This window comes from Pongo abelii, chromosome 14 (assembly GCF_028885655.2).
Source record: "Pongo abelii isolate AG06213 chromosome 14, NHGRI_mPonAbe1-v2.0_pri, whole genome shotgun sequence".
Classification (NCBI taxonomy): Eukaryota; Metazoa; Chordata; class Mammalia; order Primates; family Hominidae; genus Pongo; species Pongo abelii.
In genome coordinates this window covers 83,580,419-83,652,507 of record NC_071999.2, presented here as the reverse complement: position 1 = coordinate 83,652,507, position 72,089 = coordinate 83,580,419, and the positions used below count along the sequence as shown (strand labels likewise).

The following is a 72,089-nucleotide window of genomic DNA, read 5'->3' as shown; positions in this document are numbered from 1 at the left end:
TGACTCATCCCAACCCTTTTCGTTACCCACAGCCAAAGTGCAGGGCTGTGCAATCAGAATTCTTACACAAGAACTGGGACCGCGCCCTGTAGCCTTTTTATCCAAACAACTTGACCTTACTGTTTTGCCTAGCCCTCAAGTCTGCATGTGGTGGCTGCCACTGCCCTAATACTTTTAGAGTCCCTAAAATCACAAACTATGCTCAACTCACTCTCTACAGTTCTCATAACTTCCAAAATCTGTTTTCTTCCTCACACCTGACACATATACTTTCTGCTCCCCGGCTCCTTCAGCTGTACTCACTTTTTGTTGAGTCCCACAATTACTATTGTTCCAGGCCCAGACTTCAATCCGGCCTCCCACATTATTCCTGATACCACACCTGACCCCCATGACTGTATCTCTCTGATCCACCTGACATTCACCCCATTTCCCCATATTTCCTTCTTTCCTGTTCCTCACCCTGATCACGCTTGATTTATTGATGGCAGTTCCACCAGGCCTAATCGCCACACATCAGCAAAGGCAGGTTATGCTATAGTACAAGCCACTAGCCCGCCTCTTAGAACCTCTGATTTCCTTTCCATCATGGAAATCTATCCTCAAGGAAATAACTTCTCAGTGTTCCATCTACTATTCTGCTACTCCTCAGGGATTATTTAGGCCCCCTCCCTTTCCTACACATCAAGCTCGGGGATTTGCCCCTGCCCAGGACTGGCAAATTGACTTTACTAACATACCCCAAGTTAGAAAACTAAAATACCTCTTAGTCTGAGTAGACACTTTCACTGGATGGGTAGAGGCCTTTCCCACAGGGTCTGAGAAGTTCACTGTGGTCATTTCTTCCCTTCTGTCAGACATAATTCCTCGGTTTGGCCTTCCCACCTCTATACAGTTCGATAGCAGACCGGCCTTTATTAGTCAAATCAGCCAAGCAGTTTTTCAGGCTCTTAGTATCCAGTGAAATCTTTATATCCCTTAAGGTCCTCAGTCTTCAGGAAAAGTAGAACGGACTAAAGGTCTTTTAAAAACACACCTCACCAGGTTCAGCCGCCAACTTAAAAAGGACTAGACAATACTTTTACCACTTTCCCTTCTCAGAATTCAGGCCTGTCCTCCGAATGCCACAAGGTACAGCCCATTTAAGCTCCCGTACGGACGCTCCTTTTTCTCTCTAGTCATACTCCTATTCACCGTTCTCAACTACGCATACGTGCCCTGCTCTTGATTACACTGACGGTTTACACTGTTTCTCCAAGCCATCACAGCTGATATCTCCTGGTGCTAACCCCCAACCGCCACTCTTAACTCTTGAAGTAAATAAATAATCTTTGCTGGCAAGGCTATGCTGAACCTCCTTAGGCACTCTCTAATCAGATGTCCTGGGTCCTCCCAATTCTTAGACCTTTAATACCTGTTTTTCTCCTTCTCTTATTCTGTTTGGTTTTTCAATTCACACAAAACCGTATTCAGGCCATCACCAATAATTCTAAATGACAAATGTTTCTTCTAACAGTCCCACAATATCACCCCTTACCACAAAATCTTCCTTCAGCTTAATCTGTCCCACTCTAGGTTCCCACGCCACCCCTAATCCCTCTCAAAGCAGCCCTGAGAAACATCGCCCATTATCTCTCCATACCATCCCCCAAAATTTTCGCCGTCCCAACACTTTACCATTATTTCATATTTTTCTTATTAATATAAGAAGACAGGAATGTCAGGCCTCTGAGCCCAAGCTAAGCCATCATATCCCCTGTGACCTGCATGTACACATCCAGATGGCCAGTTCCTGCCTTAACTGATGACATTCCACCACAAAATAAATGAAAATGGCCTGTTCCTGCCTTAACGGATGACATTATCTTGTTAAATTCCTTCTCCTGGCTCATCCTGGCTCAAAAGCTCCCCTACTGAGCACCTTGTGACCCCCACTCCTGCATGCCAGAGAACAACCCCCCTTCGACTGTAATTTCCCTTTACCTGCCCAAATCTTATAAAACAGCCCCACCCCTATCTCCCTTTGCTGACTCTCTTTTCGGACTCAGCCCACCTGCACCCAGGTGATTAAAAGCTTTATTGCTCACACAAAGCCTGTTTGGTGGTCTCTTCACACCACCAAACCAGAGTTTCTGGTGAGCGCATGAAACTGTGCTCACCAGAATAAAAGTTCCGCAAGTTAAATTTTGAAGTGTAACCTATAGGTGATATTCACAGATGTTTTGAAATGGGCATATGAGTTGCTAGTATCTTAGAACTGCTACAGAAACAAATATTTCCTAAAAAGGATATTTGCAGAGATTTCAAAATAGCCCATGTCATCAACATATCTTAAACATATATAACACAGCACGAGGGAAATTTGCATGTTTCAATGCTTGGCAAAATAGCAAAGTTTGCTTTTTTAATGTTATGTGTTCTTTAGTTGGTCATAACAGATTTATTATAAATGGACATTCTACAAAAGTCATTATGCTTCCTGATTTATTCATTTGTTTTAATCTTAGAGGGATTTGAATTGAACTAGAAATGCGTGTAATTAAAACATTAAAGTTGAGCTCTGTTTAAAATGGGATTGAAAGAAAAATGGCTTTGGCAAACACCAACTATTGAACAGATTCACTTAGTATTTTTGTTCTTGACTATTTATAGTCCTTTTCAAAAAGTATGTCAAGGAAAAGCAGGCAAAGAAGCTATGAGTGGACATACACATGCAATTTCAATGTCCAAAATATATGGTTACAAGCATGAGACTGGAGTTAAATGGACTTGGTCTAAGGTCCCAGATCTGTCTGTTTTACTCATGCTGTAGCCATAGGCACAGGCTTCTCTGAGCCTCAGTATTATTACCATGTTTAACACTGTAGAAATAATACCTATTTCACAGGGATTTTGTACAACTTTAATAAAGTAGACATAAATAAATAAAGGGAGTGACACATCATTGAGATCTCAATAGATGGAAGCCATTTCTACCATTATTGTTTTAAATAATAAATTGTGTTAAATAAGCCATAAAGACGGGTATTTCTCATATCTTTTCAACATGTCCCTGCATAGATATGTTCTGATAAATTTGATCCAGGGAGAGACACTGAAAAGATTGAAAAAGACATAAAGCTGTCTTTGATGTCCACTTTACTCCAGAGACTTTCAGCATCTTCGGTCCCCACTCCTGGTTTCACCCCCTCATATGTGTGCCCTCTTTCATCTTCCTCTTCCGAGGCAGCCAGTGTCTAAAAGACAAGACTTCTCTCTTCTCCACTTTTGGGTCTATTCCTAACCTAGTCTCAACTGGCTCTTTCTTCACTTTTTTTCTTTTTTTAATAATTCACCAACATAATTAAGTCTATGTTGTAAAACCAGATTCAAATATTGTTATGTCTTTTCTTTGTATTACACAAAATAGAATTAAATCTTACAGGAAACAGTTGTATAAAAACTCACTTGTGAGCTACTATCTCTTGCTAAAGAAAGCTGTAGCTAATTTGTGCAGTTCTTATTCATGATTTTTGTACAAATCATAACTGTTTTCATTGCTATGCCTATTGAAAAAGGCCCTACTGAAAATAATTTGATAAAAAGAGGAGTTTTTTGTTTGTTTGTTTTTTGTTTTTTGTTTTTTTTTTGCTACTACACTATTTCAATGCTAAGGAAAAATAGGGCTGTAGCTGAGCCTCAAAAAAGCCTGGAAGAAGGAACTCAAAGTCAGCAAGAGTGCTTCTCTCCCTCTGTTGGTTAGTTGATCACATTATTCTGACTGTGCACTGACAAGCCCTGGCATTTGTTAGAGGCCACTGATATCTCCTATAAAAAAATGTTTCTCTGATCTACTTTGAAAACAAACAAACAACAACAAAACCACCTCAGAGAAGGGCCTTGAGAGGAAAGCTTGGATCAGGTAATTCCCCCACCGATCAGCTGCAGCCAGTAAGGCTGGATCATATCATACAAAAATAGTCTTTGGGAGACTATTTCCAAAGTTTTTCCAAGAGTGTCATTTATAAGCAGGTTTATTCAAACTTTTTTAAAAAATACATGACCTCTTATAGAAAACTTGTGAAATTTTTCAACAATGCAAGGAAAGGCAGATTTGGGGATGTGACTTTAAATAAAAACTCTAATAAAACTGAGCCTTTCCATTAATGTCTTTATTTTTATTTTAGTCTCAACTACACATGTAACTATTTCAGATGTATTATTAAAAAATAGAAATCTGGCCTTACACGATGGCTTTAGTAAAACAGGCTGAAATTATCTTAGTAAACAACATGATCATGACATTGGGCAGCAACTATTTAGATGCTACTTTTCAAAAACAGCATCTGGAGACTTAATTCCTGTTTCTCTTTGGCTTGCAAAAATCATTATTTTGCTGTTAAATATAGGCCTATGGATAATACACATTTAGAGTTTGGGTCTTTACCTTATAAGGTAAAAGTAGGTGTGGAAGTGTCATAAAATAGATAGTGCTACAAATTCCACTGGCACCATTAACAAGACCCAACTGTGCGTGTTAAACTCCTCAAAGATCAAACTTCAGGCACTGCATGCATTTAGCCAAAACTCATTATTTCTGAGAACATTTCAGAGTTTTCAGAAGTTCTATTTTGGCATATTGCAGATATATCAATAAATGCTGAGTTTTACAAATAGCTTGTTGTATGTACTTTTCAAAAGTTAATAAGTTACAAACTCAACATTTCTGACATGATTTCAGTTTCAGCTCTGCTCTAATGTTCATGGTTTATGTCTACTGTTGTGGAAGTTCCTACCTGAAACCATCTCTCCATCACAACACTATTGTCTTCTTGAGAACAAACATCCAAAGAATTAAGAAATCAGACATGCTAATTTTTTGGTTCCATATCATAAATGTTTATTAATATTAAATATAAATTAAGAAGAGGTGTTCTGAAGTAATAATTAAAACTGATACCATCACAGACCACTTATCTATATAACCCTCTCTGAAAGTAGCTTATTGGGAACATACTTCATGCATGTAAGTACATTTTAAGAACATGTTGAAATAAACAAGTCTTCTGAATCTATGTAGCTCTGTATGTGATGCAGAATCTGCTGTCTACTAAACTATTTTTTACTGCTTTCAGTTTTCTTGGTTTATTTTCAAGTGCTTATTGTTGAATTGTCATAAAGACCTGAACCATGTTTTTGCAGACCAGTAAATCAACAACTGAGGCAGTCAGTCCTGCCCATTTCCTGGTCCTCATATAGTTGATCATCAAAAAAAGGCAATCCAACATAACCACCAATGCCAATAATTGCATAAACTTAGCTTTCAATCAATCCATAACTACGAGAATTCCATTCGAAGCCTGCACCTTTGCTAAGAAAGTTTATCTTGAGGTCTGATGGTGTTCTCATCTTATTATTTACCTTCCAGAACCAGAACATATATTAATAAAATTGATCTCTGACATTTCCTAGACAGTCACTGTATTACACGCACTATACTGAATGATTCGCAAACATAATAGAATTTAAATCTCACTAGGGAGGCACTATTCTTATCCTTTCTTTTACCCAGAGGATATATTGAGGTAAAATGATTTGCATAAGGCTTCTCAGGTAGGTAAATGGCCAGGAGTCAGCGTTCCTGAAGTCCATGCTCTCCTCTTTCCCAGACTCCTTTCTTTGCAAAAGGGCATGATTCTTTCCTGTTTCTTGGCCGGAGGTTTAAGTGGAAGGCTGTTAGCATGGAAGTGTTGGAATAGTCACCCGCCTTGTACAAATGGGTCTTCAGGGCATGAACCAGCATCTAACCTTCAGAAGAACTAAGAGAGCTGGTATTTCATTGCTCTAACATAGACAGATCTTAGTCCCCAAATCTTAATGGCAACTATTAGTTACAGAAGGGGAAATCTATGATAACGTTCTTTTAGGAAAATAAAGGCCACCTAAAGAGGACATAAGTTACATTATGAGATCAAGCTGATGCCAACATAATATTGGAAATATCAAAGAATGTTCTCACATATGTATAGATGGAAAGGTGCATCTACCACGACTAGACCTTATACATTTATCTTTCCTTCTTCTCCCTATGTCCTATAGGTGACTGTTTGGGAGGATAAGGCCCTGTATATTTTGGTCCTCTTATTTGTATGCTATGATGATTTCTAATAATCAAAACAATTCATGGTTTGGAGCCTAAAATATATTTGCTCATGTCACACAATTGAGACCTTTGCATGATTATTTCTGTTGTCAGTCACTTCCAGAAATGTGTCATAACAAGCAGCAGAGTGACAAGTACAGGAAATGAATCACTAACCTTTTGACCTTCATCAGCGTCTGTACCTAAAGCTTATAGCTGATGCACGTTTAAACAGGACTGAGTTTCTCAACTGAAAATGCCTACTTTGGACACCATTTCTTCTTTTGTTAATGGCCTAGAACTTAAGTAAATTTAATCACTATAAAAAATAATTTAAAAGTGGGAGGTTGGAAGATGTTTTTTGTTATTTTTAAATTAAGCATTAGACATATTTTGGGAAATACTTGGGAAGTTCTTCTTAAATGATTTGGTGAAAACGTCACTAAGACAATAGCATTTTGTCTTTGCTTCTTATCCCTAGAGCAAATTCAGCTTTTCCCTAGAGTAAAGGTAAGAATAGCATTGTTCTCAGACTTGATCTTCTCTTGACTTCAGAGAAGCTGTGTTATGTCTGGAATTCCAAAGGAAAAAGGCCAGTTGTATTTTTCTGGCAAATTCATTGGCATTTATATATTTTAGATTAAATAACTTAAATGTGTTGTTAGGGCTAATTTTAAGCTGAACACATTGTTGATCCCTCCAGTGGTAAACATTTTCAGGAAAGACATTCCTCTTGAAAATGAGGCTCCTTAAAATATCATATTCTTTAGCTAATTTTACACCAAAAAAATAGTATCATGAAAACATATGTACAAAATATTTGGTAACAATACTGAAACCACCCTGTGATAAATCAAGAGAATGAAATATTTCCTAAGTGTACCTCTTAGTGGAAAGTCAAAATCACCAAATATCAGCTTACTTTTTTCTTGATATAAGACAGTGGTTAACAGTACAGCCTTAAAATATGATGATAATATAATAAAATATGAAGTAAGCCCCCCACTCATATATATAATAAAAGTGATGTCTTACTTATCCCTCCAAATTTTTATAAAAGATTAATTCCTTGTCTAATTTGCTTGCATACAAATGATCAAATATACCTGTATTAGTCTGTTCTCACACTGCCAATAAAGACATATGCAAGACTGGGTAATTTATAAAGTAAAGAGGTTTAATTGATTCACAGATCTACATGGCTGGGGAAGCCTCACAATCATGGCAGAAGGCAAAGGAGGAGCAAAGTCACTTCTTACATGGCAGCAGGCAAGAGAGCTTGTGTAGGGGAACTCCCATTTATAAAACCATCAGATCTCATGAGGCTTATTCATTATCATGAGAACAGCATGGGAAAAACTCACCCCCATGATTCAATTACCTCACACCAGGTCCCTCCCATGCACATGGGAATTATTATAATTCATGGTGAGATTTGGTTGGGGACACAGCCAGACCTTATCAATACCTGAGTAATAAGAACACTTTTCTTACAAATATTTGACTCTATCATAAGCTATGGATTATTCCTTGTGAATATCTAGATTAATGAATGGATAAAGATACTGGAAGAACAGAAATTGTGACAGTCTAAATATGTTACAGCTCTTGCTCTGGACAAATTTCATGCAAAGCATCCCAGTAATGATAATCATTCACTCACTTTTCCAACTAATTTGGAATTGGAAAAATATGAATACACCTATATCAGGTTCCTGATTGTCAAATTCACCTAAATATCAGGTCTACTTTCTTGCCAAATTGTCAAAAAGTGGAAATTGATCTTAAATTTATCATGAGTACCCAACTTTTTTCTAGTTCCTAGACACAGACTTCCTCAACCTTATACCTCCAGATGGGTCAACTTGTACTCTTCTTATGTAATTTCAGGCAAGCCCAGTCACTATGTTAGTCTAGAACAAGATAGGATAAAGTTCAATAGTCCAGCCCTCAACCTACCTCAACTTTGGATTCTCTGAACTTACTCAAGCATCCAGATCTAGGACCTGAGGGCTCAATGATCCCATAGTGATGCTTGCATCTCAGGCGTCTACTATGAGAAGCAGATAACTAGGTAATTAACAACAACCTCTCCAGAGAAGATAAATAGATAGAGATATATTTATCTTATATACTGATATGGTTTGCCTCTGTGTCCCCACCCAAATCTCATCTTGAATTGTACTGCCACAATTCTCACATGCTGTTGGAGATACCTGGCAGGAAATAATTTGAATCATGGGGGCAGTTTCCCCCATACTGTTCTCATGGTACTGAGGAAGTCTCACAAGATCTGACGGTTTTATCACAGGTTTCTGCTTTTGCATATTCCTCATTTTCACTTGCTGCCACCATGTAAGAAGTGTCTTTCACCTCCTGCCCTGATTCTGAGGCTTCCCCAGCCATGTAGAACTTTAAGTCCAATTAAACCTCTTTTCCTTCCCAGTCTCAGTATGTCTTTATCAGCAGCATGAAAACGGACTAAAACGGTAAGTTGGTAACAGTAGAGTGGGGCATTGCTGAAAAACATACCCAAAAATGTGAAGTAAATTTGGAACTGGATAACAGGCAGAGGTGGAAGAGTTTAGAGGGCTCAGAAGAAGACAGGAAAATGTGGGAAAGTTTGGAACTTCCTAGCCACTTGTTGAATGGCTTTGACAAAAATGCTGATAGTGATATGAATAATAAGGTCCAGGCTGAGGTGGTCTCAGATGGAGATGATGAACTTGTTGGGAACTGGAGCAAAGGTGACTCTCGTTATATTTTAGCAAAGAGACTGGCAGCATTTTGCCCTGCCCTAGAGATATGTGGAATTTGAACTTGAGAGAGGTGATTTGGGGTATCTGGTGGAAGAAATTTCTAAGCAGCAAAGCATTCAAAAGGTGACTTGGGTGCTGTTAAAAGCATTCCATTTTAAAAGTGAAACAGAGCATAAAAAGTTTAGAAAATTTGCAGCCTGACGATGCAGTAGAAAAGAAAAACCCGTTTTCTTTCTCCTCCATTTTTTGAGGATACATTCAAGCCGGCTACAGAAATTGACATGAGTAGCAAGATCCTAATGTTAATCCCGAAGACCATGGGGAAAATGTCCCAGGGTCCCCATGCTGTGTGCAGCAAGCTAGTTATTTCCCAGATACAATGTGGGTAAAGCATTGGGTAAATACAGCCATTCCAAATGGGAGAAATTGACCAAAACAAAGGGGCTTCTGGCCCCATGCAAGTCTGAAATCCAAAAGGGCAGTCAAATCTTAAAGCTCCAAAATGATCTCTTTTGATGCCATATCTCGCCTCTGGGTTATGCTGAGGCAAGAGGTAGGTTCCCATGGTTGTAGGCAGCTCTGCCGCTGTGGCTTTGCAGGGTACAGCCTCCCCTCTTGCTGCTTTCATGGGCCGGCATTGAGTGTCTGCATCTTTTCCAAGCGCATGGTGCAAGATGTCAGTAGATCTACCACTCTGGGGTCTGGAAGACGGTGGCCCTCTTCTGACAGCTCCACTAGGCGGTGCCCCAGTAGGGACTCTGTATGGGGGCTCCAACCCTACATTTCCCTTCTACACTGCCCTAGCCAAGATTCTGCATGAGGGCCTTTCCCCTGCAGCAAACTTTTGCCTGGGCATCCAGGCGTTTCCACACATCTTCTGAAATCTAGGCAGAGATTCCCAAGCCTCAATTCTTGACTTCTGTGCACCTGCAGGCTCAATACCACGTGGAAGGTGCCAAGGCTTAGGGCTTCCACCCTCTGAAGCCACAGCCTGAGCTGCATGTTGGCCCCTTTCAGCCATTTATTTGTGCATTCGTCCATGCATAAAGTTTGGGCTGTTTCCACCTATTGGTTGTTGTGAATGGTGCTGCCATGATCATGAGTCTGCAAATAGCTCTATTAAAAAATAGAACTGCCATATGATTCAGCAATCCCACTTCTGGATCTATAGAGAAAAAGAATTAAAAGAGGTATTTGCAGACTCATGATAAATGTGGCATATACAAACAGTGGGATATTATTTAGCCTTAAAAGTAATATAATTTAGCCTGTCATATGCTACACCATTGATGAACCTTGAGGACATTAAGCTTAATAAAATAAGCCAGTCCCAAAAAGTCAAGTACAGTATGACTTCATTTGTATAAGATTTCTAAAGTAGTCAAATTCATAGAAACAAATTAAAATGGTGGTTGCTAGGGATTGGGTGGAGGAAGAAATGGGGAGTTGTTCTTTGTATTAGTCTGCTTTCAGGCTGCTGATAAACATATATCTGAGATAGGGTAATTTACAAAAGAAAGAAGTTTATTGGACTTACGCTCCACATAGCTGGGGAGACCTCACAATCATGGTGGAAGGCAAGAAGGAGCAAGTCACATCTTAGGTGGGTGGCAGCAGGCGAAAGGAAGCTTGTGCAGGACAACTCCCGTTTTTAAAACCATCAGATCTCGTGAGACCCATTCACTATCACGAGAACAGCACATGAAAGACCTGCCCCCACAATTCAATCATCTCTCACTGGGTCCCTCCCACAATACATGGGAATTATGAGAGATGAGATTTGAGTGGGGACACAGAACCAAACCATATCATTCTTTAATAGAAAATTTCAAATTTGCAAGATGAAAAAGTTACAGAGATCTGTTACACAACAATATAGATGTATTTAACACTATTGAACTGTACACTTAAAAAATGGTTAATATGTTACATTTTATATTATATGTTTTTTACCACATTAAAAGATACTCAAGGAACTAACCACTTCTTGGATTTCCCATTTCTATATTCTGCCTACCTCTCTGCAGGGTACTTGGCACCTGTTACCTTGGCCATGTCCCCCTCAAATGCCAGCTTTGCATTATCTGCTGCCCTCATAAGAAGTAAGTCTCCTGTGCATTTCCCTTGAGATTCTGTGAGTAATTTTATTTGGATAATTCACAGCTGGTAAAGCCATTTCAGAATCACTTTCTCCATGGATAGCAATAATTGTTCTCTCTAGCAGGGCCCAAAAGAGAAGAAGCAATTTCCTATACATGCATCACTAGGAGAGATAAGCAAAAATCGCCTTATGAAATTGGCATGGCTTTGCAAACCCCAGGTGATCCCTCACTTTGACAAAAGTATGCCATGACTCTTGGCCTGAAAGTTAAATTGTTCATCTAATGTATAGTAAAGAAACACTCAGTAAAATCAGTTTCCCTTTAAATTTTCATACAAATAGTTCTATTCCCCTACAATTAAATCTCAAAGCATAATTGGAAACTTTTTACAGATTTTGGCAGATTTTGATTAAAAGGTATTTCCATTACCAGAGCTTAATAATTAGCAGAAATGAAATTTAAAATATCTCATTGATTAAGTACAGTTGTTAAAAGCAAAAGAAGAAAAAAAAAAAAAAGCCTGCTGTGGGAATTCTCCTTTTTGGCCTCTCCTAGGACATTCTATTCTGTACTACAAATAACTTTTTCTTTCTTTAAAAAAAAAAAAAGTACCTCTCTTTTATTTACCAGTAAATAGGTAAAGATCCAAGTTTCTCTTTCTTTTTGCTTTCTAACCTATTTTGACTATTTCACATCTCTTTGGACACTTCATTCAGTTATCAAAAGAATGGAAACAAGCAAAGGCAAAAATTAAAGAAAACAATTAGAGTCACAGAAAATACATAAACTCATTATAAATCATATTCCATATGAAATAACAACTCCCCAAAGAGTGCATTACACATGATAAGACTGTGCTGACATACAGTAATGATAGTGTTTTCTCCATTACTGAGTGGCCTAAGAATAATTTAATAAATACAGTGTGCATTGACAAACCAAGACGGCACAGGTCAGACTGCCTTCTTAGACTGGAATTTCTAATATCTTTTCAAAGTTGTTACAAAAGTTCTGTGAACAGTTTTAAGAAGCTTGCAGACCAGGTTACACTCATTTTTTGTTTTACTGAGATTGGTGGAAAAAAATGTGTCAAAGAAAGGAATATAAAAATTACTTAATTTATAAGCAGGAGAGCAAATTATTGTCTAATTTTAATTAAAGTAGACCATAGCCTAAAATAGCTGAACTATGTTGTTTTTCTCAGAAAAAAAGAGTGTATCCTGTCTGTTTCTCATATTTTCTATACACAGAAAAGAATTAATGAAGTCTCATTTCTAGTTACATTAAACCTATCAAATTTTAATTACATCAGGGAATGAAGTGTAATTTGGCACCATCAAGCAATCATTGATAACGTTTCAAATTTCAGATTCTCTCATTTAATCACACCTCTAATTTATGAGTGACATTTTAGTTATAGAAGCTGATATAAGATGTATCAGATAAGTTGATAAAGCAGAAACAGTGTCTTAATGAGAGTTTTAACAGGAATAGTGTCCAGATCTAAAATATTCAAATTTTACCACTTTTAAAGAATAAATGAATTTTCAAAGAGCCCCTTAGGTATGGGTCACAGGATTGCAAACATTTGGCAAAACTCTTCAAGCTGCAGTTAAGCCCTGTCCATTTAACTGTACATACATTATGCTTAATTAAAAAAAAAATTCTTTATCATGGATTCAGATAGCTACAGTCACTTAATAGAAAAGCAAATTCAAGAAATAGAAATTCTCATGCTGTTTGCTATTGATTTTTGCAGTCACGTTAAAACTGTTTTATTTTCTTACTTCAACCACTATTTGATCATTGAATCTGGTCCCAGAGGAATATGTGGAGAACCAATTGAACCAACTCTTTCTGTGTTTTTCACACATCTTGTCTCTCAGCATTCATGATTTAGAGAGTTCAAGGTAGGTTTTGAGGGCACATTCATATCAAGAGGATTACATGAAAGTACTAACTTTTTTGTGTGGCTAAAAGGGCTTTTCTTTGTTCTATCACCAGGGGAAAAGGTTTATTTTGGGAATGCTCCCCATGGCAAACCTCTTTGAGAAATGAATTCCGAATTGCATTAAACCCTGTCTTCAGGAACTTCTAGATAAAGCATTTAAAGGAGATACTGGGACATTGCCTATCATCAACTTTCTAACTTTGAGAAGTGATCTTAGCCAGTCTGGAATTTTGATAGATTTCCTAGATACTTCATAAATGTTTAAAAAAAGCAACTTTGTAAAAGACTCCACATTTACCTAGCCAAAAAAAAAAAAAAAAACCTCTCATAAATGCAAAATTAGTTCACAAGTTTGCAGGTAGGAATTCTTAAAATTTGATACAACTTTTTGCTCATATATAGAAATGAAATTTACATAGTAGTTAGCTACTAGTGAATTCTTAAATAAAATTTATCAATAACAGATTTTAAGTAATAAGATTTAAAAAAAACTATATCCATAGCAGTACTGCTCAAGGCATGAGTAATGAAAGTAACATTAAAAAAAAATATTGGCCTAGAATCTGTTTCCACTTTTCTGCATTTTAAGACACTCCTACAGAGGCAGTTTGTCAGTCGGACTGATTTATTGGAGCAAGAAGTAACTTTAATCCTTTTCTTCCACTTTACAAAAGGGGAAACTGACACCCAGTAATTCATGAAGATCAATGAACAATTCTTTACATTTCACATGGTTGTCTTTACATTTTAAGGTGAAATATTTAAGGTTAAACTTCAATTGCATATTACTGATGTCTAGAACACTGTTTCCCCAAAATAAGAAAAAAATTTGCCTAGGCTTTCTGCAATTACAATAATAAAAAGCTTAGTCTGTGTAACCAGATAGACATGCATTCAAATCCTAGCTCCAAATCCTGGTTCCACAACTAACTATCCACATGACCTTAAGTGAATTACTGAGACTCAGTGTCACTACCTATAACATCATAGAAAATAATACCAAGCTGGAAGACAGACATCAGGGAATCAATGAGGTACTGTGAAAAGGTGCCTAATGCAGGTGGTAGACCCTGTAAGGACCAGCTGATACTGTGTTTTAAATTCCAAATGAGGAATGTGTATATTTACCTTAAAATTGTTTGGCCTTATTCTTGAGTCCAATGACCAGTTAATAAAGTATAATTAAATACTTTAAAATATCATTATCAATTTATAAAAAATATTTCTTAAGCTCATTTTGTGGCAGGTAGTAAGATGGTGCAGAAAGAACATATAACTCATTCAAGTCCCTGTCCTGTAAAAGAAATTAAGTCGCATGAAATCAATAGTGACCCATAGATGTCTCTTATGTGATCAAGTGCTTGCTAAGTTGTGGTTAACAGTCCAAAAGTGCTACAAGAAAAGTAAAGAGATAGACTTCAGTGAGGATTAGAGAAGACTTCCAGGACTCAGTGGAGGAAATATGAATGGAGATGGAGATTATGAGAAGGCTAGTGGGGAGGGAGAAAAGTCACCCCACAACAGCCGTAGGCATGAACCCAAGAAAGCTTGTATAGGAAGGGCAGATCCAACACTGGGTGGAGTCAACTAAGCAAAATATTCGTATTCCAAAGCTTCCATATAATTCCTTATTCAGACAACATTGTATATTGTTACTTGGCTCAGCAATTGAATGTTGACCTCGTTCTTACGAGACAGGGAGGATAAGGACTGCAATTCAAAATAGCCAGATTTGGAATTAGCACTCACAACCCTAGACCATATTTCTCATTCCTTTAGCCTTACTCCGTAACCATGTTCCTAACCATATTTCACACTTAAAGTTCACCTTTTCAAATAGAAATTGATTTTCTACTTCCACTGTCCCAGAAAGCACTGCCTAAGAGCCAAAAATCCAATGTTCTTGTCCCATCTATGCCATTAAGTAGCATGAAGCAAAAAATGAGCCTCCTATCTCTGGGCAAAACTGCTACATGGAATGGGTGCTTCTGGGTTTGAAGTTTCACAGATCCAGTAGGGATTTTGCTGATTGGAGGACGGCACAGTACTCTCCAGTGCATCTCCAAGCCTGACTTCCTGACCTCTTTTATACAATCTCTGGGCAAAACTACCAGTCGCTGTTATTTTCCTCTCTGCGGTAAACATGGAGCTCAAGAATGGATAGAAAGACCTTATTGTATTGCTCTACCTGGTAAATAAATATCATGTTGAATTTGCATGGCAGCTTTCTGATTATTTTCATGTCTCCGATAAGCATCAAGTCTGTCATAGGTACAGTATAAAAATCCCTGAGATTGCCTAACACTGATACTGTGGCAGGAAGAGAGGAGAAGAGCTGTACTAGGGAAAATGAGGAGTACTTGTAATCCTCTCTCAGGGCAGTGAGAGGGCCTGGGAAGAAAAGATCGAGCTGTTCCGTGTTGGGGTTAATGTTGGCTTGAAATGAAACTTCAGGGCAAAATGAAGCAGAGCAGAGAGCAGCGTCCACAAACCAACCTTAAATATCACAGCGGCGGGACATTTACCTGAAAGAAAAGTCACACTTGGCATTAAAAGTTCAATTATCACGTTCAGTGCAGAGCCTTGTTCTAGTCTGGAGCTGCCGGGTGTCACATGGTGCATGATAACTTGCCCTTGATTTGGGTTCATTTGAAGAGCGTAGAACTCTCACAAATAAATAGCCTTTTGGAACCTGTCCCTGGACGAGGACTGCCCCCCTCCCTCGGGCAACTACTACTGATGCTGTCCAGGCATCACCCAAGGGGAAAGGTTGCAGCGGGGTCGGAAGGCGCGGGAGGAGTCTGGCGGTGATTGATGGGGAAGGGATGAATGAATAAAAGTACTTGTCTGATGGCAGCAGAGACCCCGAGCAAGCGGTGGAGGCTACACTGTCTGGCATTCTCGCAGCGTTTCGTCAGAGCCAGACCCGCCTGCAGCTCAAGGGAGGCGTGCTCCTCTCCCAGAGCAGGCTGGAACCCAGCTGGGTTCCGCGTCCCCGGAAGGTGGTCTCCATTCGTCTCTCTGCATCTGGTTTGTCAGATCTGAGAGGTAAACATTCGGGCTTGGTGTTTAATTAAAATCATTGATTGAACCTTATCCTGGGGCTTCGGTTTGGCTTACTAGTTTGGGATTTAAAAAAAATAAAAATAAAGCCTATAGAGAGGGCAAATTAAAATTAGGTTGGGTAAAGGGAGGAGTGCGAGTGTTTGAAGCCATTTGGAGGGAACAGCGGTTTCCAAGTTCCTGCTGACTTGAGAAGCCTCTGCGGGTTTCCGAATCTCCGGCGCACTCCTGGGCGCGCTGGGGTAGCTGTAGCTCAGCCAGCCAGGGAGTAGCGGCTTTCATCCGCCGGGAGGAGTCTTCCGAGTTCAATCGCGGAGTATAGAGGTTCCCCTGCGGGGCAAAATGCAGAGCTTGACACAAGCCCTTGGCCTCTAGGTGCCTTAATTCCGCGGTTCCCACGCAGGCTTAACTAAGACGTGTCTGTATTCCTCCCGTTACATGAAAGAGTTCGGAGCTTTGCCTGGGACCCCCATCATTCCCTCCCTGGCACACCCCTTCCAGAACGCCCCGCCCCACTGCATATTATTTACCCCCTCCTGGCCACGCGGGGGAAGAAAAACAGCGGAGAGGGCATCAGGAAGGTGTTTCGACCCGCGCTGGCGAGTCACGAGCGCCAAGTTCCCCACTGGCGCGCAAACTTGAGTTACTTTTGAGCGTGGATACTGGCGAAGAGGCTGCGGGCGGTATTAGCGTTTGCAGAGACTTGGCTCGGGCAGCTGACCCAAGTGTCTTGTCTTCCTTCCCCTGCTTGTCTCTAGGCTCTGAAACTGCGGAGCGGCCACCGGACGCCTTCTGGAGCAGGCAGCAGCATGCAGCCGCCGCCAAGTCTGTGCGGACGCGCCCTGGTTGCGCTGGTTCTTGCCTGCGGCCTGTCGCGGATCTGGGGAGAGGAAAGAGGCTTCCCGCCTGCCAGGGCCACTCCGCTTTTGCAAACCGCAGAGATAATGACGCCACCCACTAAAACCTTACGGCCCAAGGGTTCCAACACCAGTCTGGCGCGGTCATTGGCACCTGCGGAGGTGCCTAAAGGAGACAGGACGGCAGGATCTCCGCCACGCACCATCTCCCCTCCCCCGTGCCAAGGACCCATCGAGATCAAGGAGACTTTCAAATACATCAACACGGTTGTGTCCTGCCTTGTGTTCGTGCTGGGGATCATCGGGAACTCCACACTTCTGAGAATTATCTACAAGAACAAGTGCATGCGAAACGGTCCCAATATCTTGATCGCCAGCTTGGCTCTGGGAGACCTGCTGCACATCGTTATTGACATCCCTATCAATGTCTACAAGGTAAAGGGCGCCTGCTGAAATCATGGTGGGCTTGAGGAAGGGGGCTTGGTTGGAGACGGGGAGATGAGAAAGCTTGTAGAGGGAGCTTCCCTTTAGCTCCTCCCTCTTTAGGTTCTGCGCCTCCTAAAAGTTGGTAATCTTTGGAACCAAATTCCATTTGGTTCTGTCCACTCATAAAAGTCAGTAACCATCGGAATAAAATTCCATTCAGGTCTTCAGTAGACCTCTGCTAAGCTTAGGACAAGTGTAGTCCTCAGTCTAGCAACGTTAGTATCACTTTGGGAACTCGGTGCACATGAAGATTTTTCTGGCCTCACCCCAGACCTACTGAATCAGAAACTCTGGAGTGGAGCACAGTAATTTGTATTTTAACAAGCCTTTTATGTGATTATGATGAACTGTAAAGTTTGAGAACCACTAGTCCTGAAGGATCTAGTCCCTAAGTGCACCTAATGGGGTACATCCTCTAGTCAAAAGTGTGTGGTCCATGGACAGTCAGCATCAATATTACCTGAGAGTTTGTTAGGAATGCAAGGCTACCCCAGACTTACTAAGTTAGAATCTGCATCTTAAGATCTTCACGTGATTGATATGCCCACTAACTTTGGGAAGCACTGTCTTGGAAGACTTTGAAAGTAGCAGGTACAAAGTAGGTTTTTAGGAAATAAATGGCCTGGAAAAAAGAGATCTAGACTGGTGAGTAGGAAAAACACAGTTCACCTGCTGTGACGGACTATAGCTACTTCGTATTAAACATCTACAGTGGGCCAAGGACTGGGTGAGATGTGTTACTTCCGTTATTCCTTCCAGCAGCCCACAAGTAGATATTACTATTAGTTTACAGATGACTGGTAGGATGCTCAAAGTAAATGAATTAGAGGTGGAGCTGGGGCTCAGACCCAAATCTGTCAGGTTCCAAAGTGCAAGCTATATGATGGCATCCCATCAATTATTTCATGGACAAGACCAAGGAGCACTCAAAATCTGTAAGGGTTTCAGTAGTTAACGTTATTGTGTGATTACCAGGGGCATCAGTAGAAACACACAAAGAGCCAGGTTGCTCCAGGTTGCTTTGGAACTCCAGACACATCCCAGCACCTCTGGGCCTCAGTTTCCTCAATTCCACAATAAGGCTGCTAGTGCCCACTTACTGAGGCTTTATGGTGTTAAAAAAAAAAAGGCAGTCTAAATAAAACAGTTGGAAAATTTCAAAGACATATGAAAATATTTAAAACTTTCCCAGCAGCAGCAGCAATAGAAAGTTGCACATAAAAACACAATCACAGTGTAAGGAAATGGAATTGTGCTTTGCAGATTTGCCTATAGCTAGCTCTGACTTCAGTACTTCAGTACAAGGGGAAAAAAATGGAATGTAAAGTTGGGAAATGTGTAGGGAACGCTTTGACCTACTGGCAGGAGTAGTTACCATAAGGCATGCCTGTAAATTTCCCTTCATAAATCTCTAAAAATCCTAACCCAATAGCTATATTTTAAGGGGAATTCCAAACATTTCTGAGGTTTAGCGGTGAGAGTGGATTAGGATATATTTTTCTCTAAAGGGAATCACCCCCAGAAATGGGGGAATCGATTGAAGAAATCCTAAAATCCTGTGTGGCAATTGATTCTGATGAACTGTGAGGATTTACTTGGTATGAGCTGAAATTGAATCTCTAAATGCAGTTACAACTCCATGAGGGCCAGAAGTGACCCTTTTACTTCTTAAGACGTCCCACAAACTAAGTCTTCCCATTCTAATTTGGCAAAGGAATTTCAATTCAATTCATCAAAACCGAATTGAGAACTTTTCAGTACAAGGTGTTGTGATAAATTTAAAATAAATCTAACAAGATCTCTTCCCAAAGGGAGATTACAATCTAGTTTTGCTAGGTTGGCACAGGATTTTATGAAAGTTCTGTTTAGGGGGGTCAGGAAACCCCACATGTCCAGCCCAGTTAGAAACCTTTCTAAATCAGACAGTAGCTGAAGTGCTGTGCAGAAGGTGGGATTGAGAACATTTTTTTAGTTCTGGTGTGTTGCCTCCAGGACAGATATAAATCAGCTCTTCCAGAACCATCTTATTTCCTCTGTCTGGTTAAACGAGTATTTGTGATAAACTAGAGAATTTCTGACTCCCCAAGAGGTCACACAGTTTCCCTTTCATTTCAGACTCCCTTATGATTTCCCTAGGAAGTTACAGCCTTTTCCCTGAAGCCATCCAGTCTTAACATGACTGTGTTTCTACTTCTGAAATAAGCCAATGAGTCATTACAAATCTGTCCATCCAGTAATCTATATTGGTCACAAACACATTCATCACATTACGTCCCATCACTAAGGTCATCATTAATGAATCGTACCTTGTGGCCTTAGGTTTAGCTTGAGACACAATATCATAATAATGGCTACCAGTTAATGATGCACTAGGCACTTGGTTTATTTCATTAAATCACTATAACAACCCTGTAGAGGAGGTATCGTTATCATTCCTGCTTTAGATCTAGGCAAACTACTTGTCAGAGAGGTGAAGAAGTAACTTGCCTAATGTCATACCACTACAAAGTAATGAAACTGGGGCTTAAACCCACATCATCCAGCCCAAGACCCTGTGGTCCACCCCATCCCACTGCACGAAGCATGCTCAGGCACTGTATGGTCGTCTCCAACCTTGAGTATCGTTTTAGGATCTCATTTGGGAGCATTTGGTGGAATTATGGCAAATAATATGCTATCCCACAGTAGAATACTTGGTAAACATTTTCAGAAATTAATTTGAGTCAGGATTTCTGTCTCTTGAAACCTCCTTCCACTGGTCTGTAGTGTGAAATATCAGTGGAAGTTGTTCTAATGGCTTAATTTACCAAAATATCAAATCCAGGACTAGTTAAAAGCCATTTATTCTCTTAAATAATTATGGCAACATAGTTTTTTTTAATGCATTTAGAATTTCAGAGTAGTCAGGTATGATCATTCAGAAAAAAGTAATTCAAATGAGTTATGAAGGCTATATTTAATATATCCTAATATGAGAGGCTTAAATCTAAACCAGTGATTTCTAATTTTTTTGGTGGGGTTTTATAATTCTCTTTGAGAATTCAATATACACAATTTCTGGGCATTTGTGAAATTCTCCTACTCATCTGTTGGCACACTAAGGGCCCAGAGGCCCAGAAATGTCAATGTGAATCTATTCCACTAATCTAGAGTTTAATAAATATAGAGTTCAGTAAAGTTGACAAATCACAAAATGTCATAGCTCTTATTGGAAGCTACAGTCTTCAGGCTGTGGAATCGGTGGGACTTTTTCTGGAGTTGCTGCAGTGGGAAGCTGAAAAGCATTGGGAAACATGTCTGATCTGCCTGGACTTCCTCAAGGAGCTGGGTCCCTGGAAACTTTTAGGTAGAATCATACCACTCTCACAGGTCTCCTGTGTTGTGGGTGAAATCCTGTGTTGAAGGCTAGGGAAGTGTCTGAGGACACTTAGCAAGTTGAGGTGGCTGAAGCACTTCAAACTCATGTAAACATGCAGAAAATAATAAGCCTTGCTTACACTTCTCATAGGCACACACTAGGGCTATGCCTACATTACACAACACCACCCAGAAGAACAATGAAAACTTCAGGCATCCAAAGGAGATATTTATTTAAATATATATGCATGTGTACATGTACATACATTAAAATGTTAAGTTTTATAAGAATATATAAGTAAAAAGATGACTATCATTTGGCACAGGGCGTGGCACATAGCAAGAAATGATAAATGTTATTAAAATGTGTGTATGTGTGTATATGTGCGTTTTGAGTATTCTTTGTTTTCCAGCTTTTGTCATGACAAACATGACTACAAACGACATGTTTGTACATACAGCTTTGCACACATGTGTGACTACATCTAAAGGGTAAATTTTTATAACTGAAATTATTAAATCAAAATGTGTGTGCATTGTAATTTTGAAAGATATTGCCATATTGTGCTAGAAAGTTATTCTTGTACTCTTGGCTTTAATCACTATTTTATATAATATCTCAATATGGATGTAAATGCATATTAATGTTTATCTGTAATATGTATATGGGCCACCATGCTTAATATTTACATAGTCTACATATATATCAGAACAAAAAGCCAGTGCTTGACCACCTGATGTTAGGATGAATTTCTCCTTATTCACAAGCTACTTATTGTGCCCTTCCTATATATCCCAAAATAAATGGGGTAATCTAGATATTTGTTCATATGAGAACCTGGTGTCCCACTACTAAGTTGTAGAAACATGGATATCAAAGCTGGATAAAAAGCAAGACAGCCGGGTGTACTTGTGGATGCTATCAATGTGTTTATGTTGTTGTTTGTTTGGTTAGTTGATTTGGCTTGGTTTGCTTTGGCAATGATATTTAACAAAACTTGGTTGTAGGTTGGGAGAAGTTAAAAATTCTTGAGCAAATAATGAGTTCTTAAATTACTTCTGAATTTTATTAACTCTCTTTGTGTTATATTTACATGGATAACTGAGTTAAAGAAGTTAGCTCTCAAATATAGCTTCCTTTATGTGTAAAGAAATTGCATTTAAAAACAAATCTGCTTGCAAACTGATAAGACAAATACCAATATCCACATTAACTAGTTCGGTAAGGATCCAAAGGTAATCAGGTGTCCAGTGGTGATGGAGAGCTAAAAATTAGGCTGGTGACCCACTGGAGTGCTTCTAGATGGTTTTACAGTTAAGAACTGTAGGCTACTATTAGAGGCAAACAGGCTGCATTCATAGTTCTGAAAGGCAAAACTGCTGATCTTTAACGTTTAACTAGTTAAGGGTGGGTACATATAACATTAAAATGCTGGTATGTCAAAATGCGGAATTGCTTCACTGAACCCACAAATGAGTTTCGAGTGAAGTGACCTTGGCAGGTAATCAGACATTTTCTGCTTGTGACACAATCAGGATTATCTTTCTGAACAAATTTACCTTTTGCACTATCCTATCTTAGACTACTTCTGGTACTTAACAAGTTTATGTATAATTAACTAGTTTTGTAGTTAAAAGTAAAAGTTGATGGAACACCACCAACTTTTGAAGTTACAATTTTCCAATCAGTAAACTGAAGTATATTCATATATTCCAGTCAGTAAGCTGAAGTATATGCATATATAGCAACACAAGAAGTGAGGGTATCATTGGGAGAGGAGTCTAATTTATCCCAATTTAATAACAATGTTCTCATTTCCAGTCAAGTAACTGAAATATTTTAGTAATATTTAAAGATATTTTACCAGCATAAGCATTCTGAACCAAAAGTGGAACCTGTATTATTTAAAAGCAAAATAATTTTTAAGGAGCACCAGCTAAGCGCATTTAAACTATTAACTTTTAAAACGTGTTAATAAAGAGCCAGGCTTTTAGCTTGAATGACCTGGAATCAGTTAACAAAACAGCAAATACCCCGACACCCATCTAGCATAGTGGCTGCAACTGTCAATACTACACAAATGCTTGCAGACAAATGATGTTATACATAAGAGTAGTGGGCTTTTTCCACTTATATTTTTACCAATGTCCAAATGAAAAAGAAAAAGAAAGCTTGATTCCTTCTGTATTAAAGTATTGGTCATAATCAGATAACAGGTTGATAGCAGAATTCAAATAAACCAGAAACTCTGACTTCATATTCCGAATTCACTGTTTCACATGTTGGTCATAGATTTCTGTGACAAAATGGTCAGTAAGCACTTGGCCTTGGGCAATGAAAGGTTCCCTAGGTTCAATTTGATGGTATTTCTCGTGTTTGCCTTTCATCTGCCACTTGGTCACTCTGTAAATCCAAGCCTCTACAAATGTCAAGGTAAGATTTTCTTTCAATATGGTAAGGCTTATCTATCAAAAGCTTTACATTTCTCAGTTTGCTCATTTAAAATGAGTCTTTCAAGATTGAAGATATTTCCATAGTTGTACAAAAGGATAATGCAGCCAAGACCCTGTTGTCTCCAGGCCAGGGAGCCATGTTCTTCAATTCACCAAGAAAACCATATAAGGGTATCTCTGTGTAGCTAATATGCTATAGTTGATTATTTTTAGAGAAACATGCCAAATGCTAATAAATGATTAAGTTCTTTAAAGGGTGTTGACAGATAAAGCCTGTGCTGAAATAAGATTCAAGATGTAATTTATGATGTGAAACATTCTCTTTCGGGACTCTGCACAGTTAAAAAGAGGTTGGTTATGTTTGGGAGATAGCTGAATGTGGTGTGTGGGTATACCTTAGCCAACAACTTCTCTAATTTTAGACTTTTTATTATTTCCAGTGCTTTTTTAGAGAGTTATTTATCCTTCCCTATAGGGCCTCTGGTGAAAATGTAAAGGAAGAAAATGGCCAAAATGTGGTGGTGGATGGGAGAGAGGGAGAGAGAGAGGAGAAGGCGTGAAGGGAGAAGATAGAAGAGGATCATTCTTGAATCAGAAGTTTATTAGCAAAATTGATTGAAGCATTTCTCAAGCAAGTCTCCCCTTTTGAGGCTCAAAACTGCACTCATGCCTGCTGACCTGTGTCTTTTCCCTACTTCTCTCTTCTTCAGTTTCATTGTAGTTTCCAGAAAGGAGGAAAACTATCCTCAGAATATTTACACTGTATGCTGTCTTCTTCCCACTCACTCAGTGTTTTCAGACTATTTTAATGAGCTTTCAGATTCCATAGTAATCAGACATTTTCTGATCACAGCTTATTAGTCTCCCATAAGATATTCCACAGATAGAATTAGGTTAGGTATGCCATGAAGTTACTTAATAAGATTTGTTGGATTCATGTAGTTTGCAAGTCTCGTTCTGAGCCAGGAGGCCCTCAGGTTCTCATTCTTCAGTGTCTTCAGATATCACCAGTGATCTTAGAAGATCCAGCTCAGATAAGTGAACTAATTATAGGCCAGGTTTGTGAATGGGGTTTGTTATTTCCCTTAGTTGGATCTTTTCAAAATATGTGATATGTCAGTGATAGTTTTAAAGCTCAAACTATGGATATATTTTTAAATTTAGATAATAAAAGAGTACAATCAATTTCTTTCCTGGCCTGTTACAGACTTAGAAATAAATTTCTGGTAGGAAAATATATTTGAGGTAAACTTCAATTTCTCTTAATAAATATTTTTTAAAATTGTTTTCTATCTCTATGTTTCTCTTAGAGATTTTGTTTCAAGAATTTTAATTCATTTTCATAAGCCATTGTTCTGTTTCAGCAAGTTATAGGAATCTTTCCAGAGCTGTGAAAAGGCCTCTGTTTTGTGAATGTGTGTGAAATAGAGTCCCATGGACAGAACCGCTGCCTTGCACAACTCTAGGGGGCACTGTACATATTGTAAGCCATTGAGATGGCATCCCTGGGGGATAAGCTAACATTATTTCTGACCCACATATTTCTAACTCACATAGCCTAATCTTTTAACTGATTAAGTGCATTTTGATGGATGCAGGGTAGAACTTGTAATTTATATTTGTCCTTCAGGGCACAGTGCACTGTATGTCAAGAAGAAAATATTTCCATGCACTTGATCAGCATATTGACTCCAAATTCAAAGCTTAATTTGAACTATTTCTCTGTGTATGAATACAGAAAGAGTTCTGGCATGGAAGTCCTTGAGTGAAGGTGCCCTATCTCATTGAAACTCTAGTTCAAACACAGAAAAACTCTTAACTACTACAGGAAACAGAGACAAAAACAGAATACACCCTTTCCTAAAGTTGGGAAGTGCCGCCATTCCATTATTTTCCTTTTTTGACTCTTACTGTGAAAATATTTATATAATGCCAGTCGTTTAAAGAAACGTTCACAACTTATCACAGGATGGAATAGACTGCAGTCTGGCAAAGTAATCTTAGTTGTCCTCTTAATTACACCACTCACTCATCCTCTAAAACAATCATCTCTTACAATGCCCCTATGTTTACTGCATCTACTTCCACGAAACTTAACAATCCTCTCCACAGCTGAAGCTCTTCATAGAATCCCATTACATAGTGAGAAACAGTAGGTTCTGTTTTATATCAGTCATTGCCTTGACAAGTTTGAGTAGGAGAGAGACAGCGGGAGAGGAATTTTTGTCGTTACCTTTTCCAGCCTGCATGGAAGAGTGGAACTCCAACAAGAGTCCAGCCCACTCTCAAGCCTCAATTCTAGAGTTTCTGACTCTATGTGCCAAGAAGACCTGATCATCAGCACTAGAAAATATAAATAGTAAATATACAGTCATGTCAATTATCTAAAGAATATATGTAGAATATGAGAACTGAAAAGCTCATGACAAATGTTTTGTCATAGATGATTTCTGCCATATGATCAAATTCATTCATCCACTCTCCGTTCATCATTCCTTAACAAACATTGAATGAGTGACCACTGTGTGCCAATCACTGTACTAGGCATTATAAATGTTGTAGAATATTCTGAAACAAATAAACAGTTAAAGCTCAGTATAAATTATATTTGTAATTTAATAAAGTAGAAAAAGAAAATGCTATGTATGTTTAATGAGGTGAGTGAACATTTGCTTGTACAAGACGGTTAACTTTGGCATTTCCTGACTTTATGGGGCTTGACTCCTTTTGGCATTAACATATTAATATGCAATAGAAAATAATCATTGGGAATAGTTAGGCCAGCCCCCTTTGCATTAATGTCTCTTAACTCATTCTGTTGGGAAGAGCCTTTTACACTCAGGATCTATCTTCTGGAAACGAGGGATGTGTGTTAACAGGATTTTTTTTCTTCATTTATTATCTCAAGTATGTGATTTTTAATTAAAAAGAGAAATGAAAAATGTAAATCCCCCAGTTAGAGAGATTTTGTAGGATTCACTTCACAAAACCCTCAGATAAATAAAGAATATTTGTTTCTTATTCATGCTATTTATCCTTTTAGAAAATTTTTAAACTATAATATAAAAATGACTTTATAATGTAATAGAATAATTTATTTGGATTCTCTTGCCTTGTTTCTTTCTCAAGCAGCTGTTCCAAGGTAAAGTTATAAAATCATGGTCTTTCTTGAGTAGAAATCTTTTAGCCAGTATGGCCACACATTTTTTCAATCTAGTGTTTATTTATTTGTGTTTATCATCCAAAAGAAATGTTCTAGAGAAGCAGTATAAGCCTTAGGGTAAAATGGGTCAGCACAAACATAGGCTATCATTTTGTCAAATGGATACCATATTGCCAGCAAGACTTAACACTAACAATAGCTATTCAGTTAGATGAGACAGCATGATATGAAAACCAGTGCCAGTTATGTGAGTATTGCCAACTGGCTCATATTTGATCAATGTTAGGTAACATATATTCAACTTAATTTTAAACAGGATTTAAAATTTTAATTTATGTGGAAGAGACATAGTGTCAATATTGAACTCTAAACACCCTTTTTGCGATCAGAGAGACTGCCTTTTGACTACATGTTTGAATTGTCTTCACTGTTCAGACCTTGCCCTTAAGTTATCTAATTTAATGGGGTAAAGTCCAAAGAAAAAACTAAAAATAGGGTATAAGGAATGTGTTATTGCTGGGTTTAAAGTTAGAGTTGCTTCCTCTTGCAATAAAGTGAATCCATTTCCTCTTCAGTGGGGAAAGCTGTATCCTTAGACTTCAAATGATAGATGTTAGATGTTGTTATTTTTCCCAAAGAATGATGAAGAAATGAATGTCTAAGAATCATACCCATCTATAAGAACAATCTCTCACCAAATTTTAAAGATGGCATCTTGGTTGAGAGTGAATTTTTTTTTTTTTTTTGGCAAAACTCCATAGTTTTTCCCCACCAGGGATACGTTTATATTTTAGGTAAGTTTCAAGCACTAGCTTGCCTAAAGACTTTCTTGCTAGAGTCCATTAAGATGACAGAGATGAGCATCAATAGTGGGCATGGTTTCTGTCACAGAGAATCAGGCTTTGCTGGGTCTCCACAAAGCCTTCTGATCAGTGAGACAGAGGTTAAGATTTTTAAAGGAAGAGCGTTTAGAGTCTTGCCAAAGCCATCCTTCTCACTACAAAATAATGGAAGCAACAGTGCATGCTCTTCCCACATCTTCTGTGGCCTTCCAGAGCCAATAGCATCCAGTTCTAAATTGAAAGCATGAAATGCTGAAAGCTGATAAAGTTTAATGCGCTCTCTCTCTCTTTTTTTTTTTTTTTTTTTTTTTTTTTGCAGTCTCTTTCCCTTCAAAAGTGTAGACTAGAAAACTGTAATCTCTCCGTGGTGATTACGTTTCTGACTATCTCTCTGTTGAGCTTGAAGAGCATTGTTACAATTTTCAGTTTGTGTTTCCCTGTTTTCTGTGATAGCTTGGGTCAGAGGTTGGGCTGCAGGCCTGCAGTGGTATGAAGAGCAATAATCCAATTTCTAGGCTGAGCCAAAAACAATGGAAACCTCAAAACATGGCCTGGATTCAGTGCAGAGCTCATTTTCATCAGCCAGACTTCTTTCCCTTCAAGGTCTGGACGCTCATTCATCTTGATTCTTCTGATAGCAGTACCTACAGGATAACAATATTAACATATTTGGAAATAATTTAAGACAGAATAAAATATTTTAAAATATCCAGATGTTTGTACATTATTTGAATAAAATAACTAGGGGGATTAGTCAGGGTTCTCCAGAGAAACAGAACCAGTGGGATAGATAGATGGATGGATAGGTAGATAGGTAGGTAAGTAGACAGACAGACAGATAAACAGATAATGAGGAATTGGTTTATGAGATTATAGAGGCTAAGAAGTCCCATAATTGGCCATCTGCAAGCTGCAAATATAGGGAAGCCAGTGGTGTAATTCAGTCCAAGTCCAAAGGCCTGAGAAACTAGTCTGAGGGCCAGGGGAGATGAAATGAGACATTCCAGATAGGCAGGAAGAAAAAGGAGCAAATTCCTTCTGCCTCTGCCTTTTGTTCTATTCAGGCCCTCAAGAGATTGGATAATGCCCACCCACCTAGGGTAAGACAACTGCTGTTCTGAATCCACAAATTCATATACTAATTTCTTCCAGACACGTCCTCACAGACACACCCAGAAATAAAGAATGTTTAATTGAGCAACCAGTGGCTGGTCAAGTTAACACATAAAGTTAACCATCCCACTAGGTGAGCAGAAGATTTTGCTCTGCCTCTAGATATTTTACCATTATTTGACACATAGCTATAGGTTTAAAAAAATATTTGATTTAATTCTAAACTTTTTTTTTGTACAATCACCTCCTTCAAACCACTGTCGGGCAGGTATTATAGTGGTTGTAAGCATAGACTCTAGACCATCTGGGTTCAAATGTGGATCTATTACTCACTTAAGTGAGCAAACAAATGCAAGCATATTGGTTTCCTAATGAAGAGTAACAAATTACCCTACCATTTAGTGGCTTAAAACAGTAAATATTTTTTAAATCACATTGTGTCTTTGGTTTGGCAATTAAGGAGTGGCTTAGCTGGCTGGCCCTGGCTCAGGGTCTCTCAAGAAGGTACATTTAAAATACTGGCTGGGGATGCAGTCGTCCAAAGGTTTGTCTAAAGCTGGAGGATCCTCTTATTCACAGACCTGGCAAATTAGTGCTTGATGTTTTCAAGAGGCCTCAGTTCTTTGCCATTTGGCTTCTCCACAGAGATGCTTGAGTCTCCTCATGACATGGCAGCTGGCCTCCCCCAGAATAAGTGATCCAAGAGAGAGGAAGCCAGTTCTTTAGGAACTAGTCTCAGACATCACACATCATCACTTTTGTCACATTGTATTCATTGAAAACAAATCACTAAGTCCAATCCACATTCAAAGGCAATGAAATTAGGCTTCATGTTTTGAAGGGAGGAGTAATCAATAGCAGAATATTGTCTGAATAAGTTGTACCAGGCTGGGTCTAGCACAATCCTTGAAACCAGTTGGATAATTTTTATTCTTATTTCTAAGGGTAATTGGCAGTTCTTTTAAAGCTACATGGGTTCAAAGCTGGTTCAGACCTGTGGTGCACCGAGTCTCCCCCATTTCAGTAAATGGCTTCACCATGCACATGGTAAACCTCTGTGAGTGTCCTGACTTCCCACATCATGTGTCCAACCCATCAGCAAGTCCTGCTAGCTACCTCTACCCTTAAAATATATAGAGCCTATAACCCGCTCTCCACAGCCTCAGGGCACACAGGGTCCAGCTCACCACTAGTTCTCATCAGTGCTTCCTTTTTTGGCCCTACATTCTATTCTACACTGGGCAGCAACAGTGATCTCTTGAAAAATATGTTAGATCATGCCATTTCCCTTCTTCAAACCTTGCAATGAATTCCCTCAAAAAAAGCATTCAAATTCTTCCCTCTACAACTTCATTTTCCATGCATTTGGGCTGGGTCAGTCTTCTCCAGCTTTAGTAGCTAGTAGCCTCATTGGTGTACCTCCAGTTCACCAGGCTCGTTTTGACCTCAGGGCATTTGCACACGCTCTTGCCTCTGCCTAGAATGCTCTTCGCATGGCTTACTGTCTTATTTCAGTCAAGTCTCTCCTCAAATGTTGTCTCTTCAGGGTGACCTCACTGAGAAGCTTATCAAGAAAACACCTCAAATCCCACCCTCGCTCAATATGATCACAGCCACTGTTTAACACCATTTTAAGTATGTATGTGTTTTTTGTCTGCCTCCCTCACTATAGTGTAAACTCCATGAGAGCAGGAGTGCTCAGAATGCTGTCTGGCACATAGTGAATGCTCAATAAATATTCATTGAATGAATGAATGAACAAGCAGAATTAATGAATTGGTTGATTAACCCAGAAGTCACAAGATAGAGGCTCTGATGGCTCACAGGTGTATTTTGATAATACAATGTTATATGAGAGTTTTTTTAAAATATATATGAATTGGACTTTAATAAATTGTGAGATTCATATAAAAATTCCAATCTGGGTTCTTTTGAAAAATCAAGAGATTTTTGTATTTGGGGTCCCTTAGCAAAAAGTATCTGACGTCTACCAGCAGCTGCTCCTTTCAGACAAAGTTTACCCCAGACCCCACCCCACTCCCTATCATCTTCCTGACACCAGTGACTTTCTGAGACCTGGCACCCTCCACTTCTCTGTGTTACCTGCCTGGCCCTGTAGGTCTTCAGGATCCTACATTAAGCATATATACGATAAGTCTGCCAACTTTTGTCCCACATGTCTGTATAAGTTTTGATATCTAACTCAGAAATGAAATTGGTCGTATGTTGAATCTCCAAGTCAAATTCATTATGAGACAAACATTTTAGCCTTTGACGTCATTCTAGTTATAGAACAATCAACTCAGCTTGACAAACTTGGTAGAGTCTTCACTGCTAGTGAAAGGATGGAAAGACTCCATGGTGTCTCAAAATAATTTTCACTTTTGGAAGGTTGTTTTTCAAAATATTTTTAAGACCCATGGATTTGAAATACTTTTCTTTATTTTCAAAACCTCATGAACATTTGATCCAGATGTTTACCTAAAGTGATTCATTTACCAGTGTGGGACACACCACATTGTCCTAAGAAAGAAAATAACCACATTTACTAATAGATGGTTGCATAGTCTGCAGTCAGATAAAGAGAAATATATACATGTACATATATACACACTCTATATATATTACATACTATGTGTGTGTGTATATATATATATATAATAGCAATAACTATGTCTTATTGCTCCTTATATAGCCAGTCGCTGTTATATTTTAGAGTCTATGAATCAAGCACTGTTAATATTAAACATCTGCTATGTGTCAGGCACTGTTCTAGGCAGTTGTGGAGCTCATAGTCTGTCTTACACTCCAGGGATCCAGACAGAAAAAAAACTAAGCAAACAAATAAGTTAATGTGATATGCCACAAGAATTGATAGACTATGGATAAAAAGGAAAACAGAGTAGGGAGATACGGATGTCTGACCTGTTATGGTATCTAATAGTGTGATCAAGGTAAGTCATGTTGAAAAGATGAAATTTGAGCAAGACCTGAAGGAGATAAGAGAGTTAACCAGGTGAATCTGTGAGGAAAGAGCCTTCTAGGATAAGGAAGGACCTACAGCGAAAGCCCTAAGTAGGAATGTGCCTGGTGTGTTCGAGAACTATATAGCTACTCCTACTGAATGATTGTTCAGTTAGGTAAACTGACTGCAATGAAGAACAAGTGCCTGAATGAACATGCTGTTCTGCATGGAGTACTACTTCAGTAGGGAAGTCTGGTCTCCTTAGCTAAGGACTATTTGTTATTCAATTTTAACTAACCTATATTTTGCTTTGGCCATGACCTGGGCATTTCAGACTCTATGACAGTATACAGGTTCAATTTTCAGGAGGAACTTAAGTGACTGGCCCAAGTTTGCTCTGATGAGGTGAGCTGAACTCTAAGCTACTGTATATGCATGATGACTTCTTATAAGCTGGCTGCATTTTCATCAATCCCAACACACTTTCCTGTCCCATACATATATTGAACAATGGTTCTTTTCAAAGAAGGAGTCCATGAGAAAAAGAATGACAACCAGAATTTATCCTACTCTGCATGTTAATTACTCTTCATTAAGTGATACAATTCAGAGGGCATCTTATGAAACCCCCTAACAGAGCTTCGTGTCTTCTCAATGCAGCTGCTGGCAGAGGACTGGCCATTTGGAGCTGAGATGTGTAAGCTGGTACCTTTCATACAGAAAGCCTCCGTGGGAATCACTGTGCTGAGTCTATGTGCTCTGAGTATTGACAGGTAGAAGCTTCTATTTAATCCAAGTATATTCTGAATGATATACTATTGTTTTCCATGTTACTTAGAAAATAAACTGTGCAATTCAATAAAACTAAGGTATGCCAGCTTAAAATACAATACTATTTTTATCTTCAGATATCGAGCTGTTGCTTCTTGGAGTAGAATTAAAGGAATTGGGGTTCCAAAATGGACAGCAGTAGAAATTGTTTTGATTTGGGTGGTCTCTGTGGTTCTGGCTGTCCCTGAAGCCATAGGTTTTGATATAATTATGATGGACTACAAAGGAAGTTATCTGCGAATCTGCTTGCTTCATCCCGTTCAGAAGACCGCTTTCATGCAGGTAAATTTTACTTTTTTTATTTTCCTTTCTGCTCTTGCCTTATACATACTTAGCTATTTTTCCCCTGTTCCCCACTCCTTGGGAAACTGTTGATTTATGACTGTCGTTGGCATAAATTAAGAGTATAGACCCAAGGACTGTGGAGTTAATGGTGATCAATGACTCAAGCTGCAAGAAGCTAGATCACTACTTCTCTAAGAATCCCCTTGATCTCAGTGGCACAGATAAACCAAGTCCACATGAAAGAATTGATGTGAATTTGTAGCTTTTCTACCCAAAGCCATGGTAGAAGTAAAATGCTTGGTGCCACAAAGTGAAAATAACACTCAGGCAAAAGTTTTCTCAGCAAGGCAATTTACTTCTATAGAAGGTTGTGTCTCACAATGGAGCAATGGCGAGAGCATACCAGACAAGGGAGGGGAAGGGGGTATTATCCCTGATGCAGCTAGTTCCCACTGCTGCATCTTTCCCCTATTGGGTAGGGTTGGACCGCACAGTCTAAGTTAATTCCAATTGGCTATTTTAAAGAGAGCAGGGGTACGAGCTGGAGTGGTGGGGTGAGTAGTTTCAGCGGGAAGGACAGTTACAGAGCAGGTAACTAAGGATGACTAAGGACAGAGCAGGTGGCTAACGATGACTAAGGACAGAGCAGGTGACTAAGGATAACTAAGGAAAGAGGAGGTGATAGAGGCTAGGAGGGGGTTGTTTACTGAAACTAGGGGCAAGGAGATGTAAAGAATGAGGGAGTTAAACTTTAAAATGGAGAACAAAGAACAGGGAAGCTGAACACACTGACATATTGGTTCTTTGAAGAGGAATTTACTGTATCTTACAGCCCCATAAGGACTGACAACTACTACGTAATCTGCACAAGATAGCCCAGTAGTTGTCAGAGGAATGGATGGTCCAGCAAATATTCAGATAGAAGTCACCCTGATATGGATGGAGTCTGAATGGCAAGACTCCCCTCTCTCTGTCTTTGATGCCAAAGAGAAAGCTGCCATTGCAAGAAACTTTCTTCCTGGTCATTTATTAAAGAACATTCGATTAGGGAATAGAAAAAGAATGATGATGCTCGTTTCCAGAAGATAGATCCTAAGTGTAAAAGGCTCTTCCCAACAGAATGAGTTAAGAGACATTAATGCAAAGGGGGCTGGCCTAACTATTCCCAATGATTATTTTCTATTGTATATATAAGGAGACTAAATAAAACTTTATGAACTGTATATCTCATGCTAAGTAAAAGAATCAAGGACATAATGTGAAATTGAAAATGAAATTGCTATTTCCTTGTTTCCTATTAGTAAAAAGGAAAAAAAAAAAGTGCTGCCGAGGTTACATAATTTCCTCTCCAACACAGATATATCTAAAGCAATATGAAAAAGATAATATAGAAGAAAAAGAATAAGAGATATGACATAAGTCAAAAGCAGATTTTATCTTTTTACGAGGTTAGATTTATATGTTACTGAGCTAAATGGTTAACCTAGACCTTTTCGTATGTGTTGTTCCCATTAAACAAACTTGCTAAAAAGTGAGAACTTCATCTAAACACTAAGTTATCTTTACATATTTAGGTGTTATATTTCACACAAAGAATACTCTAAGGATAAGTTTCTTATGTGAAGACAAAGCATTGAATTACCAAATATTTCAAATTTTGCCTAACTACTTAAGTTTTTGTGCATGCTTATAACACATTGTCTTAGAGAACTGAAATATTTTTGGGAAAATTTGTTTTATTTAACATGACTATTTATTTGTTCAGTAAGTGTGGCCTGAAAGATTCTGTATGGTATATATAAACTGGATCTAATTTAGAAGATAATCATTCCTTGATGAATTTTTTTAAGTTTAACATTTGTTATATAAGATTTTCTTACAGAGGAGTATTAATCATAAAAATTCTCTCATCCCCATAGTTTTACAAGACAGCAAAAGATTGGTGGCTATTCAGTTTCTATTTCTGCTTGCCATTGGCCATCACTGCATTTTTTTATACACTGATGACCTGTGAAATGTTGAGAAAGAAAAGTGGCATGCAGATTGCTTTAAATGATCACCTAAAGCAGGTAAGAAAATACAAATATTTGATAACTCATGGTTGAATTTATAATTATGAATATGAAAATTATGATGATGATGATGATAAACTAACATTATTATATACCAGAGCATATTTCCTTTTTCTTGCTTCTGGTAGTTTTAAATAGATAAAGAACATTTTTACATTATTTATTTGGAGATATTCTATATAATCTAAAAGGATCTAGGGAGAGTCAGAACTTTTTAAAGATGAATCTCTAGTCACTTCGGTTCCACTGCATATTAACTATTCCATATAAAGCTCAGTGCCCTGAGTTTTTACATATGCCACTGACTTTTTGTAGACAATATTAAATGTCGTTTTAGAAGAGATAATGCTATGAATAAAATGAGCCATCTTTTAAGGGTCAAACTATGGATTTATTTCAGAGACGGGAAGTGGCCAAAACCGTCTTTTGCCTGGTCCTTGTCTTTGCCCTCTGCTGGCTTCCCCTTCACCTCAGCAGGATTCTGAAGCTCACTCTTTATAATCAGAATGATCCCAATAGATGTGAACTTTTGAGGTAAGAAAGGCAAACTAGAAATGATTTTGTAAACAAATGCCACTCAGAAGTGTTTCCATCGATCTTTTTTATAGGCAGAAAGACAGACTACCATTTTTCTAACCCTTAGCAAGTCATGGAGACCCCAATTTTTATCTGAGGTCCTGTTGAGAGGGACGGGGAAGGGGGGGTATGAGGAACACTGGGGACAGACAGAGTTGTCAAGATGATGAGTGAGTGCCAAGGTGGAAAATGTCAGGTCCGATTCTCCAATGCGTTTTCTAAATTACTTCTTTTCAGCCAGCTTCAGTACTTCCAAATGAGATTTTATTTTAAAAGAGAAGAATTGGGCCTGGGAAGGGGAAATGGAGGAAAGTCAGTAGAAATGCTAGAGTTAGAGGGAGACAGAGACAGAGACAGGCAGAGAATCATTATTAGCAAAGACGAGTGATAAACTTAGAACCATTGTATATTGGTATTTTTTTTCCTTACAAAAGCACAGAAGCCTACAATGAATACATGTTCAGAATAGCATATTTTTCAGACACATTTTGCGTTATTTTGTTGCAGCTTTCTGTTGGTATTGGACTATATTGGCATCAACATGGCCTCACTGAATTCCTGCATTAACCCAATTGCTCTGTATTTGGTGAGCAAAAGATTCAAAAACTGCTTTAAGGTAAGAGACTATCCCAAAATAAAAAGCTCTTTGTAATATGGCTCAAATATAAGCTTTCAAAACTGCTAATATATCTATCCAGACAGATTTAGTAAATTATTTTATAGTTTCCCTTTTATTACATCATGGATGATTTTTTTAAATACGACTTTTGCTTATAAATCACTATAATTGTTTTTGCCTATAAATCCTAGTCAGCCACTCCCTACTGCCTCAGCCAATCAGTTACACTCATGGAATTGTTGACCAAAAAGTAATAAAAATCACATGCATTGATGTCTGATAGGCATCACATAATAAAATAAGGGCTAAACATGAATTAAAGACCCTGTTCCCTGTTTTTGGTAGATTCTGAACTTCGCAGCTGCAATTATTATTATAACTAAATTAGTTCCTTTTTCACATGGACTATGAGAATAGCAAGGTAAACAAAAAAATAGTTCAGGTTTTACCTCTTTCTTCCTTTTTTGTATAACAGTGATGTGCTGTTCAATGTGAAATACATATAATTCCTTCTTCAGCTGCTTGCATTTTATCATCCTATTCATTCACTCCTTCAACAATCTAACATGAAATAAAATATCCCCTCCCCTAATATGAAAATCATCCATTTGTCCATGGTATTTCACTACTGGAAAGCTAAGAACGTAGCTCCCGTGTAAACACTAAGGCAGCCTATAACATTCTTCGCCCACTCATAACTCAAATTTTAGAGCTGGAAGAGAACTTCCATCAGGATCAACACCCTCATTTTATAGAACATAAAATAGTGGACTTCCCATTTTCTTTTACATATAGAATGAACAGAAGACAAGCAGAAGGAACAAAATTTTATACTTAAAAAAACTTCAAGAAAAAAATTGAAGAAAACTGAGATGCTTTTGTACTATATAACCTTATTGTTTAACAATATTGAAAAGAGATATGAGAATACATGGCTGAAAAAATAGGAAAGCAGTATTAAATTCATTGACATGAAAAGATATTTATGTCACAGTCAAGTGAGAAAAAGCAGGTTAAATCTCCTCAGCAAAGTGACTTAGAATAACTTGGGATGAGATGTTTGTGAAAGTATCTACAAGGTTATGGAGTATACATACAGTACAGTCTCACTAAAATAATTATACTCACATTATCAAGCACATGCACATACATGTGTATAATTTATTTATTTCATGTATGTGCAAATATTTCTGTTTTCATGGGGAAAAGTCTTGAATTATATGTTTATCAAATATTAAGATTATTTATCAAATAACCAAGAGTAAATATCAATTAAAAGTGGCTTTCTCTTGATGAGAAATTTTAACTATGTAGGTTTTTTCTTCTCTGCATTTTTTAGTTAAAAATTATCATATGCTACTACTGTGATTATATTCTTTTAAGAGGGAAAATAAAAGAGCACCGAAAGAAAGGACCCAAGAACTCCTAATCATACAAAGAAAGTCAGAACCCTGGAGAGGAGGAAGAGTTGGGAAAGGTGACTGATGTTAACATATAATGAGTTACTTTGTTTTGTACAGTCATGCTTATGCTGCTGGTGCCAGTCATTTGAAGAAAAACAGTCCTTGGAGGAAAAGCAGTCGTGCTTAAAGTTCAAAGCTAATGATCACGGATATGACAACTTCCGTTCCAGTAATAAATACAGCTCATCTTGAAAGAAGAACTATTCACTGTATTTCATTTTCTTTATATTGGAACGAAGTCATTAAAACAAAATGAAACGTTTGCCAAAACAAAACAAAAAACTATGTATTTGCACAGCACACTATTAAAATATTAAGTGTAATTATTTTAACACTCATAGCTACATATGACATTTTATGAGCTGTTTACTGCATGGAAAGAAAATCAGTGGGAATTAAGAAAGCCTCATCGTGAAAGCACTTAACTTTTTACGGTTAGCACTTCAACATAGCTCTTAACAACTTCCAGGATATTCACACAACACTTAAGCTTAAAAATGAGCTCACTCAGAATTTCTATTCTTTCTAAAAAGAGATTTATTTTTAAATCAATGGGACGCTGATACAAAGGAAGAATAAGTCACTGTAAAACAGAACTTTTAAATGAAGCTTAAATTACTCAATTTAAAATTTTAAAATCCTTTAAAACAACTTTTGAATTAATATTATCACACTATTGATCAGACTGTAATTAGATGCAAATGAGAGAGCAGTTTAGTTGTTGCATTTTTTGGACACTAGAAACATTTAAATGATCAGGAGGGAGTAACAGAAAGAGCAAGGCTGTTTTTGAAAATCATGACACTCCTTTCACTAGAAGCCCAAACCTCAGCATTCTGCAATATGTAACCAACAAGTCACAAACAAGCAGCATGTAACAGACTGGCACATGTGCCAGCTGAATCTAAAATATAATACTTTTAAAAAGAAAATTATTACATCCTTTACATTCAGATAAGATCAAACCTCACAAAGAGAAATAGAATGTTTGAAAGGCTATCCCAAAAGACTTCTTTGAATCTGTCATTCACATACCCTGTGAAGACAATACTATCTACAATTTTTTCAGGATTATTAAAATCTTCTTCTTTCACTATCGTAACTTAAACTCTGTTTGGTTTTGTCATCTGTAAATACTTACCTACATACACTGCATGTAGATGATTAAATGAGGGCAGGCCCTGTGCTCATAGCTTTACGATGGAGAGATGCCAGTGACCTCATAATAAAGACTGTGAACTGCCTGGTGCAGTGTCCACACGACAAAGGGGCAGGTAGCACCCTCTCTCACCCATGCTGTGGTTAAAATGGTTTCTAGCATATGTATAATGCTATAGTTAAAATACTATTTTTCAAAATCATACAGATTAGTACATTTAACAGCTACCTGTAAAGCTTATTACTAATTTTTATATTATTTTTGTAAATAGCCAATAGAAAAGTTTGCTTGACGTGGTGCTTTTCTTTCATCTAGAGGCAAAACTGCTTTTTGAGACTGTAAGAACCTCTTAGCTTTGTGTGTTCCTGCCTAATTTTTAAATCTTCTAAGCAAAGTGCCTTAGGATAGCTTGGGATGAGATGTGTGTGAAAGTACATACAAGAGAAAACGGAAGAGAGAGGAAATGAGGTGGGGTTGGAGGAAACCCATGGGGACAGATTCCCATTCTTAGCCTAACGTTCGTCATTGCCTCGTCACATCAATGCAAAAGGTCCTGATTTTGTTCCAGCAAAACACAGTGCAATGTTCTCAGAGTGACTTTTGAAATAAATTGGGCCCAAGAGCTTTAACTCGGTGTTAAAATATGCCCAAATTTTTACTTTGTTTTTCTTTTAATAAACTGGGCCACATGTTGGAAATAAGCTAGTAATGTTGTTTTCTGCCAATATTGAATGGGATGGTACAGTAAACCAAAACCCAACAATGTGGCCAGAAAGAAAGAGCAATAATAATTAATTCACACACCATATGGATTCTATTTATAAATCACCCACAAACTTGTTTTTTAATTTCATCCCAATCACTTTTTCAGAGGCCTGTTATCATAGAAGACATTTTAGACTCTCAATTTTAAATTAACTTTGAATCATTAATATTTTCAGTTTATTAATATATTTTTATTTCTATTTAAATTTTAGATTATTTTTATTACCATGTACTGAATTTTTACATCCTGATACCCTTTCCTTCTCCATGTCAGTATCATGTTCTCTAATTATCTTGCCAAATTTTGAAACTGCACACAAAAAGCATACTTGCATTATTTATAATAAAATTGCATTCAGTGGCTTTTTAAAAAAATGTTTGATTCAAAATTTTGTAAGAAACAATTATAATTTCTTTACATACTCAAAACCAAGATAGAAAAAGGTGCTATTGTTCAACTTCAAAACATGTTTCCTAGTATTAAGGACTTTAATATAGCAACAGACAAAATTATTGTTAACATGGATGTTACAGCTCAAAAGATTCATAAAAGGTTTTAACCTATTTTCTCCCTTATTATCCACTGCTAATGTGGATGTATGTTCAAACACCTTTTAGTATTGATAGCTTACATATGGCCAAGAATACAGTTTATAGCAAAACATGGGTATGCTGTAGCTAACTTTATAAAACTGTAATATAACAATGTAAAATATTATATATCTGGGAGGATTTTTTGGTTGCCTAGAGTGGCTATAGTTACTGATTTTTTATTATGTAAGCAAAACCAATAAAAATTTAAGTTGTTTTTTTTTAACAACTAGCTTATTTTTCACTGTACAGGCACTAATTCATTAAATACTAATTGGTTGTTTAAAAGAAATATAAATGTGACAAGTGGACTTTATTTATGTTAAATATACAATTATCAAGCAAGTATGAAGTTATTCAATTAAAATGCCGCATTTCTGGCCTCTGGGCTGGACTGTGTGTTTCATTGTTGTGAAGAAACAGATATACAGACATTCAACTTCCCAAGGTTGATTTTCTGGGTAATAGTTTCCAATGGCCTCTTTGGTCTTCCTTTCTTTGGTTCCCTCCCTTTGGAGCACTTCATTGTTTCATCATTATTGTACCTTAGCAAAGGTGAAAGGTTGAAATGAGGTTTAGGGATTGCTGATTGCATTTCACAAGCTTCTTTTGAGTGTTTCTATGTGAAAGATGGGATGAAATTCACAAAATGCAAGGTCCCTACTTGATAAGAGACAGTGATGATAAACTCTAATATGAGGCAAAATGAAATGAGCACTAAATAACTGCATACTCATTGCTGCAGAAGTTCACCTGTCTGTGTCTCTTAGCATGTAATCTCTTTCTTCACCCAACAAAAATAATCCAGAATTAGCAATTGCTTTTTTCCCAGACAGTAAGGTCAAACCCAGCCTAGTATTCCAGAGGTTGCTATCATTTACCCCTGACTTTTCCTGGATTTCAGCTGCCTAATTTTAGCTGGCACTTCAAAATACAAGTGTTCTGAATCCCAAGGGCCATATGAGAAGTACAGAAAAGGATAACATAGGAAATACTCTCGTAAAGCAGTTGCCAAAAACAGCCTTTGTTTTCTTGAACAGTTAGTTGTTAAGCAATAATAATAATAATGCCATCACAATTTATCATAGTAAAAGTACGCAGAAAAAATGTAACTTACATAAGTCAAAGAAAACCAAGAGATGTGCAGCTCTAAGATGTAGAGGTCCAGAAATTCAAAAATTGTAGAGGCCAAACTTATATAGAAAGCAGTGACTCTGGCATGACTGACTGACGAGCAAACATTATTAGTCAGCCTTTGAAATGACACACATTTAAAAATCAAAAGATTGAATAAGTATAATCAAATTTGGAAGTCCTGTTGAACACTTCCAGGATTCAAGACTCACTTGAGCAGAGGGAATAACCCTATCATGTTAGAAAGGAAGTATGTATGACCAGAAAAACACCAAAAGTCCAAAAAATGTGATATCCTTGATTATGCCTGCAATTTAGTTGACCTCAAACAAGTCAGTTATCATATCAGAGCTTCAGTTTAATTATCTATAAAATATAAATATTAATATATTTACTAATTCTTACATCCAATCAATACATGTTAGTATATGTACTACATAATATACCCACCAATGTGTAAGTATACAAAAATGCAAAAGGCATAGCTACTGCCCTCTGGAAACTCACAATCTAATAGAGAACACAGACACGTAAACAAATAAAGGCAGTTAATACATTTTAAGTACCCAAATATAGATATGTGCATAGTAAGAATCCCAGAGTTTAGGAGAACTCATCCAAGAAGATGGTACTCAAGTTGAGCCTTAAAAGAAGTTTGCTAAGCTAACAAGGGTTTAATAGCATTACTGGAAAAATTACTATCATCCAAGAAATGTGAAAGGGGTAAAGGAACATGGCCTGTTCAGGTGAAGGGTTGACCCGTAGCATGCTGGAGAGGGGTTGTGAGAGGCGGGGCTGGAGAGAGAGGCAGGCAGGTCAGGAAGAACTCACATTCTTGGATGAGTTCTCCTAAACTCCAGGATTCTTACCATCTACATATCTATATTTGAATATCCAAAATACATTAACTCCCTTTATTTGTTTATGTGTCTATCTTCTCTATTAGATTGTGAGTTCCCAGATGGCAAGAGCTATGCCTTTTACATTTTTTTATGCTTACACATTGGTGGATAAATTATAATCATATAGCTGTTTGCTCTTTACCATGGACCAGTGTTTCTCAAGTATCTGAAGACCATATATCACAGAATCATTTTGGATGATTTATTAAAAATGCGAATTCCTGGCTCCCAACTCTGAACTATATAATCAGAACTCCCAGGATGGGACCCAGAAATATTTACTTTAATGAATACTTCAAGTAGCCCTTATGCACCTAAAATTGGAGAAGTGCTGCCATATAGATATTTGCAAAACATTGAGTATTTTCAACAAACAGTCACAGGATTAAGTTCTACTTGTCTAAGACTGCTTTGAAAACAGCGTGGAACATGGGCTAAAGGACTACAAGACAGAAAGCGGACAGACTAGATAAACAGCTACCACAATTAACAGGTGAAAAGATGCAGCTCTGAGAGAGGAAAGTGTGCAGGCCAGGCTGTAGAAACAGGGCAGATCTGGAAGGGCGGAGTCAGCAGGGCATACTGGCCAGACGTGAGAGAGGAAGCTCAGTTAAGAGGTTTCTGGTTAGAATGGCCATTAACCTAGACCAGGGGTCAACAAACTATGGCCAGAGGGCCAAATCCAGCCTGCTGGTCTGTTTTTGTAAATAAAATCCTATTGGAATGCAGTCAGACCCATTTGCTTATGTATTGATTAAGTTTGCCTTCCACCATAACAGCATAGTTGAATAGTTAACAGAAACATACAAATGGCCTAAAATATTTACTAACTGGCCTTTCCAGAAAAATATTTCTGACTCCTGATTTAAATAAGCAATATTAAAGAAAAAGAGAGGCAGCAATTGAGTTGAAAGAGAAAAGAGTTCTGGAGAAGTAATGAATTCCATTTGGAAAATAATGACTTAAGATATCATGGAGCATTCACAGAGAAAATTAGGAGGCATCTCTGGGTTGAAGACACAAATTTGTTTATTATGGTTTCGAGATGCTAATTAAGTAAGGGGGTGAATAGCAATACTAGAGGAGAAGTCAAAGAGTAGAAAAAAAGGAAACAAGAGATGGAGAGTAAACTGGCAGAGGTCCCAAATGCAAGAAGACTGGGCAGAGAAGAGAAATTCAGAAAAGACTGCAAAGAACAAAGAAAACTGGTGTCATGAAAGTCTAGAGGAAGGGGATGCCAAGTCAAAGGAGTAGGCTGAGAATCTGAGCAAAATGAACAGAAAAGGGATCTTTGTAACTGACAATCTGAAAAACATCAGAGACCTCATCTAAAGGAGTTTGTGTGTATGCATGTTGTGTGTGTGCGTGTGTGTTTGCATGTGAGAGAGAGAGAGAGAGAAAGAGGACAATATATCTCTGTTTTCTTATTTCCTGTTCATATATATATACACATACACACATATATATATATTTTACATATATATAATATATTATGTAACTTTAGTAGTAGAGAAAGATTAATGGTTAAAGATAGTGGATTAAACATATATGTGTTTTTCCTCATCCTTCTTCTAAAATTCCACTAAAATGACAAAAAAAAATTAAATACATAAACCCACAAGGACAGAGATGAAAGAGATGACACCAGCCAACTAGAAATGTTAACAAAATTGTGTAAGATGGAAACCAGGTAGATGGACAACTTATTCAGATTTTTGCTTTCTCTACTAAATGTCTACCCAATAAGCAAGGAGTCTGACATGGTTCATAACCCAAACCTGCCTCAGGAAGGGAGGCAGCAGCTTCCTTGGAAGGGAAGACAAGAGACTGAAGTAAGGCCAAAAGTGAAAGAATTGATTCTAAGTCTAACAGATCCTGGCGTCCATAACTTCCCTATATAATCGGTATTGCTGAAAGACAGATGGCTTATTTTCTGAAGAGGTTGTGCCAGATTTTCTCTGGATTTTGGACTTCATCGCAGCAAGAACAGCTGAAGGTGGAAATGTGGCCCCTGTCTGCAATAAAAAAGATTTAGCAAAGACTTGCCTCATAAACAGTGAGATCTTTAGCCCACATCCCTTTTAGCAGTGACTAGCAGCCTTATATACACAGGCAAGAGAATGGAGATTCTGTTCTGAGAAAATAACCTGCCCCAGGGAAAAAAATACCCGCAAATATCAACATCAGAGTGAGAAGGGTTCTCACTGAAATGGGCTATGTTCTTGCTCCTTTCTGCCCATGTACATAGAATTTCCCAGTGGCCTCTTTGTGCCACATTTTGAAACATGAATGAGTAGGCAAAAGCCAGTAGACCTTTTAGGAAACACAGAGCAATAAGAAACAAGAAGCAAAGCCAGTGTGATATATGAACAAAAGGAACATTCAGAGATCGAGAAAGTGCTCTTGGAAACTGAAAATATGCTAGGAGAAATAAAACACCGTAAGAGTTTCAACAGTCAAAGTTGAGAAAAGTAGAATATGAAGTTACTCTGCCAAAGTGTGTTTCCACAAAACTAAGGAAGAAAATGAAGGAATCCAGGAAACAGGTGACTCCAACACAGGAAATACTCAAAAGCTATTCCCAAGATGATAGAGGGGAAAAAAAACCTAGCCTGTCTATGAAGCAATCAGTCAATCCATCTTGTTAAAAGCAGAAGAGCAGAGGAAGGGTATCTCCAAGGAAACATACAACATATGGGAGTTTGTGGTCCCACGAAAACATCCGAGGATAAATGAATGACAGCTACATAGAAAAGCAAGCAAACAAGAAGAAATTAGACAATTGTTAATCTCCCCCAAAATTCTTGATTATATAGAAAAAATATATATAATCATAGCTATGTAGCTTGGATATGAGCAAATTCACCTTGTCTAAATAGACACTAAAATTGTTTTAAACAAAACTGTGACATGAATAAATTGAAAGAAAAAGTAGAAGGAAAGTGTGCTTGATAGTTACGGCTTAAGAAAGTCACATCTTAATTTTCAATAGTAAAAATCCAACATTCACTTTGGGAAACAATTGAGGAGCATCCAGGAAAGTTGAAGTTGCTAATCCTATGATTAAAAACATTCCACTTATAGAGAAACCACTTGTATGACCAGGATAAAGACACCAAAATATTCATAGAAGCATTGTTTCATCCAAAAATGAAAACAATTCAAGCTCCATCAGCTACAGTTTAAATAACTAAATTTTGTGGTATATCCATACAATGGGACCCTCTTCAACAGGTTTCTCGACCTCAGCACTATTGACATTTTGGCCCAGAAAACTGCTTGTTATGGGGGTTATCCTATATTTGGTAGGATGCTAGTAACATCCCTAGCCCCAACAAGTAGACACCAGTATTGTTCCCCCCTCCCCAGGTGTGACAACCACAATGTTTCCAGACATTGTCAAATGTCTCCTAGGGGAGAGCTGCTCCCATTGAGAACTACAGCACTACTGTATGAGCCCATTAATATAAAGTTCAAAATCTGGCAAAACCAAGCTCTATTTTACAGAGATGCATACATAGTTGATTTAAAAAATAAGCAAAGGAAGGCAAGGAAATTTATTATACAAATAAGGACAATTGCTATTCTTGAGAGACAGAGGACAGTTGTGATTTGGAAGAGATGTATGGGGATCTTTTGGCCTTGGAGCAGTGATTATGATGATGATGATGTTATTAATTTATAAGTTTCTTCTTCATGTAAATGTACATGTTAATGTGTAATACAATTATATGTGTAATGTGTAATTCAATTATAATATGTGTAATGTGTAATAATATATGTATAATATGTGTAATGTTATCTGTGTAATGTGTAATATAGTTATATGTGTAATGTTAATGTGTAATACAGTTATAATACGTGTTTTATAAATAAAATTTTATAATTATTTTTAAGTATAAATGTCTTATGTCCTTTTCTGTATGTGTTATGTTTCAAAATTTTGAAAATAAAAAAATAAGTATATAAGTAAGATCTAATTGAAAAACAAAAAGTAGCAGTAAAAACATGTTATTTAGAAATGTGATGAGATATGCCTGCAAAAGCTAGGGGAGAAGAAGAAGAAGAAAGTATTGTTTTAGGAGTTTAGAATTCACAAGAGCTAAAGGGGAGGTACAGTGAGCTGTTATTATTCCATATGAGCATTGTTGCAGTCCATAAAGTACATATATTAGTTTAATAAATGAAATAAATTATTTTTTTAAATGGAATAGTAGTTGAGTGGGGTATGTGGACACATTTCATGGATCATGAGCTCTGTGGCTATTTAAGCTAGATAGTTTATGTGCTTATCAATCACAATGGTGTTGATTATATTCTGCATGTCTGGATTCTTTTGGGTTGGCAAAAGTATCAATAGGTTATTTTACTAAATGACCAATATAGAAGGATGTTGTGGTGTTTACTAAAGACGTATTGTGCAAACAAATCTCAAAAAGGATTTTAAAACTATATTACTTTCAATATAATAAACAGGCAAATTTAAATGTCTCACTAAATTAATTATTGAAAGTTTAAACTTTTGGCAAAATCAAAAGAAACAGAGAAAAAGAAAACACTGATGGGTAATTGAAAGTGAGTTTCATTTCATCACATAGCAGGTGGTACTAGAAAAATTACTTTTTCAAAAAGGGTGAAACATAAGTGTAATCAATAATAATTAGGCATCATCATCCTAGTACACTTTCAGGCCAGGATATTTTTAATTATTCCAGTTGCTTAACCTGACATTTTGGTCATGTTTGGAAACTCATTATATAAGTATATATTAAAAGATGGTGGAGAAAACCAAGTTACAAATCTGGGATTAAGTAGCACTTCATTTTTTTCTTTTCAGCAGATCAAAAATAATCACTCACACAACATGGAGTTTGGTGAACCATGGTAGGAAAAGCACAGAGTCGCCTGGAATCTGTGGCACTTAAGAAAGGCTTCTTAGGGTAAGTGACATTTCAACTGGAGTCTAGAGTGAGTAAGTTGGCCAGTGGGGAGGACAAGAACAGAGAAATATTTCCCAGGAGAGGGGACAGCATGCACGTAACCCAGAGATGAGAAAGAACATGACTTCTGAAAGGTGTGTGTGTGTGTGTGTGTGTGTATGTGTGTGTGTGTGTGTGTGTGTTCAACATAAGCAAAGTCAGAAAGTGTCTTATATACTGAGGTAAGAGGTTCAGATTTGATCCAGGTAGTGATGGGGAGATACTAAAGTCTTTTAATCTAGGGATGTGCATTTAGAAAGATCACCATACATGCACTGGAGACAATGGAGGAGAACAAATTCCAAGGAGTTCTAGAAATTCATTAAAAGGCCATAGGCGATTTAGGTGAGAGACACTGTGCAATAGATTAGGGTAATATCCTAGTCATGGAAAGATGTAACTGGATAAGATGTTAGAAGGTAAATCAATAGGACCTAGTGATAAATTAAAAGTGGGGGTAAAACAAAGGAAAGAGTCAATGATGTATTCGAGATTTCTGGCATGGGTGATGCTATTCACTGAGGGGGAAAATCACAAGGAAAAGCCAACCTGTAATTACTGTGAAAGGTATGTGCGTCAGGGATGAGGGAAAAACATGTATTTCACTTGGCACATCTTACACTTCTGGGACTTGCAAAACATTTGTCTTTTTTTAATACATATGAATCTTGAGAGAGTTTACCTACTGATGGAGATAAACTACCAGAAAGAGAGGTTGAACATGCAAAAGAAAGGAGACATTTGAGAGATATTTCAGAGAAGGAAGCCCTGACAAAATTTGAGGAAGTGGGAGTGTAGTCATAGAAGGAGAGATTGGGTTTAAATAGGAGGGGAGACAGAGATAACTCTATCCTCACATAAACAACTGCCTAGATTAATCTTGGTTTTAGACTCCATTTTCTAGCTTGCAGCTTCTAAAAATTTATTGATACAAGTAATCATATATTTCCAAAATACATTTTGAAGTACTGAAATAAATAATATTTGAGTTATTAATTTTATAGAATGGCTTTCTTACACATAATAAGTTATATTATGAAAAACAAGGACTATACTGAGATTATTACAAAAGAAAGTTACTTAATTGCTTTCTATACACATTGGTTGGCAGCTTGAGTTTAGATTGTAAATTCACTGGAAGTTTGAGATTATGCTTCTACCTCTTTTGTAACTCTCAGTGGTATCTTACCATGATATTTTGCACAGCTGTTGTCGACCTCCAGCATATGGTCATTTAAATGCAGATTTTTTTTATTATGGCTTGAGTAAGCAAGAAAATTTAAAAATTAGTGACTGATGACAAATATTAAATTCTAGGCCAGATAGCATAATAAATATTGATAGCTAAGCAATCCATTCAGCATTCCAGTTACATCAGGAGCTATGTAGCTTTAAAAGGTTTTCAGAGAGCGAGACTACCTTTCATTTAAAAAGGAAATTGATTTTGGCTGTCATAAAATTATTCCTAGATTGTCAGTATTAGATATGTGGTCTAGCCTTGAGAGTACAGGACTGAAGCTTCTCCTTCATGTCCTTCCTTCACATGTAATTCTTCAACCTAATACAAATAGTCTTTCAGCCCTACTGTTTCACTAAAACAACTGTGTCAAGATCTCCCAAAGCTCAGTGTTGTCAAAGTCACTAGGTGTTACTCTGTCCTTGAGACCTCTAAAAAGCAATCAACACAGTTTATCACAATCTCCTGCTTAAAACGCTCTTATCACGATTCCATAACATGTGTCTGGTTTTCCTCTTGCTTCATTGCCCAACCCTCTGTAGACTCCTCTGTTTCCTTTCACAGCCTCTATCATCCTCATGGAGGCTTGGTCCTGGGCGGGTTCTTTCCTCTCCCTACACTCTCTTCATAGCTGGTCACATCCATTCCATTGAATTCCGTTGAATCCACAGCATTGAATTATCTGCTGACCTCCTCCACAATTATATCACTAAACCAACCCTCTCCTGGAGCTCCAGATTCATCTTCACAACAGCCTATTTGGCATCTCCACTTGGGTGTCTCATGGATATATTATACCTACCTATCTAAAATATAACTCTGATTTTCTCACTAAACTTGTTTTCCACCTCACCATTCTCAGTATATCCCTATTCAGCAAAGGATGCATATTCTAGTTTTCTATGTTGAATCACTGGGGTCCTACCAGCCACTCAGGGATTCAAAATAGAAAACTAGAATATTGTCTTCGATTCCTTCCTTTTTCGTCATTTTTTTCTTACAAAGCAATAGGAAGTTCTACTTTTCAATTCTACACCAATATGTCTCTCAAATCCATATACTTCTTGCCTTCTCTCCCCTGCCTATGTGGATAAAGCCATCATCATTTTGATATTGTGACTGTCTACTGATTGATCTCTCCATTTCCACATTTATAAAATAGCAACATCTTAAAATGTGTTTCGGATCATGTCACTATCCTCAGTTAAACCCCTTAATAAACCTTATTGTAATTGGAATAAAATCCCAATTCTTTAATATGACCTATAAAGTCTGCAGATGTGGACTTTTTCTATATCTTCAACATCTTGAGTCACTCTCCTTTTTTCTTCCCATTATATAGGCACAGTGGTCTTGTGGATCCTCAAAGCCAACCACTTTCCTGCCTCAGGGCTTTTGCACATACAGAATGTTTAGGACACTCTCTCTTTCCACTGCCCACATGGCTAGATTCTGTTGTTTATTTTTACTTTCATGTCTCAGGTTAAATGCCATCTCCTCTAAAGGTGACTCCTCCTCTAAAGGGGACATTTAAGCTAAGAGTCAAAGAAAAAACCCTCCTACTGAAAGATTTTTTTTTTTCTGTCTGAGCCTTTAGCAGGTTTCCTTCATCAACTCTTACCACAATTTGTGACTTCTTTATTCTTTGTTTGCTTACTCAATTTGGAGGATGGAGGTCATGTTCTCCCGGGCAAAACATTTTAAAGGCAGGGACCATGGCTACCTTGTTGACCATTACATACTTGGTACAAGTGCTCGAAAAAAATTATTGACTGAATAAAACACTCCATATAAAAATTACTCTCTGAAATAATTGTAAGACAATTGTTTATTCAGCCTTAAACCTTCTCTTGTTCTGTATAGACAATTCAGCTACTTAAAAACTTCCAAAAAAATTTTTTCCCTCTAAATTGCTTGGCTTTGTATTCCTTCCTTGACTTGCTTGAACTGATTTATTTTATTCATTTACTCTAGTCAATGAGAGAGCAGTGAGCAGAGATAATCCAGTACTGTGCTTTTTCACCTTTCCTCAAGCCTAGAGCCTATTCTAGACACAGTACGGAATATTCTAGGAAAATACCACATTTTACCTGCCATAAATATAATGACACTAATTCAAATCACCTGCAAGAGCAAATAGCCTTTCTTTTATGGAAAAGAATGATGATGGATATTATAGTAAAATGAGATTTATTTTTCAACTGTCTTCTGTAAAACAATTGCTTGCCTAAATTCATACATACACACCCACAAGATACCTCATATAACAAACACTCTGTCTAACAAAACGTTTTAAGTTTACCATTACCAAGAAAAGTAGGAACCAGGAAAACATCTTAGATAATAGAATTAGATAATTTGTTTCCAGGACTATTGCTTGAGAAATTATTTTTTGAATGTCAACTTTAAGTTTTCAGTCAGAGATAAACCAATGTCCATAGGTCAAGGCGCAACAAATAGAATAATAAATTGAGATAAACTCCAACATATCAATAACAAATTATAGGCCATTCAGCACACAACAGCAAATGGGAAGAAATAAATCAGGGCAGTGTCAGTCCAGAGAACCCAGCCACTGTGTGTTCACGATAAGCTCCCTCTAATACGAATGACCACTTAGGGGTAGCAAGGGGAATAGCCTGCTTTTCTTATCTCTAATGTTCACCCCAAAAATGTAGCATCTCTTAAAAAATACTTCCACAAAATTATCTAGATACAACCTTTAGCTCTGTTACTGAGGAAAAGGAGGAATTGGTCAAAATGATTTCTAGTGTGTCATTTTCCAAATATTGTGTTTCCTAAGACATTGACTGTACCAAAAGTGGGAGAAGGCAATAAGACCACATGTAGCATAAAATCAACAGGAGAAAACAAAATCCAGATATTGTGTGTTTTTTTTGCCTATGTAGAGATTTCTAATAATTATGTGGTGTGAAAATGTAGATGAGAAAAAGTGAAGTGAAGAAATCTGTCACTTTTGTCCCACGTGCAAATATTAATAAGCTGACCTCATGTTGCTATGAACTACTACTTACAACCAGAGTCTACACATAATCATGCCTTTTAAATTGTGGTATTTATAAGTTTAGCAATAAGAGAAATTCTTCTAACTACCAACCCACCCCACCTCTACCTCAACACATGCACATGCATTCAACTATAAACAGACTCCCCACCTCAAACTTCATGAAGTGTTTTTAAAGCCCAACACTAGATTAGAAAATAAAGCCCCTTTCTTTCTCTGAGCAGCGGCCTCCTTTATCTAACAAGTTGCAGCATGATTTTCAATCTGGTTTTCTCAAATAAAAATACCTCCCTGAAAATCCTGTAAAACCCCTAAGATGCAAGTAGCAAATTTTCCCTTCTTTCCATTCATTCAAATGGAAGCCTTTCCTTTTGAGATAATCTATGAAATTTTAGAATCATACTTGCATAAGAACATATGTGCATCCAAATCCCATAAACAATATCACAATAACCTGAAGGTGTATGATTTAAAATTTTTGTTCTTATTGGCCACACTGGAAGAGTTGTCTCATTTGGCATGCCAAACAGTGCTGAGTGCCCGAGTGTCCTCAAATCACCTAAGTCTTACAATTGTCTGTGGATACCAGGGCACACAGCACTGTTTCGCATGACAAATGAGACAGTTCTCCCAGTGTGACCATCTACTTATAAGTCAACTCTTCCAGACTACCCTATATGAAATAGCAACCACTCCCTGCTTGGTATTTTCTACCTGCCTTTCCTGGTTTTATTTTTCTCTGTAACAATGTTTATCAGATCTGCCACATAATTGATTTGCTTATTTTGTTGTCTATCTTCTTCAGCTAGAATCTCAGCTTTATGAAGGCAGGGACTACGCATCTTTGGTTCACTGCTCTAACCCTAGAACCTAGAACAGTGCCTGGAACAAAGTAGATACACAATAAATATTGATTGAGTTAATCCATTCATTCACCAAGTGTTTATTATGTACTTATTGTGTTCCAGGCCAAGAGTTGTTGAGTGTTGTTACCCAAGATTACATGAGCGATTGGCCACAGAGCCAGAATGAGTGCACAGGTCTCTCCAATGCCTCTCCTATGTTCTCTCCAGTATGTTCTACTGTCTCTTGCTTGGGAACTACTATTTCTGGTAATTCCCTAGATGAATAAACAGATTTTTTCACAATGTATTTAACTGAAAAGTTGCAACATGATACCCATGTGGCATGTCATATTCTTCTACATTCTTTAAATCAAAAAGCAAGAAGACAATAGACTACATAGTGAAAAAAAAATCTGCATTTTCAAGTGCATCAAAGAAATGTAAAATGATGAAACTAAATTTTCCTGTTTCTTTGCATTTTGACATTGGAATATGGATAAGCGACCTGGTCCCTTTGAAAGGTATGAGACAGCAAAGACTCAGAAACAGGAAAAGTTATTTTATTTTTTCCTGGTAATGTTTTTCAACTGAACAAGTAAACATGAGTATATCTGCTTCCTGAACATTGCATAATAACAACTTAAAACTGCCAACTGAAAAAACAAAAACAAAAACAAAAACCATTGATCCCTGAACAACATGGGTTTGAACTGCATAGGTCTACTGGTATGCAGATTATTTTTTGTCCTCTGTCATCCCAGAAACAGTAAGACCAAGCCCCCTCTTCCTCCTCTCCTAAGCCTATTCTATATGAAGATGATGAGAATGAAGATCTTTATGATGATCCACTTCCACTTATTGAATAGTAAATATATTTTCTCTTTCTTATGATTTTCTTAATAACATTTTCTTTTTTCTAGCTTACTTTATTGTAAGAATACAGTATATAATACATACAACATACAAAACATGTGTTCAACAACTGTTTATCAGGAAGGCTTCTGGTAAACAGTGGGCTATTATTGGTTAAGTTTTGGAGAAGTCATAAGTTACATGTGGATTTTCATCTGCGAGAGGTCTGTGCCTCTAACCCAGAGTTGTTCAAGGATAAACTCTCTATCCTTTTATTGCTATTTTGGGCCTCTGAATAACTTCAGATCTAAGAAGTAAGTTGTTTCAGTAATAAACAACATCATTTAAAAACAATTAATATAATATTAAGCTCTACTTCAATCAATCTTTTCTGTAATTCAAAGAATTAATGGCATCTTCATAAGGTATGTGAGGTATAAAAAATTTATTATTACAAATTCATAAGACAGAAACAGAGACACACACTTTTTTATGTATCATTGGACACAATGTACATTTTGAATGCAGTTTGAATTCTCTACTTCTTTTAGGTACCTGCCAAAATCGTAGGAATATAAGAGTTAAAAAGTATTATATCTCTTCTCTAGAATTTACTTCTCTCCATTTTTCTTTAAAAGAAAATAGAAATGTATGTTTAGGGTAAAAATGCCGTTCTACCATTCTTTAGAGTTTAACTGGTGTTCTACAGATAATCAAAGTGTACTAATAGGCAGGAAGGTTAAATTTCAACTTTTGAGACTACAAAAGTTACTTCAAGTAATTTCTGGGCTAATTTCTCAACACTTATAAAATCCTTTGATCATATTCTGCTTGTTCACCTTTTATCCTAACCCTAACAGCTTTTTGTTTATTTATACCAATTTCCCTATGGGAAAGCATGGATACCTTTACATTCTTATTTTACCCATGATATTATCAGATGCTCTAGATTCTTCAAAGTATGTCCCAGGGTAACTGACTGTCAACAGACAGAGCTCATTTCATCACAAAAACTAAAGGAGAATCATCAGAGTTCTGAAAAATCCCACCTTGACATCTGTTGAGTTTTTCCCGACTAATCTCACTGGAGTATTCTAAGACAATTATCCCTATATATAAAAAAAATTATATGTATTTGACAGACTCCACAGTATCTGGTTCAGTGATACGTATATACTATATGTCGCAAAGGTTGGTGAATATATTAAAGAAGTCCACTCCTAATGAGAATATGATAAGAATGGCTCCTCCTGAAAGATTTTATTATAAAACCTGTAGGCATTTTTATCTTGAGTTAAAAAAAAAAAAAAAAATCAATTCTGGCCAGGCGCAGTGGCTCACGCCTGTAATCCCAGCACTTTGGAAGACCGAGGCGGGCGGATCACGAGGTCAGGAGATCGAGACCATCCTGGCTAACACGGTGAAAACCCATCTCTACTAAAAATACAAAAAATTAGCCGGGCGTGGTGGCGGGTGCCTATAATCCCAGCTACTCCGGAGGCTGAGGCAGGATAATGGCATGAACCCAGGAGGCAGAGCTTGCTCGAGATCAGGCCATTGCACTCCAGCCTGGGCGACAGAGCGAGACTCCGCCTCAAAGAAATAAACAAACAAACAAAAAAACTCTCAATTCTTTATGGTATAATCTCTGGCTTACAAAAATCCTTGGATCATTAGTAGCACTTAGGTTCTTTATAAATTTTATTTAAAATACTATTCATTTGTTTTGAGTTTTCCTAATGCCAACTGTTTAATAACAATGGCAAAATCCATGCAATGAAAAAGAAGAAAACCTTCCTAGTTTGAACAAAACTATTTACTGATAGATTCTCTGTTGCTGAATGGGGATTTTGGAGGTGATACAGTCAGTGATTTCCTTAATACAGATTCTGAGGAATGTGTAACTGTATTAACCACAAAAGAGGGAAATCACCATCAGGAGAAAACAAAACCTTAGGAGCTTGGCTTCCATCCCATTTCAATCAGAGCAAATCCTCTTATTTCTGATCATTTTATTGGGGTTCTAGGTAAAATATTTCTTCTACTAAACAAAGTATGAAATTATTTGATTATTTTACCATTCCCATTTTATTCTATGGATAAGGCAACTAAGTCCCAGACCTGGTCAAGATCTTGCAATTAGTGATTGAATATGCACAATAACCCAAGCATTCCGACTTCCAACCCCAAATTCATTTCATTACAACAACCTGCTTTCCCATTAAAAACAAATTCATTTGAAACACAAACAACATGGGCTAGGTGTACCATCGACCTTTCCAAAGTATTTTGGCTATATACTGACAACCAAGGGCAGCAGGGCAAACATGACCAACTCTCAGTTAGTTATCACCATGGAATCATTTACCAAAGATGAAGCTTGAAAAAAGCACCCACTTTCCCTCTATCATATGACCTATTGATGACCTTCTAGCTAGACCCAAGGAATCAATAGGAAAATGCCCCTCAGTTGTCCCAGGACACTAAATGGAAAGAGCATAGGCACAATCTCATTTCCCAGATCCCTGAATCCTAAGAAAAGGGGAAAAATGGCCTCTTGTGAGGTTGGGAAACAAGATAAGTGGTAATATTTTTATTTCAAGAAATAGAAAAGACTTCTGGAGTAAAGATACATTGCAAACACACTCTCAAGTTAATACTTGTGAGTAAATGCTCATGCACACCCACTAGAATGGCTGTAATAAAAAAATTAGACAATAACAAGTGAGGATGAAGATGTGAAGAAGTTAGAACCTTCATATATTGCTGGTGGGAATGTAAAATGGTGTAAACACTTGGGAAAAGAGTTTGACAGTTTCTTTAAAAGTTGCACATAAATGTATATCATGACCAAGTAATTCTACTCCTAGGTATCTACTCAAGAGAAACAAATACATATGCTCACATAAATAATTGTACACAAGCTTTGTTTATGGCAACCTTGCTCATAATACCCCAAAACTAGAAACACCCCATATTTCTATCAGTTGGTGAATGGATAAACAAAATATTATATATCCATGCAACAAAATTTTATTCATCAACAGAAGAGAATAAGTTACCGATAAATGGAATACCACAAATGAAGCTCAAAAACATTATGCTACATCAAAGCCAGATACAAAATTCAGATACAAAGCCAGATATGAAATCTACAAAAGGCAAATCAGTTCAGACGAGGAGTGAGTCAGTGGTTGGTTGCCTAAGGTTGATGTCAAATGAACACAGAATTCTCTCTGGGGTGATGAGAACGTTCTAAAAATGGATCATGACAATGATTGCAAAATTTTGTAAATTTACTAAAAGTAATTAAATTGTATATTTAAGTCAGATAAATTTTATGCTATGTAAATTAGACCACAATAAAGCTGCTTTTAAACAAAGAAGTAAACATTCACAAAGAATGAGTAAAGTCTGCAGATAGATACAGCATGCAGAAACTCCAGAATGGCACCAGTGATCCAAGTCAGGCTTAAATCAACCTTAAGGTAACAGGCTAGAAAAAGCAGATGTTTTGCTATCAAAAGATTCTTCATGCAGAATTTTTCATGCAGAGTCCAAGGTAAGATCAATACCTTACTTTCTCTTTATTGCGCACCCTGCGTAACAGTTGTGTGTAAATGGGAATTTTGTCCTGCCAGAAATCAGACCTGTTCTGAAGCTTCTTGAATAGTAGTGAGCCTTCTCACACGTCTATATACCATAAACCCTGCCAAGCCCCAGCACAATGCTGGGCACAGTGTAAAATCGTTTTTTTGTTTGTTTGTTCATTCTGTGTTGGCCTAGTTTTCCGGCACTAAGTAAAAGCCAATTAAGTCCATACCCCAACCACGTCCCTTGTCCAGCTGTCACACAAGAGCCCTAATCACCACAGGGCCAAGTACCACACAATTAGGAATGGTCCCTATGTATTAGTCTGTTCTCAGGCTGCTAATAAAGGCATACCCGAGACTGGGTAATTTATTAAGGAAAGAGGTTTAATTGACTCACAGTTGGGGAGGCATCACAGTCATGGCTGAAGGTGAATGAGGAGCAAAGTCACGTCTTTGGTGGCAGGCAAAATAGCTTGTGCAGGGAAACTCCCCTTTAAAAAATCATTAGATCTCGTGAGACTTGTTCCCTACCACAAGAACAGTATGGGGGAAACTGCCTCCATGATTCAAATATCTCCACCTGACCCTGCTCTTGACATGTAGGGATAATTACAATCCAAGGTGAGATTCGAGTGGGGACACAGCCAAACCATATCACCCTATATGCCTCAGAGCCTAAAATTACTCAAATTAGCCAATCCACAGGGAGCCCAGAAACCTAGATAATCCCATCCCTTTGCCATATATAAGCTGTCCCCAACAGCTCCAGCTTGCCTGTCCCCTAGAGCAATACACGTATGGCCCCATCTAGCAGCCTTCTCTCCTTCAGAATGTATGTAGCAAAGAGTTCTGCTTTTTATCTATCTACGTGTCATTATGTTATGTTCTGCCATCAAAAGTTTCTCTAAATCATATAAAACAACAGAGCAGATGCCTTATGACTAAGGAAGGAGATATCTACATAGACCCTTTTATCATCAGGACTTTGGAATACACTTTTTCCAAAACTTTTCATGTGCTAAGGACTTTCATTAAGTCAGTCTAACTGGTCTGGAAGTATCTGCCCTTAATTTTCTCTCCAACATCTTATCTAACAACTCTCTCTAAAATATTTTTAATTGTTTATTCTCAAACAAAAGGGCAAGTAATCAGAACTGATTTTGACAAAGAGCCTATTAATATGCTTTTATTCTTTTATATTTTTCTTTAAACACAGTAACTATTTTCCCAGGATTTTTCTTTTATCCTGGGAGACTTTTGACAAAAATGAGAAATCACTAATATTGAGGCAGTCCAGCTAGCCTCTTTTCTAATACAACTAGACACATGGCATTTTCATGCTTATAAAATTTGAAACTCAGTTTTTAAAACCTGAGTTATACACTTACAAACTGACAAAAAATCATTCATTTCCTTCAGGACTGACTGGTGTACCTGCTCTTTAGAGAGACTTTGGAAAATTTAAAACATTTGTATCCTGGCTTCTGTCTTTCTTCCAAAAATCTGAATGTTATGGTTACAAGGTATTGGTTGAGTAAGTAGCCTTTAGTGGCTCCAGATTTTCTTTGGTAAACTCTATCATGCAAAAAATCAGCAGTGTGACGTATTTTAATGAAGAGGAATGTGCTGTTTATTCTCTTTTCAAGTTTGCCTGGCAGATAACATCACTCTCCTCTCTCACAAGGCTGACTTTTCAGATTGTTCACTTTTACAGGAGATTCAACAAACAAAGCATATAGGCAGTAAGATGTCTATCAGAAGAAGTTTGTCTGTTCCTCCATCCGCTCCAGTCTCTACTTGTTGATTTACAATTGTTCTCAACTACTTTCAGACTAGCTTTCCAAACATTCACAGTGATTCTAGGAGCTAGGGGTTGAGATTGAATGTGAGGTATCTCACACAGCAAAGAATACTCAGTAGGAGTTAAAGATGCTAAAACCCATTCAAATAAGAATTAGACTTACAGAGATTTATTCTTTCCACCAGACAAAATTCATTTGCATTGTCATAAACAGGAATCATCTGCATTGCTATGGACCTCTGAAGACCCATTTAATTAAGTCATCAAATAAACTATCTGAGAGAAAACTGCTGATAGAGATAACTTGAGACTTAAGGCCCCATAAGTCCTAAAATATCCCATTTACTAGTCTGCAAAGGGCTAGAGATTTTTCTACTGAGATTATGTTTTTTAATATAGTTATTATTAATATCTCCAGAATGTCCTTGCTAAAAAGCACCACTGTCAGGAAGAATAGAATATATTATTAGCATAGATGAGTTTATGGAATTTTTATAGAGAATAAATTCTGAAAGAGTGTGACCTGGCCAGCCTAATTATCCAAAAAACTTTTTTGACAAGAGCAAATATTAAAAAGCCTTATTCCTATCTATACTCATTTATTTGCACAAACACTAGAGCTTTACTATGACTAGGACAGCTATAGTCAAAAATTTGGTATAAACCAGCCACTCCTGGCATAGACCCTGAAATAGTTATGGACATTCTACTTATACCAACTTTATTTCCACATGAGATTTGAGGTAGTCCACACACACACACACACCCACACACACACACACACAAATGTAAGCTAAAGAAGTCCATAATTTAGAAATAAAAAAAATCAAAAACCTTAAGAAAATTTAAAAATCCAGATCTATATCTTTTCTATGAATGGTGTAATTGGTTACAAGCTGCCTAACTTATATGTTGTTGGTATGTCATTTTTTAGTACTAAAAAAACAAACAAAATCTTAAGATTTCTTCAGGAAAGAAAGTCTTCATGGGTTCTATGTTATGGAAAATTTTTCAAACAGAATATACTCAGGAGACATTGACTAATATAAGGGCCAAATCCTATACAAGCTAAAAGCAACTGCAGAACGATAGCTTATATGATGGCATTATATATGGATCCCTGAAATCATGTTTTTCCAATATTTGTAAAAGAACAATTCCCACGAACAACTATCAACATTCTGAATGAAGAGATAAATCGGATAACCATATACATGTACCTACTCCACTCCCTAAAAAAAGATAAGTGTGTACACTCTCATGGAAATTTTTTAAATTATACTTTTAAAATGAAAAACATTTTGAAGTATATTTTGAGTAACTGCAAATTTTATCTGAGTCCTCTTTTGCAACAGCTTGACTTCAAGTTCATCCTCCACTCCATAATCAATGTATGTTTTTCAACTTGGTATATGCAATGATAAATATCAATGTCATTGGTTTAAGAATTCATATCCTATTACTTAGCATGACTAAGTTGTCAGAACAGCTTTCATTTAAAGAAAGAAAACTGTAATCTGTTTGACTAGTCTGCATTAAATATAAAATATAAAAAGAAGAATGATACCAGAGGAAAGAGTTGGCAGGCTGCTCATGGCAGTGACTCACTATGCAATGCTGCTGAAAACGAGGTAAACACACATTTCCTTGCAATATCCACTTCACAATAAAATGATATTTGCTCTTTTCCTCTCAAGTTCGTATGTATTCTGGTTTTGCATAAAATTATTAGATTTATGTATTTCATATTAGGAGACTCACACTTTCGGCTTTAGGCTACAGAGGTTCATATTTTGTCCAGTCACCTTAAGTAGACTTGAAAAAAAGTCATTTACCTATCTCCTTATAGACATTCATTGCAATCCTTGGTTATAACAGGATATTATTCAAATTCTTTTGAGCTAAAACAGAAAAGTTCAATGAAAATCAGAATTTGTCTTCATGGTATTTTATGGACTTTAATTTCCTTTCAATTCAGGTTTTAAAAAATCATAAAACTTTAATCCAGTTCATGTAACTGTGTTCATTGTTATAAAACATGGTTTTAGCCTCTTCATTACTAGACTCTTTATTGCAAATATAAGTGGAAAAATGCAACTTAAATGCTTATATATGTTCATATAACAGGTATTCATATAATTCATATAATCATGCCCTTGAGCAACTAAAATGTAAACTGGTTAAAATCATAGGGTTCAAAGAGGGGACACAAGTCCTATGGGCAGATGTCTGCTACTTCAGTGCTTCAAAAGACTATATCAAACATGAGTACAAGTGCCTGAGAAGTGTAAACCTCTGAGGAAAATCCTGGCTCCACCTGTAGGCTCCACTTCTACTCAAGCACAGCAGAAATTGATTCCCTGTGGATCACAACTAAAAGATTAAATTTGGCATCCACTCAATACAGCTGTCCTTGAAATCACAGAATACCTACTCTGCCAAAATCAGAAAAAGACTTCAATTCCATCTAGCATTAGGTAAACATTCCAAATACTTGAGTTGAGAGTTGAGAAAGAATCTAGGAGACAGCTAAGTCTGGCATGTTCTTCCTTAGGAGCCCTCTTGCCTTGAACACAAACACTCTGGTTGCCTACTTACTACTGGGTCTCTTAAATTTGGTTCAAGCATCCACCCTAAATTCCCAGGCATCCAGTCCCACTGGAATGTACCACAAGCAATGTCAGTCTCCGTCCTCAGTGATGATGAAGGAAAAACATCACTTCCCACAAATCCCGATCTAATTTTTAATTTTCCCTAGTCCCCTGTTTTGAACATGCGTGCACGTGCACACATACACACACACACACACACTCATGTCTTCCTTCAAGTGACTCATACTGAGGCAATAGAGAGGTGTGGGGAACCCTGGAAGGACCATCTCTCAGCATTAACCCCATCGGCAGGATTAACCCTATCGTGCTTCCACTGGCAGCTCTGGTCAGCATGTCGGCAGCTGCAGCCCTTGAGGTTAGCACCAGGGCTTGGTGGTTTATTCCAGCTGTTCTGAGGAAGAGTGTCAGCAGTTGTCTCGCTGCAGCAGTTCTTGTTAATACACAGGGTTTTCCATGCGTGCCCTGGTTCTTCAGCTGTCTCCTCAAGTACTACATCAACATCATTATTACTGAGAACTCACAGTGCAGTATCTGTCCCAGTGGGAATTACAGTGGTGCATGTCTCTTCTGGTGAAAGAATCTATTTAAGATGCAATTTATACTTGGGTTGCTACATCAGGACACTTCCCAAAATTTCCAGAAAAATTCCACTGATGGCAGAGGAAAGAGGATGTGTGACCTCCAAGGTTTTGAGGTTTAATGTGAAGTTGAATAGATTTAGGAAATTTTGCAAGCACAATTTTTTTGATGTCTCATATTTCAGCTTAAAAATCCAAGTAATTTTTGAAATTTATTTTCTAATATATTGACATTTATCTTAGTAAAAAATGCTTTTCTCCTCAACCCAACCCTTCAATCTTTTAGTCCAAAAATAGGTGTCCTATTTATCTTTTGTCTTGCCTACCCATGGTTGTATTTCACTCCAGGATGATGATGATAATGATATGATGGCAGTGATGATGAAGACAACAATTATCACGATCACAAAATATTTAATAGCCAGTTTTTATTGAGTGATTACTTCATGTCAGGAATTATGCAAAGCCCTTGGCAAGCATTATCTCATTTAATTTTTAAAACAAACTTATCAGCTTTTACAAGTATTATTCTCACTTTGTAGATGAGCTCAATGAGGCACAAAGGAGTTATGTAACTTGCCATTGACAAACTTTTAACTAAAAATCTGAGGATTCACAATACCAACCCCCACAGAAAAGGAAATCATTGATTAATTTTTCTAATTTTTCATTAAGAGGATCTAACAGTTTCTTACCATAAATTCCAGTGGGACAAGGTACTCAGAAATTTAAAGGGCTCTTGAACCAATTAACAGAGACACAACAGTAACTAGGTAACCAGAGTTACACCAAGAAGACTATGTAAAGACAGAATTTGAGGAATTAAATAATGCCAAAGTAAATTTGTTTGATAAATTCTTTCTCAACCCTCAGATATTTGGTATCGTTATCACATGAGGATGGAAGTTATTCCATGAATGAATTCTCTTTCTGGTACCTATAGAGCAGATACTCTATATTGGCTACAACGACAGCCATATCTCCTGAGGCACATGTCTCCCAGTAAGTATCACACTTGTGGAAGTCCACTCAGCTCCTTTTTCTTTATGTCCTAAAGCAGGACTCAGGTCCTTATTTCTTTTATGTCTCAGAGGTAGCCTTTTCCCTTAAAGTTGCTTGCTCCACTTTCAACAGCATTCCCCAGGCAGTGGATGAATTTCAAGTAACTGAGAAACTTGGCCAAAGTTCAGATAGATCTTTATAATGATCTCTTCATGGAACACTGGAGTACCTGTGCAAATCAGGTCTCAGGAGTATACTTGGCCACTCTGTTACATGAGCTGGACATGGAAACTAATTCTATTGGGGTAACTGAGTTATATCTAAAATTGGTTAATAATAAAAGATCTTCTCTCAGGTCTCTTCATTTCTTTAGCTGACCAAAAATGTCTTCTCTGACCCATTTTAAGGATATAGCCTCTGTCTTCATAATAGGTCTCTACAAGAAGTATTCATTTGAATAGTGTGCTGGAGTCTTTTGTAAGGCTTTGGCTAAAGCCACGAGTCACTACACTTGCCCTTACATTACTGTCAACCTAGAAAAGTTTCATTGAAAATTTCATTCCAGAAATACATAATCTCTAAAGAAGAGCTTGGTATGCTTCTTCATTCATCAATTGGAAGCTATGTAACTTTTCTTTTCTTTTCTTTTCTTTTTTTTTTTTGCATTAGTGGGCAGGAATTTTGAACTCAATTTAATGTCCTAATGAGGTAATACATTTATTTCAGGTGCTTGCTAGCATCTATTTCAATACTGCAGTTTGCTTCAACAGTTATAACCCTAGCTGCAAGTTAGAAACGTCTGTTTAAAAATACCTGATGTCTGAGATAGTGTCCAGCCCAGAGCTAAGGGTGGGGCCAAGGAACTGGAATATTTCAAATGATCTCCAAGGTGATGCAAATGTAGAGGGAGATTTCAGAACCATTTCTATGGATGTTGTAAATTTGTTTTGTTTTAATTTTCGTTGTCTTATTTGTACACTAATTTATTTACATGAACTCAAGTTCTTTTGAAAGAAAAGAATCATAATATACAAATGCATAAACCATCAATCTTATACTATTGAACAGATCTACATCTCACCAGTATGTCTCAATTTCAGCTGTCCATCAGCATCACTTGGCGAGCTGATAAAATCCTAATGCCTAGACCATATCCAAACCAGTTAAATCATAATCTCTGAAGGTGAGACTGAGGCATTGATCATTTTTAAATCTCCTCAGATGATTTCATATGCAGCCAAGTCTGAAAACTAATGATCCATATTCTCTCCCCACTTCTTAGCAATGTCTTGAAATAAGCATGTTCATGGGAAAAAATGTTAAACAAGTCAAGTTTATATTTTGTTTTAACCTAATCTTTTTATAGCACTTTTCTTCATCAGCTGCTTAGCATCTACATCTTGTTTCAAGCCAAGGGGCACTTACCCATCTTACTTCCCTTCTCGCAGAATATGTTGCAAACTCACAGAAACTGCTCGTTATTCTAGTCTCTCAAAGTCTGACTGGCTAAGTCCAAGGACATTCACATGCAGAAAAAGCCTGCTTGTTCTCATAAATTTTCTAAATGGTAATACAATCTTCATTCATTTTTTCCATATTTGTTACCCCTCCTGATACCTTCTGGAGTAGGTTCTTGAACATCTAATCTATCTGACTAAGCTTTAATTGGCTGATCAATTTTGCTATTCGGTTCATTTGTTGACTTCTTTATCAGTTGTTTGCTCAAAATTTCTAATCTCCTCATAGCTGAATATCAATATTATTGACATTCTAATACTAGTATTGATCCAATTACATAAGACTTCTTTGAATTTCCTAACTACAGCAATACATCTACCTTGAACAATTAATTGCTCTTCAAACTATACCATTTCACCATGCAATGACTTGCCTTTGCTTTTACAGAAATAGAGCATAAATTGGTGTTTGCCTGGGGGTAAGAAAGAGATGGGAGCAAGAAAAAAGTGGGTGTGGCTATAAAAGGGCAACATGAGGAATCTTTCTGGTGATAAAAATGTTCTGTATCTTTTTGTTTTCTTTTTTTGAGTCGGGGTCTCATTCTGTCACCTAAACTGGAGTGCAGTGGTGCAATCATAACTCACTTTAGCCTCAAACTCATGAGGTCAACCAATCACCCCTCCTCAGCCTCCTGAGTATTTGGGACTACAGGTGAGAGCAACCACACTCATCTAATTTTTAAAAATTTTTTGTAGAGAGGGAATTTCACAATGTTGCCCATGTTGGTCTCGAACTCCTGCCCTTAAGTGATCTTCCCCCAGTCAGGCTCCCAAAGCATTGGAATTACAGTTATGAGCCACCATGCCTGGCCAAAAATGTTCTTTATCTTGAATAAATCAATGTTAATATCTGATTGCAAAATTGTAGTTTTGCAAGATGTTACCATTGGGGTAAACTGGGAAAAGGATACATAGCTTCTCTCTGTATTGTTTCTAACAAATGCACGTGAATCTACAATTATCTCAAAGTGAAAAGGTTTTGTAAAATTTATTTTTATTTTTATTTTTATTTTTTTGAGACAAGATCTCACTCTGTCACTCAGACTGGAGTGCAACAGTGTGATCACAGCTCACTGCAACCTCAACCTCCCAGGCTCAGGTGATCCTCCCACCCCAGCCTCCCAAGTAGCTGGGACCACAGGCATGACCCACCAAGCCCAGCTAATTTTTGTATTTTTTGTAGAGATAAGGTTTCGCCATATTGCCCAGGCTGGTTTCAAACACCTGGGTTCAAGTAGTCCACCCACCTTGGCCTCCAAAAGTGTTGGGATTATAGGCATGAGGCACTGCATCTGGCCTCAAAATGAAAAGTTTTTCAAAGTAAGTCCCATGGCTTACAATGCCTGCATGGAGTCACCCCAGCTTAATCCCTGCCTCACTTGGTCCTCTCTTGCCCTTTACTTTCTACATTTAAGCAATGCACCATTTTGTCTCAAAAAAATTATACACATTCTCTCTGTCCTTAATGGAGGCACAAATGCACCAGCCTTCCCCACTTTCTTCCCCACTTCCCCACAACCATTCACCTCTCTTTTTCATGTCATTTCTCTAGAAGTGAGTCAGTCACTTCTAGGAAGTGAGTCAGTCACTACCATTGGTAGCTAAGTCAGAAGGATTGCCTGCATCAATTACACTGGACCTAGGGCTAGTCTTCTCAAGACAACACAGGGCTTGGTTTTGAGTTCAGAATGTCAGTCCAGGTCTGTGACTCCTTCATGGTAACTTTTCCCTCAGGAGTCCATGTGTTCATTCCTTACATTTCAGCCATTATTTCTTTCTGACTTTTTTCTGCTTTTTCTGTCCATTATTTCTATTACATGTGTGTTGGTGTGCTTAACAGTGCCTCACATTTCTCTGAGACTCTGTTCATATTTCTTATTATTTTTATCTGTTATTCAGATTAAATAATTTCGATTGATCCGTCTTCAAGGTAGATGATTCTTTCTTTTGCCAGTTCAAATCTACCATGAAGCCATTCTAATGACGTTTTCATTTTAGTTATTGTACTTTTCAACTCCAAAGTTTCCATTTGGTTCTTTAAAAAAATTTCTTTTTATTGATATTCTCCAGTTGATGAGACATTGCCACCATATCTTCCTTTACATTTTTAAGCATGATTTCCTTTAGTTTTTTGACCATTTTTATAATAACTGCTTTGAAGTTTTTTCTGTTAAGTTCAACATCTGAACCTTCTCACAGACAGCTGCTGTTGCTTACTTTTTTCCTATGTATGGGCATTTCAGGTAATACAGTATAGCAAATCTGGGTCCTGATCTCCCCAGGGCTTATTATTGTTGTTGTTGTTTGCTTATTTATTTGTTCTATTAATGTGGCTATACTATTTTAGTGAAGTCTATTTTCCTTACAACATGAAGCCTCAGACACTGATCCTCAGAGGGCAGTGCCTTGGGCATGGCACGGTCACCTTGAGATGACAGTAGTTTTAGCCAGGCTCTTTTTGACTGTCTTTCCCTCTGATTCCTTTGTTAAGATGTTTGCCTCTGTTGGTATCAAACTCAACTGTTAGGCTCCACTAAGTGCTGACTGTTGCTTTGTTGTTTAGACTACATGCTGGGGCATACATGTCTCCACAGTCTGATCCAATTAAATTCAAGCCGTTTTGTAAAGGCAGTATTGAGGCCAGACTTTGAGGTTTGTTCTCACCTCAGGAAAGCTCTTCTTATTTGTCTTTTTCTCTGATTCCTTCTGATAAAGTAGCTAGCCTATAGTTTATCTTGTTGCTTTCATAAAGCTATCAGCTTCTTCTTAATTGCTTACTACCAAAATCTTCATTGTTTTTAAGAACTCCTGTAGACCTGAACTTTCTCATACTCTGTCATAAATAAATCAGTTCCATTGGGAAGATTGTTAGTGTTCTCAGTTCTTATAGCCTGCTTCTCTACCTAGGCAAAATCTCTGAACCACCAGAGCTGAAGGTAGGGTTAGTGCCTGCTGCTCCAAAATGATACCCATGCTTTGTGATTAGGGAATTAAGCAAGGACTGTAGTCTCTGGTCTTCTCAGCTTGACCCTCCTCTCTCCCAGTGTAGATCCTCTACCCTATGAATAAGCTGAGCCAAAGATAAAAGAGCCCCACCTTGCCATGCCTGGTTTAGAACTTCCACCCCATGAGCTGGACTAGGGAATGTTAGCCTCCAACCTCTCAGCCACATGAAAATGCTGATGGCCTGACCCTCCTAGAGAAGATACTAAGTCCTTGACTGGGAGTTGGGTGAGGACAGACATCAAGAAAGTCTTGTCCTTTTGACTATACTCACCACACTCACCCAAAGTGGACCTTCTGACACAATGAGCTAGGGGAGAGGAAGAAAAGGGAACAGATCATATCTCAAGTGCCACAGACTCTCACTATGCCTTCTAAGATAGTACATTTTCTTGAACAAATGTATCTTCATTTTCCATATGAAGACACATTTGTATCTTCTTTATGCCATTTCCAGTTACTTTAATTATTTTTGCAATTATTTTGACCAGTTGTGGCTGTATCCCAGGGGAGCAGGAGTGTGGTTTTCCCAACACTGCTGTTACACAAGCCATTCAAGTTAGAGCTATCTTGATTCCTTTGAGAGGCTCCAGGATTGTGATTCTCAGAAGAGAAAGGCTGTGGTTCCTGATTCTTTTCCTTCCCTGAAGCTTCTTAGACCTGTATGCAAATTCCCAGTAACTTTGGTACTATATACCAAGATATGAGAAGTGGCCTTTCAAACCAAAAGTGAGTATATTTTTCTACCTTTCTCACAAAACAATAAGTATCTACTCTCGTTATTTTTTTATAACCAAAAATTTACATTTTCTCCATAACAAAAACCTTGAGAAGGAACTTGAGATTGCCACTGCTAGATATAAACTGGCAGGCAACAATCAAACTGCAGTCTTTATTGCTAATTTTTTTCAGATTCCACATTATCAGTTGTGGAAGCATGTCAGCCCTATCACAGGAGTTCAATATCAGTTTTCCCATCAAGAATATAACACCATGGGGTTAAGAATCATTTTGTCCCTAGCACCTGATACATGATGTGTGCCCGATAAATACTAGCTGAATGAACAAACATTGATTATAAGAATTCATGTCAGGACACTGCTACACTTGATACTTGGGGAAAAATTGACAATCCTGTTGGTGAACATCTGATTTGAAAGTAGCTTAAAGACTAGGCCATTCCTAGAAATGAATGCCATCTAAAATAGCTGTTGGGAGTCTGATATATTATGTCCCTATGTTTTCCCCCCAGTGCATTCTCCATCCCTCTATCCCTCCTTTCCCCTCCAAGTGAAATCATACTACCTTGATATAAGATGAATTCAAAGGTTAGCCTTGAAAAGAAGAACATTGCCTCATAACAGAAGCCTGGAAAGAACGGGGGAAAAATGCATCCATTTGCCTTGGTGATAGAATGGCCCTTATGGATTGATCATGCCTTTGGCAAATTCAAACCATATGATGGCTGAATCCATTTCTTTGCATAGTGAGCTCCCTTCTTGACCCATATCCCATGACCCTGGACTTTGGGTTGATCTGAGGTTCCAGGACCAAGATTATTACTAGATTTGCTGCATCTGAATTCTGCAGGCAGTTCATTCCCAGAGCTATCTATGTACTTTAGATTTTATTGCACCTGATTGCTTTGGGAACAAATAGTCCCATCCTGAGGGTGACTGACATGTAAGGTTATCAACACCCAGCCAAGGTTTCATAATCATTGCACTGTGTCTTCAGAGAATGTAACATGGAATTTTGCTTAGGAATTATTCCACTACTTTCTTAACACTGAGACTCAGCTCTAGTCCCCAGAAAGCTTCTGACATACACCAGAAACAATATATATAATCCCTAGGGTTATTTTTATGCCATTATAATTCCTAGCATCTGAAAGGTAGAAATAGGAAACCATAAAAGAAAGTAGTGAATATTAAAATATTAAACAAGCAGCATAACATGCAGTATATATTTTTATTATTAAATTTGGTCACCTCTAAAAATGTCAATTTTTCCCACTTAAAAAAGAAAGTGCAGTGAAGATCTAGGTTCTTGTGCTGCCCACTAAATAAAATGAGAGGAAAGGAATGAGAACTTTCATGTCAAATTGTAAAAAGAAATTCTTGTCTTTTTGGCTACAAGAGACAGCGAACACATGCCAGACACAAATGCTGTGAAATTCCTAGTGTAATGCTCAAAATAATGCTAAAGTTATTCTATTGGCAAATCTTTCCCAAAGGATCACAAATTCTGTTTCATTTATCTCAGATATTTAATGTTTTTTAACTTCTACTCTTATACCAAAGCTACCTAAATGATGCTGAAATAGTAAGTTATTGTAATAATTTTAGAGAAATTAATCAATGGGTATTATGGAACTAGCTGATGCATTTCCAAAAACAAATGGCTTGCCAAAATGCTAATTCTGAATTTACAGAAGCACTAATAATGTCACCAGTTAATGTTAACTTCTAATAATAAAACTAAAAAAAAAAACCAACAACAACATGAATTAAGTTTACTGCCTATAAAGATTTTTGCTATTGAGGGAGTTACAATAAAAGCAACTTACCTTTTCTGGAAACATCATAAACCATAGACTGAACTACAAATTACTTCAAAGTAAAATAACTAGCAAAATAATTCTGTTTTTCTAAAAACAAAGTCTATTTCATCTTTTTAGGATTATTCTGGCATATTGAATAAGTTCAATTTTTTCATTACTTCCATTTATTTCAGCTGTGAAATTTGAACAATATTTTCTAAGTTGACCCTCCCTTATAAATGTTCGTTATTTATATCTTGAAAAGCCAACAAATGACCCCAAAATATTAAATGTTACTGAAAATTACATTGAAAAAACTTGCTATACAGAACCTAAATTATCTGCCATTACATAGCACATTGTTTACATTAAAATGACTTTACAATTCAACTGCCTGCACTAACAAGACTACTAGTCGAGTAAACTCTTGCCCAGGAGTACAGTGCAAATAACTTCATTGCTTTTTAAAGAAACTTTCCAAAAATTCATTTGCTCCAATAATAGACTACTCAACAATCCCTTGTCAGAGTAAATACCCATCTCAGGACATTGGATTGCTTGACTAGGCTCGTCAATCTACTCTTCAAGACCACTTTGCAACCCACCTCACTATGTCCACCAATTTGAAACTATTTTGTTACAAATTTTCCTCAGTCCTAATTAGGTCTCTACCCTATTGAAAGATGCATCCTAAATCAGAACCCTCAAATCTCAGAAACATTCTACCTTATTCTGAGAAATAAAGTAGAAAGACAAGCTTCTCAGAAGCTTCTGAGAAGCTACAAAGACTCCCAAAGACAGATCATCCCTTACTGAGGTAATAAATAACTCTGCTTTGCTTTGTCAATGGGTTATTTTGGTAGTCCTTTTGGAGATTCATGGAATCAATAATTAACACTGCAAATTTTCAAATAAATTTACTTTGTTACAAAATCAGTGATATTAAGTACATCCATTATTCTTATTTATGCAGTAGTTTTAAATATAACAACTCACTACTAAATGTTTTATTGAACTAAGTAGGCGAGTCTCACATAAAATCTTAAAAAAAAAAAAAAAACTACATGAAAAAAATCATCTAATTACTTTTTACAAGTTGTACCGTCATAAAACCATTGGAACCTCTTCATGGCTTCAGTCTTGGGCTTTTTAAATATTCTTCTATTACAACTACATTAAAAAAAACCTGCAACTTTCCTAATTTTATTAACTTATAAAGTGAGCCAAAGTTTCTTTGCTTACAAAGGTACACAAGGGCATTGGATTCACCCATAACATAATTCACAGACTAGTAAAAACTTAGAAATTTCTGATGTAATATAAATTTAAAATCCCTTTTGCTTCTAAAATTGAATGCTGAAAGACTTAGCTAGATATTTCTATTCCACAAGTTTGCTCTGTCCTGTAACTTTATTCTAAAATCATTTCAATTTCTACTAAGGCATTTCCAGAACATATCTCATTAAAGCATTCAAAGTGTAATTTAAGTATTCATGTATGAAAGATTGATGAAGTAGTTCCTTTTCTTGGGTTTGAGGGACTAATAAATAACTTCCCCTTTTCTTGCCCAACTTCCAAACCGTTTGATAAATAGATGCAACAATGGAACTCAAAAATATCAGCTGTATGACTCATAAAGCTCTTGGAGGACATGGCTTTGGGTCTATTAGTGCAGTGAACTTTGCTGACAATGCAGATAAATGTAAACCCCTCAGTTTTAGGTTTCAAGATGAAAGTAACTGATGCTAAAGAGCACCAGGATAAAGAGATTGCTCTACCTTCCTTCTGAATTTTGCCCATTTTCTCCCAATATCCTTAATCAGAAAAGTTATTTTATCTCCCTTAGTGAAGACTGAGTGAGGGAATGGAGAAGACAGTTTACCCACAGAAAACCTCTATATGTAAATATAAAGCCAAGGGAAAGGAGCTTGTCCCTAAACACACAATACTTATATAATATGATTTGAGGAGTGGTGATAGGTAACTACCACTTGTTGTTCTACAAACTATTTCCTCTGCTGTTTGGGGTAGATGTCTAAAATATTCATCATAATAAATAGATTTTAAAATCAGTTAATAAATCTCCAGAAATTTCCCACTTAAAAAATAATAGACATTACAAGATAATTTTTAAGGGTAAAATCATTAATCTTAGACTAAGATAAAATTAGCATGTGCCAACAAATTCATTTAACTCATTAATTAATGAGAGAACCAGTAAGATGTTACAACTGGTTCAAAAAACATTTCAAAAAGCTCACACATATAGGCAATCAAAAAAACTGAAACGAATGTGTGAATAGATTCAAAATTGGTTCATATTGACAGAACAATAAAAACTGATCAAAGCAGCCAGGCACGGTGGCTCACACCTGTAATCCCAGCACTTTGGGAGGCTGAGGCAGACGGATCACCTGAGGTCAGGAGTTTGAGACCAGCCTGGCCAACATGACAAAACCCACCTTTACTAAAAAAGTAAAAATATTAGCTGGGTGTGGTGGTGGGCACCTGTAATCCCAGCTACTCAAGAGGCTGAGGCAGGAGAATTGCTTGAACCCGGGAGATGGAGGTTGCAGTGAACCGAGATCGCGCCACTGCACTCCAGCCTGGGCAACAAGAGCAAGATTGAGTCTCAAAAAAAGAAAAAAAAAAATTGATCAAAGCTATGTGCATTTCTACAGACAAAAGTTGCTTACGTTAATATCATTTTTCTATAACTTACAGTTGTAAATGCACTTAAAGACAAGGAAACAGATAATCTAGAAGGATGCAGTAGACAGGATATCCATCAATTTTGGATACCTTTCAAAGCAAAGTCTTCCATAATATTTCCTGACATCCTATTAATGAGAAAAACTAGTAAACAGTTATCT

At 37.2% G+C, this 72,089-nt stretch overlaps 1 protein-coding gene and 1 long non-coding RNA gene across 3 annotated transcripts; one reads left to right on the top strand and one right to left on the bottom strand.

Moving 5' to 3' along the window:
• The first annotated feature begins 15,793 nt into the window (after positions 1-15,793).
• Positions 15,794-39,975, top strand: EDNRB (endothelin receptor type B). Of its 2 annotated transcripts, XM_054529148.2 has the most exons (8): positions 15,794-15,981; positions 16,755-17,288; positions 31,894-32,006; positions 32,142-32,346; positions 34,269-34,418; positions 34,822-34,955; positions 35,505-35,613; positions 37,137-39,975. In XM_054529148.2, exons 2-8 carry the CDS (start codon positions 16,806-16,808, stop codon positions 37,269-37,271), a joined length of 1,329 nt encoding a protein of 442 aa, XP_054385123.1. In that variant the 5' UTR covers positions 15,794-15,981; positions 16,755-16,805; the 3' UTR covers positions 37,272-39,975. The 2 variants fall into 2 exon arrangements, with proteins under 2 accessions (XP_054385123.1, XP_003778269.1); XM_003778221.5 differs by lacking the exon at positions 15,794-15,981 and having other exon boundaries at positions 16,427-17,288; positions 35,505-35,614; positions 38,918-39,033.
• LOC129049566 (uncharacterized) lies at positions 24,912-38,329 on the bottom strand. Its single transcript, XR_008512761.2, has 2 exons — positions 38,221-38,329; positions 24,912-27,799 (listed from the first exon to the last, which is right to left on the bottom strand). It is a non-coding gene; the product is annotated as an uncharacterized LOC129049566 (long non-coding RNA).
• Positions 39,976-72,089: the final 32,114 nt, after the last annotated feature.

Bases quoted from the DNA above. Each gene is read 5' to 3' on its own strand.
- EDNRB (XM_054529148.2), top strand. From the start codon at position 16,806: ATGCAGCCGCCGCCAAGTCTGTGCGGACGCGCCCTGGTTGCGCTGGTT. The intron at 17,289-31,893 runs GTAAAGGGCGCC...TTCTCAATGCAG, and splicing joins TCCCTATCAATGTCTACAAG to CTGCTGGCAGAGGACTGGCC. The intron at 35,614-37,136 runs GTAAGAGACTAT...TGTTTTGTACAG, and splicing joins GATTCAAAAACTGCTTTAAG to TCATGCTTATGCTGCTGGTG.